The 71,402-nt window shown below is 49.5% G+C and overlaps 1 protein-coding gene across 1 annotated transcript; it reads right to left on the minus strand.

Moving 5' to 3' along the window:
* Nucleotides 1-1,375: 1,375 nt before the first annotated feature.
* On the minus strand, nucleotides 1,376-53,660 carry PDLIM4 (PDZ and LIM domain 4). Its single transcript, XM_054841198.1, has 7 exons — nucleotides 53,465-53,660; nucleotides 38,514-38,665; nucleotides 28,551-28,635; nucleotides 12,036-12,214; nucleotides 9,496-9,653; nucleotides 5,111-5,231; nucleotides 1,376-4,203 (listed from the first exon to the last, which is right to left on the minus strand). The coding sequence occupies exons 1-7, from the start codon at nucleotides 53,555-53,557 to the stop codon at nucleotides 3,999-4,001; spliced, it is 993 nt and encodes a 330-aa protein (XP_054697173.1). The 5' UTR covers nucleotides 53,558-53,660; the 3' UTR covers nucleotides 1,376-3,998.
* Between the last annotated feature and the right edge of the window lie 17,742 nt (nucleotides 53,661-71,402).

The following is a 71,402-nucleotide window of genomic DNA, read 5'->3' on the forward strand; positions in this document are numbered from 1 at the left end:
GGTCTCGGAGGGGCCCCGGGGCTGCTCCAGCACCCTGTGTCCCCCTCTTCGGTCTCACACTGGGGATCGCCGCGCAGAGCTCAGCCCTGGGGCTGAAACCTCACAGCAGCACTGGCCCAGGGCAGAGGGGCTGGGGTCTCACGGGCTACGACGTATAAATACATCCAACATACCCCTGAATGCATACGTGAACAGAAAATCACTAATTGGAGAGTCATAAGCATGTTAATTATTTGAATATGTTCACTAATTAGACATGGAGTTACACGGACCCAAACTATATGAAAATCTTCCGGGCCACATGCGGATCCTCAGAGGCTTTGTCTTTTTAAATATTTTAGGCACATACAAGCAACCATTTCCATATATGAACACTTTCCAAAGAAAACCTTTTAGATTAAATATCTCTTGGAGGCACTTCACTCACATCACTTCTGGCCTTCCCACATGCCAGGGAACTGAATGCCAATCAACGATTAAAACCAGAGCTATCGAGATCGAGCTGCATAACATCCCATAGCTGCTAAACCCCAGGGAACGTGCTCGCCCTCCCAATCACCCCTGCTCCTACCACCCGCGGGTTTCCGTGGTTCGAGGGCTGCAATGATGGGGTGGGACAGGGCTTTTGGCACCGGCTGTGCCCCCGTACGGCAGCTGCGGGCTCCCCGTGCCAGCTTATAGGGAATGATCCGGAGCAGTGCTGCAGCCAGCAAGGGGATTTTCAGGAGCGGTTTGCTCATAGCTGTACCATGGTTTACATCATCCGTGGGGAGAAGGGTGTTTTCCAGCCTGGGTGCTGCTCGGATCCCTCCCGTGGTGACGGGGCAGGTGACATCCCCAGCCCAGCAAGAGGCTGGGCCATCGGGTGGGAGAAGCACCCACCCTTGGAGCAGCACCGTGGCCAGTTAACCGCTGCTAATAAACCTAACTGGCTGCTAATAAATAATAACTAACAAATCCAAACGCTGCTAGCGACTCCATTGCCCGTATGCATGGGCAGATGGGGTGAAGCTCTGGACCATCGCAGGATGAGCTGGGTCACAGTGGTGGAGAGGAGCCAGGCACCTGGGGGCATCCACGTATCGGGCAGAGACACGAGGGTCCTCCCCCCCTCTGCGCCCCACGGGATGTGGGGTCCCAGGCAGGGCTCGCGAGGTAAAAAGAAAAAAAAAAACCAAACCCAACGGCAACCCCCGAAACACAGGCCAAACCTCAAACAGGGGTCTCAACGCACAGTGCCCTCTTCAAAATGCTTTTTAAAGTTTATGCAGCATCCCCCTTACCGGATGCCGAGGGACCCCCGCGCATACGGGTACGGCCACGGGACAGACCCAGCCGGGGGCCAGGCAAAGGCCAAGCTACGCAACACAAGACATAAAACCAACAATACAATTTTATTTTGTATTTCATACAAACGGCTCCCTACCCACGTTTTACAGAGTTAAATAGCATTACCCAGCGACACGGGGAGGCTCGCTCGCGGCCCCCCCAGACCCCACATAATGTGAATGAGGCGGCCCGTAGCCAGGCATCACCGTGCCCTGGGATGGGGTTGTGCGAGGCGGCTCCAGCTCCAAGCTCCGTGGGGGGATCAAATGAGTTGATTGCTCCTAAGAAAGGTTATCACGAGACAACTGCGTGGAAAAATTCATTTGTGGGAACTTGGTTTCAAATTAAAAGAAAAGCCCCGTGGCCCAGTGCTCCCAGTGCTGTACTGGTCCAGCAACCAGGACAGACCACCACGGATGCCCCGCCAGCAGCCCGCTCGGTTTGGTGTTGGAAATTCATTCATTGTTTCGTTGCCCTCATTTTCAAGGTGTTCCCTGTGCCAGGGCTGCAAGATGCCCGGCATCCCCCCAGGACGCAGCGGCCACGCAGCTGGAGTCGAGCAGGGGACAAGAGCTGCAGAGAGCGACACACAGCCCCAGCGGGCAGCCGCGGGGCCATTCGTGTCATGAGTTTTCCATTGCTCAGCCGAGCTGCAATCAGTCCTGGGTTTGGGTGACGCCTGACCTTCAGAGCTACGGGCACCGGAGCTGGGCCCAGGTTACTGGAGGAATTCAGAACAAATGTTTCTGGCAGTGGCAAACCAACGAGCTCCAAGCTGAGGCCTGTAACCAAGGGCAGTAACACTTCCCACCTGATTATTGTTAGTCTCCTCATCATTTACAGTTGTCCAAAGTATTTCCCTTCAGGTGATCCAACCTACCAAGCAAGGCTATGTAAATACAAGAAAAACTAGGCTCAGCACTGTGATAAAAGTTTCCATGTGTTTCTTATACTTTAACAATTAAAAATCCTGATGGCAGAAGGAGGGGGAGGTGGAAGTTCTGGTGCCAGCAGAAGGCGCAGGGCCAGCATCCCTCCGGCTGCGAGGCGGTACCCAGCCGGGATGCGCGCTCGGGCACCCAGCCCTGCCAGGAGGCTGCCGGACACGGGGAAGGAGCTGCTTCAATCCCTACAAGACACCACACGGAAAGGCCTAAATGCAGCCATGTAACACCCTAAAATCCTTATTCCCTCTGGGACGCAGAACCTGGAGGAAGAAATTGCGTGCCCAGCCCCGACTGGGTACTGCTCCCAACCTTCCCCCAGTCCCAGAGTTCTCAGCCCCCGCTATGGGGAGCCAGAAGGGGAAGGAGTGCTTCGGCCATCACCACATCTCTTATTTTCCTTTTCCAGGAAGGGGAAGCGAGCACAGACATTTCTTTTTCTCCCTTACCTCCTCCCTCTCTCAAGTGAGGAGGAGGAAGGAGGCTGTCGCAGAGCGGAACAAAGCTCATGGTACCAAACACACGGCTCCTACCACCACCCACGGTGGCACCCGGCAGCTGGGTGACTAAATTCTCTCTCCTCCAAACACTAACATGAAAAAAACCCAAACAAACCAACCCACATTTCTCCAACAAAGCAACATCCCAGGATCCTCAAAAACTTTTCCCCTGTCAAATAAAATGGACGATGGACCTGGCTAAAAGCACTGCCTGGGGATACAGGGATGAACCTGACCCCGGGGCTCACAGCTGGCCTCACCGCTGCTCCAGTGACTTCCCAAGTGCCTGGGGGGATTTTATCACACACCACCGCCCCCCGGCCCCGCTGCGAGGCAGACCCAGATGGCAGCAGAACGGGGATCTAGAAATAAAGGACTACAAAAATATTGCAAAAGCTGGGGAAGAGTCAGAATGACCAAAGCAAGGACAGCCTTGGGGTGGGAGGTGGGAATAGCTGAGGCGGGCTCCGTGCTGTTTCAGTGTCCTTTAAAAGGTGCTGCTCGGGGGATTAGATGACAGAACAACTGAGTTCGGAGTGAAAGGAGGAAGAAAAAAAGCCTCGTTGCATGCTCAGGGTGGAGATCTCTCGGGGAACATGGATCGGTCCGTGTCAGCCTCAAACTGCAGTGCCCTGATCCAGGGAATTTCACAGCAATTACTGTTTTAAGAGACCACTTTTCTTCGGCACATCTGCTGGGATGGGGCTGAGCCGGGGACCCCAACCCACCAGTACCACGTCCCAGACTCCTCAGGGGGTCGGTTTTTAACCACGGGGGCAGCCGGAGGGCGGGAGATTAAGGTCAGGATATAGGAGTCAGCTTCTTTTGTTAAAGTGCCTTACTTTCTTTGAGCTTTTAAAACATCTTCCTTGCTTTTTCAGAAGAAGAGAGGGGCAAAAAAACCAAAAAAAAGGAATACTGGTTTTATGCGAAACAAAATAGAGAATTAATCAATATTTACACAGATCTTGGGTAAGGTTATGGCACAGACTAATAACCCAACACAGCAACCCAAAAAGCAGAGTGTCAAAAAGAAGGGAAAAACCTGTTGGTATGCTTTCAACACCATCCCCCGGAGATCCCAAGTGTAAACGGTTTTATCTAGGAAAAGGCATTTTAACTTGGGCTTTGGTAATCGGGGTTGATTACAGCCACATTGCGCAGCCGGCGGGGAGGACGTGGGTGGGCGCACGGCCGCCCGACCTCTCCGGAGCACAGCCCGAGTTTAGACGAGTTCAACCTTAGCATTTGGATAAACAGCCACCACGTCATATCCCTCGGGGGGCTTAACCCTCTCCTTCGCGTGCGTCTCGCAGTACAGCTGCTCTTCGATGAAGAAATACCCTCTCTGCTTCAGGTTGAGGCCGCAGTCGTCGCACATGAAGCACTCGGGGTGGTAGAGCTTGTCCCGAGCTTTGACGATCGTGCCCCTGGCGAGAGATGGGGAGAGCTCGGGTGAGATGGGGAAACAGGGAGCAGAAACGGCTTTTCCTGCCGCCTCGAGTGAAACGGCGTAAGTGAAGGAAAGCGGCACGCGGGGGCATGTAAGGGTGTTATCGTGGGTGCCCATCCCGACATCTCAGCCCACCCAAGGTGCAGCTCCGCGGGAAGGGATGCTCCGTTCCCGTTTATCCGCACCCCCCCTGCGGCACCGCTCCACGGCTCGATGCAAAGCTGAGCCTCAAATATCTACGCTCAGCCCGGATCTGAACATCGGGAACCAGCAGCTTCCACATGCCGCTGGCAGGGCCGGGGCTGCGTGTGCGCAGGCACCGCGGCTTTTGGAGCGGAGACCTCAGCTCAGAGCACCAGCAAGAACACGGTTACAGACATTTGCAGAGCAGAGGACTCTAAGCCAGCAAATCTGGCTTGAGCAGAACGTAAATTACAGCAGAACATAATTTACAACACGATGAAGCAGAAAAACGCCCATATTCTCTGAAATCAGACCCAACGTCCATCTGTTGGAGAGTAACTCTGCAACAAACAAAAATAATCTGCAGACCTCTTCTACTTGACCCTCTTCTCCCTCTGTAAGGCAGCGAAAGAGTGCGAGCGCTGCCGGCGCTATTCATAGTCCCTGGGCAGTTACTACGATAAGCAGGGCAGAAACCATCCCATGAATCATCCCCGTTTTGCTGCAAGATTCCCTTAAAAGGGGCAATCCAAACCGTATTCCTCAATTCCAGGTTTATATACCGTTAGCAAAAACCAGAAAGGGATTCGAGGTATTCTGCTATAAATTGTAACCCGCATGCCTGGCAGGACCCGACCCAGCCGCGTCCCTGCGTTACCGTCCCCACCGAACCGGGGGCTCCGGCGAGACGCGACACTCACACGATCCCGTTCCCGCAGCGCGTGCACTCGGGGAGCATCTGCAGCCCGGACATGGCACCGCCGAGCTTTGACACTGGGGACTTGATGTTTCGGGGGTTGCTCAGTTTGTCGAGTTTTTCACCTGCCAAGAATTTTAAACAGACACAGACTGAAAATTTGTCCTCTCAGGGCTTTTATTTTTTCTTTTTTTTTTTTTTTTTCCCCCTCCTTAAAGAGTCAGATGAATCTCTGCCTGTCACAACAGAACCTGCAACTTGCTTGGAAGGAATTAAAAAGCAAATAGTGAGATCAACGACCTCAGGAGTCACACGGCGGGTGGGTTTGCAGATGACCGCAGGACACTGTGCTGACCCTAACGACCCACGGATGGTGGCAGAAGCCCTTGGTTGTGTCAGCAGACGATCTATCCACGTGTTGTGATAGCACCAGCTCAGCATACGTACACCGCGTCAAAAGGCAAAGCAGTCTTGTTCTAGAGATTAGAGGTGAACGTGGCTGCAATGCTATTTAGCGAGTTAAGAAAGATAAATAGCAAACATCTCAAAAAAGCTCCAGAAACAAGAGGTTCTATCACACCAACGTCTCGGGTGCACTTGGTAGATCCACCACCAGTCAAGGAGATAAAGATGAAAGCTTTTTGGGAAATTAGGCAAATTAAAATAAACGATAATAGAATTACACACATTTTTCTTCTTAGAACAATCATTTAATAAAAAATAATCTAATCTAAACCAAAACATTGCGATAGAAGATAAGGTCTTCTGGGGCACCAACTCTCCTTTCGCAAAGGTCCAACTACGGGAAAGGAAGCAATGAAAGATTTGTGCCTACGAACAACATCGTGGCGAAGTTTTCAGTGTTGCAGCCCGCCTCCCTACAGATCATCTATCATCTGCCCTCACACTTCAAACACCACAGACTGCCAACCACTGGGACGCTGAAAAGCCTCCAGCATTCCCCGCATGGTTTTTCACAGCTCACAACCAGCCAGGGCGAGCTTCTCTTTTGGGTACGCATTGATCTGTGGCTCCTCTGCGATGGCCTAAGGTGATAGAAAGGAAAAGCTCATGAAAAAGGACAATATATTTTACTCCATCAGCTGATACAGCTCAGCAAAAAAAGCAGAGGAGCTCTTGGATGAATAAAGCCATTCGTCAGCGTTTGGGCTTCCCATGCTCCCTGAGCTTCCAGGGTGTTTCAGCCCAGGGTCAAGCCTGAACACGTGCTTAAAGCCCACGATGCCCAGGAGGTCTCAGGAGGGGCCCAGGCACTTTCTGCCCCAGGTGTTCGTATGCACTGCGCCGTTTTGGAAACTTCCAGTTGGATTTTGCTCTGAAGTGCCCCCCACGGCTCCAGGAACGTCTCTGCCTTTCCTAAAGGGAATTGTTAGTACCTGGAACTGGTGCATCATTGCTGGTGGTCGCTCACTGGTCCCGTGCAGGTTCACGGTACGTTTTGAGGTGCATTGCTCGGCAGAGCTTCCTTCCACGGAGAGACCCCCGCTCCCCCGACCGGCACGTCTCGGGAGCGCCCGCTGTCCTGGGCTCGGCTGGGGAGGAGGGAGCAGCCCGACGCCGACCCCCTGGGGTGACCCTCGGGACGGGCAGGCACCCTCGCACAGCAGACCCCCGTCTCCAGCCGTGGCCCTGATCCAGACACCAACGCTGCCAACAGTTCCAGCCAAGCGAGTAAATCCAAAAGGACTCATTTCCCACCAAACCCCACTTTCCCAAGGTATAACACAGTGTTTGGAGATGCCGAGAGCCTCAATACGTGCGAGTGCCTGCCCAGGAGTGGACCGGGGCTGCTCCACCCCAGGGGTCCTGCGAGCGCTCGGCCAGCCCCAGCCAAGCTCGCCGGTCGAATCCTTCCGCTGCCTTGCTGGGAACAAACCAAAACAACTGCTCAAGCTGTTGGCTTCCCCCAGCGTGAGGTACGGTGTGCGAGGACCAGACACGCTCATCTGCCAGTATTTAACAGTTAAGCTGTCGCTGTCTCTCAGACAGAGCGCTTGGATAAGCTGCTTAAAAACGGGGGGAAAGCGATTTTACAGCAAAACGAGCCCTGCAGAGAGGGCTGCTTCCCACCTTCCCAAACGATGGATCATTTCCTTCTATTTACCAGCCCACAGTCTCACTGTAATTTATGGTCCTTGGCAAAGCAGCGAGATGCTTCAACTCCACAGTCTTAACCATCGCCATCCGCGGCTGCGGCGCTCATCCTTCCCCTGCCAAGGGCGCCCGCGGAGGCGGCTGCCGTGATTCCTCCCGCCACCACCGGATCCTCAGCACGAAGCTCCTTACAGGCGCGGGACGGGGCTGGCGACGCTGAAGAAAATACGGCTTCCAGTAGAAACACCTTCTGTATAAAACAGGTCGTTGCCTGAGACACCCGGCTCCTCAGGAGAGGAGATCTTGACTTTAAAAGGACAACGCACAGCGGGCTCAGGCACAAACGTGTAATTTTAGGCTTAAGGAAAAAGGCGCAGGGGTGGAAGCTGTAAAACAACCTAGCAGGAACACTCATGGGGATTTCAACTGTGCTGAAACATCGCAGAGCTTTATGCCAGGAGAGATGCTTTGCACTTAATTTCTCATCCCTCATGAAATAAACACTTCCAGCACCGTAACCACCGAGGCATGAGCAAGACCGTGCCTGCAGCCAGCCGCACGTCCCCTCTGCCCACTGCACAGCCCAGCCGAGAGGGAAAGGGTCGGTGGCAGAGCCCCGGGAGGTGACCGACCGCTCCAGCCTGACGCTGGTACCCACCAGCAGCGTCTCAGCCCCAGGCTCCCAACACGTGGTGCTGCATCAGCGACGGGCTGGTGCTGAGACACTGCCGGGGCGAGCAGACACGCAGGACTGGCTGGGACGGTCCCAGGGTCCTGGCACCTCTGTGCTCTCCCCTTCCCCCAGCCCACATCCTTTTCCTTCTCCCTTCCTCCCGAAGGGCAGCGCTGGGTTTCTCCCACCCCAGGGCCGCGGGACGCAAGGAGAGGCAGCAGCAAATCGGAAAAGCTTCAATTTTGTTCCCTTTCCCTGGCACAGAGAAGGGAGGAAGGCAGCAGCGTTATTAATTGGGATTAACACAGTCACTCCCTATTTGCTTCTTCCTAACGAGGAGACCTGGGGGTGCAGCAGGCACCTCACCAGGAAGCTGCTCGTGCTTGCTCTCGGTGAGGGACCTGAAGGTACATCTGGAACTTGTAATTAACATCAGTTTTCCTGCCAGCCTTGAAGGGGCTGTAAATATTTACACCCAGTAGTCCCAATGCTGATCCCATCTCATGCTTTGTGGACATGCCTAAGTACCACTGAGAAAACTACAACTGGTAGAAACTCTCGATGCTCAGAAGTTATCTCGATGCTCAGAAGTTACCTGCGATCGTGCTGCTTCTTGTGAAGCAAGAAGCAATAACCTTCTAGTCAAAGAACATCCTTCTCCATCCTTTTATGTACGCAGAAACTGAAGTGCAACAGCCTGACTCGCTGCCTCTCGCAGCTTCATAATGAGATTTGCAGCAGTTGGTATCTTCCCACAAAAACTAAGTTCCTGGATTCACATGATCGGAATACGAGGCTCTTGGAAGGAAGCGGAATGAAGAGTCTTGCCCTAATGATTGTAAAGTGAAGCCTGAAAGTTTGAACATGAAAGCCCCAACGGACTTAAGGTTGAAAGGCAAATAAAAAGAAGCTGAAATGTATAGTTTGGGGATCTTATTACTTAATGCTCAGAGTTGGCTCCTTCCTGCACTAACGACACGGGCAGGAAGCTGCGACACACCTGAGAAGTGAGCCAAGAGCTCCTGATCTCTGTCTCTGCGTTGCCGAGGACCATCCCACATCCTTATGCGAATGCCAGTTACTTAAACGGGCCCGCAGTTCTCCACCGGTGATCTTACACGACCGCTTTAGGCCATTACACGTCATAAACCACCTCAGGAAAACAGCTGCCACGCAGAGGCTGTTTGTAAACCCAACTTTCACACGATGCTCAAGTCAGCCACAAAATTTGGGAAGCCCCCAGATGCTGACCTGAGCATCGGAAACCCTGATTTGAAACCTGCCGTCGGGTGTTTCCCCTCGCAGGGTTGGACCCTCCCGCATTGTGCTGAGCTGCCTCAGCACCAGGGTGACGTGCGCTAAAAACGACAGAGCAGAAGAGTTTGCAAACCCGCCCCGTCGCAGACGGGTCCGTTAGAGGCTGTTCAAGCTTCTGGACCTCAGCTAGGGAAGGAGAAGGAGGTTAAGCCTGCAACAGCAACCCGGTGGCTGCGTGGCCGTGGAACGGGGTGCAGGGGGACCGAATGACGGTGCGGGCCCCGCAGCGCCGCAGCCCCCGTCGTGGGGAGGCGTAGGGGACTCACGTGCTGGAACCTCCTTACCGTTCTCGCCAGCCTCCAACATGCCCTGCAAGTACCGGAAGGATCCAGACTGCTTAGGCTCTGACACGGGCTTGTCATAATCCTGAAGCATCTTGTAGACATCCGACTCCACATCAATCCCATTTCTGTTCCGGGGGAGAGACTTCAAGGGGTCGAGGCTTTTTTAAAAAAGAAAAGCAAGAAAGGCTCAAGTCAGATATAAAGAGCAATCATCAGCTCATCAGGGAGGTACTGAAACCTCCCGCAGATTCAATTAGCACCTTTGTGTTCCCAGGGGTCCCCCTGTCCCAGGAACAGCCATCGTTAGACTCCTGCCCTGTTCCACTCCCCTTGAGCAGCACAGCTAGGGCTGGCCCAGCTACCAGCCGCCTTCGGGGAAGAGGGCGGCTGCTGACAAGCACCGTAAACTGCTCTGCCACACATGGGATTTATTGAAAAAAAAAAAAAACCTGGGTAAAACAATGCATTTCATTAATTATGTACGGCCAGGGGATCCAGCCACCCCTCGGACCACTGTTAGGGCACCCGGCACGGGGAAAGCGGGTGCTGCGGCCAGGCGTGGGCACGGCAGCAAATCTCCTTCCCATCCCCAAACGCCTCTTGAAGTTAGCGTTTCTGTAGGTGGCTGCATTAAGAGATCCATTTGCCAGACACAGCCCACAGCTTTAATGAGAAAACCACCCCACGGGCTGCTCAGCACCGAGAGCAGCCCCGTGATTTCCCCCCAACCATGCGCTGACCTTCAGCATCCAGACCTGAAGCTGCTCCTTGTCCGTGTGCAGCGTGATTGGGGTACGACAGACCACAAACAGTAATTTAAACCATTATTCCAGTTCATTCAATACATCAAAACATGAAAAGCGTAGTTTGGAATCAAAAATATTTCGGGTACATGTTTAAGCGTCCTGCTGAGCGGAGACAATTCAAGTGCTGTTGTGCTTTGCTGAGGCCCCAGAGCACAGCACAGCTTCGTGGGAAGGGGCTCCTTTCCCTTTTTAAGGAGAAGGTCATCAAGGTCATTAGAAACCCAATAAAACCAGCAAGAGCCCTGAACCCCACCAGACAGCTTAACATATTTTAGCCATCATCTGACTCATTTTCTGCACCAGCATTATATTCATGGCCGCTTTAAAAAAAAAAAAAAAAAAAGGATAAAAAATCACTTTCAAACAAAGGAAAAAAAAAAATGCACTTTCAAAGAAAAGCCAAAGCTCTGTTTTCTGGGAGTGACCCTCCCGGTATTCCCAGTGGCTGGCGGGGCAGAGCAGCGCTGACTTCTCCCGCGGCTGCGACAGAAGGGCAAAAGTGCCGCTGCCGGGGATCAGGGCTGCCCAGGCAGCTCAGGACCCATCCCACAACTCCTGGCCAGCCTGAACCCTCCCCGTGTGCCCCGAGCGCCTGTCCGCCCTGCTACAGCCCTCTCGTACATCAATTCCCACATTTTCAGTGAAAAAGGGCAGGTTTTGACCAGTCCAGCCTGATCAAGCACAAATTCAAAGAGAATGCACTTCTGACCCAGTTCTGCTCAAACACCCAAGCTGATCTCCCTGCTCTTGGCTCACACGCAGACGCCGTCAGACTTTGTTCTTGTATTTTTTTTGTGCGGTTCTCTTCTTTCCAACTTCATTAACTTTCCTGGAGCAGCACAGGGAATAAGCTGGCTCGCAGCGTCACTGAAATATGAATTTGAGCAGGCACAGAGTTCCTGAACTGAAAAGAAACTCTCTTTGCTCTTTGTATTTGATACAGACATTACTTTCTTGCAGAATATTTTGCCAGTCTGGAGGAGCATAAATCAGCAGCGGCGTAAGCCGTGTGAAAGCATCGCTGTCCACAGTCCGCAACCTGGCCTGTCTCAAAGTCCGAGTTATCCACCCAAACCGTTCTTGGCTACACAAAAACTTTTTTCTTTCCTATGAGCATTATTTATTTCCCAGCCTTCCCAGACAGCTGCATGAAGCAGATCTTACATTTATAAACATCCCAGTTTACTGGGGTTAATTTTCTCTGTGGATACCTCCAGCTCCCAAGGCCAAGTGTTTGCTCCTGGGTCCGTGGTGGTGCGATCCCGACTCCGAGGAGGACAAACCCCTCCATCCTGCCTTGAATATACACGTTGAAAACCAAAGATACTAACAACCACCCGTGCCACTCCCGGGTGTTAATCCCGGCCTGGGGACTGGATCTGATGCTGGAAATCTACCCATCCCTGCTGGCAACAGAAGGATCTTGGTGGATCTGGAAAACCAGCACCTTCGCCGAGATAAATGGTTGAGCATCGCTTCAGCATCACAAGCTTCAATTCAGTGTTGCAGTTGCCACATACATACACGTGGCCGTTTTGTTCAGAATTTGAAGTCTCCAGCTTTTTTTTTTTTTTTTTTTCTCCTTTTCTCCCATCTACCCTGGACTCACAGAGCAGGAGCTGACCCCCGCATCCCTGGAGCTCCGGGAGCACCGGAGCCTCAATGTGCACCCCCAAAACCGAGTTTGCATGAACGGCAGCGGGACCCAGAGCGTGAGCCGCGCTCTCGTCCTACCTCTGGGCGGGAGCGATGTGCAGCCCGCTCAGCTGGCCCGGCAGAGCCGACTCGGAGCCGCTGTTGGTGTAGAGCCGGGTCGGGTGGTGGTGCTGCACGTTCAGCATCTGCTGCTTGTCCATGGGGCTGCCGCCGGCCCCGTGAGGCATCGGTCTCCTGCTCTGGGCAGGCCCGTTGTCCTGGAAAAGAAGAAAAAGCAGAAAACCCCCTGAGATTTATAGTTCTTAGTGCGATACACATGGAGAGGCTGCGTTGGGACGTGCGGTTTGCAGTAATAATATTTTATATGTACTATGGAAAACAGAGATATGCAGCAGGAAAAGGAAAACTCTGGCTTGACCTGCAGTTAAATCTTGCTGAATCTCTGCAGCTTTCCTTCGTCTCCAACCAAATGAACGTGCCTGTTTCTCCACGGTGAGCCACTACCAAGCATTCTGCATTTATTCTCCTGTAAAAGCATATTTGTTATTTCCACATAAAAAAAAAAAGCCTGCGAGTCTGCTTCTCATTTTGCGTTACATCACTCCGAGAGCGCTTATCGCTCTCCTGACTTCAGGGCAACCACTGATTTACATTAGGAAATCATGATAAAACTCAAGCTCTGCAGCTACACGTACAGGTTGGGCAAGACCCGAAGAAAATACTGGTATTTTCACTTACTTGTGGCTACCCTCGTCCACAACGACCTGTGTTTGTTTTGGGAGGTTTTCTCCCAAAATCAGATCGGTCATTTACAGTGTGAGAAACGCACTGGTCAAGGGTTTAGCTTGGTGTTCGTGTTTTCATTTGCTTTTAAAATCCCAAAGCAAACTACGGAAATCTTTTTGTCACATGACCTCAAGTCAGGAACTCAGATGCCATTAAAACACAAGTTTTCCATATTATTTTAGCTACAGAAAACATTACCTATGTGTTTTTCCAAAGCCGGCCCCGCGCACACCCATAAATCCAACAGTACCTACCGCTAATCTCGCCACAAGCCGCCTGAGCCAGGCTTTGCCCGCTTCACCCAGCCCGGGGAGCGACCAGCACCCCCTTCCCCAGAGAGGGGCTCGTTCCAGCTCGCGGGAAAAGCGGCAGAAAGCCGGGCACAGCCTAAGGACACGTGCCGGCTGCCGCAGTTTCCAGCCATGCGAGTCAGAAACGTGCCCGTACCGATGGAAGAGATAGATGCTTGGTGTAAGAGGCGGTAATCTGTTTAATCTGGTTTACTCCGTTTCGGGGCAGATCCCCAACGACGCTGCCTTGCACCAGCTTTTCAGTAGACCGAAGCTGATACAAAACCAAGCAGAAAAAGAAAACACCATCCTGTGAACAAATAACAAAATGCATATTGCGGAGCTCTAATACAAAGCTTACTTTTGACTAAAATAATCCAATAAATACTAATTGGAAACAAATGTCTATCACTGGTGCATAGCAGAAAACACTGGTGCTCCCAAGCCTTGTAAAAATGAACAGCTAAGAGAAATAAAAAACAGATCCTGCTAGAAAAAGATCTTGAAAGCCCAATCCTTCAGTTCTTTCCAAGGCAAAACTCCCATTGATAAAAACCAGGCTCAATTAAGAACTACAAGATGGTGCCTTTGAGGGGTTGGGGTTTTTTTTTTTTGGTGCCACCAGCTGAAAAACTGCAGACTCCGGCAAGCTCCTGGCACTTCCACCGCCTCGAAAGCCCCGGCAGCCACCCTGAGCCCCCTCGGCTCTGCTCCTTCCACACCGTGCATGCACACACATGTGGGGAAAGCTGCTTCCAACGTAATAACTTCAAATTATCTGTTAAAAAAGGAATTTCACTGCCAGGGATAATATAATTTTAACTGCTCCCCAATTTCTATTCTTTTAAAAAAAATTATAACCAGGCTACGGGTTTGCAATTCCCAGATTTACATTATTATTTCAAGGGAAATAAAGAAAACACTTTCAACTGTGACACAGAGAGGAAAAGAAGTATCATAAATATTTCAGGGGGGAAAAAAAAAAGCAATGGCCCGTGCTGGCTGGCAGGCCATTGGGAGCTACGGAGTTATGCTTTTAAAAAGCCATTATCGTTAATTACCTGTGCATCGGGGGCCAGATGCACACTTGGTCCGAGGGAAGCGGCAGCTGGAGCCTCTGCCTGCAGGGGACAGGGCAGGGTCCTCTGCTCTTCTGCCCTCTCGCCCCGTGGGCTCCCCCGTTCCCGGGACACCCAGGCTCTTCGCCGGGGAGCACGGGGCTGGCGGCTGTTTCTGCGATGAAAACCTCCTCCATCGCAGGGCCCAGAGACCATCATCTCCACGGACTTGCTTTAACCCGAGGTAGCTTGTAAAGCATTGGCCGCTCGGTCCCGTTAAGCTCGGCAATTTGTACATCAAGAGCGAACGGTGCTGTAAAGCTAAAACTTGCTGCTTGGGCGCTCTCCAAAAGGCATAAAAGCCCGGTGATGGAAACGGGGCATTTCAGAGCCCTCCCTGCACTGCTGAGCTGCCACCGGCTCCCCGTCCCTGGGGGAGGAGGACGCTCGTGGTGGTGGTGGCAGCTCGCCGTGAGTCTGCTCAGCCATGTTTTGAAGCCACAGGTGACCCAGCAGCATCCACAGGGATCAACGGGCTCCTCCCGACGGACACCGGAGCACTCCCGCTCCCCCAACACCTACCAGACCAAGACCATGGAGCTGAAGCAATGGATGTCCCTCAGCCTTTTCCACCAAGTTGTCTGCGGGCTTTGGAGAGCTGTGCTTCGTGTCAAGGGCAGCTAATGGCTTTGTGGGAAAGACACAAAGAATTTACCCCTCCGAGAGCACACCGGTCTTTGCCTTTCTTGTCGCTCTCAGTTTCTCTGCTACACAACTTTGCTGTTCCACAAAAAGCTGTTCTTGGGACTGTGCTCAGTCTCCTTTTTCTCATCTCAAAGGCTGTTTCAGTCTTTTCCCAGGAGACCTCTCTGCAAGGCTTCGCATTGTGCAAAACACTCATGCATTCGTTCTCAGAAACCTAGAACCAGATGGATTTCTTTCCAGTTCTCAAATTCAAGATCAGAAAAAATTTCCCCCCTTCGGGACCTAATTTGCTTTTCTCTGCTGGCTTTTCTTCCTGCTTTTTATGGCCTCTCTTAAATTAAGAGGGTTTGCAAACCCTTCCCTAAGAGCTGGCCTGCAAAGTTTCACCGAGGAGAACTCTTTTAGCCTATGAAACAGAAACTCTCAGTCTGTTTTCTCACGCTTGCCTTCTAGGACCATCAATTCCGAAGCGTAACCAACCTCCTGACATGCAGCGTTTGGAGCTCCTGGAGCCTGGACCTCCCCGCTCCTGGCGGACACGACTCACGCAGCTGTCCCACACCAGATAAACAAGAAGCAGAGCTAGAAAGGAGCTGTTTGAAGTCCCAGCTCCCGGGAGCAGGTGGGGTTTGGGGTGGTTTTGCGTGCGGCTGCAGTACAGGAGGGCAGCGCGATGTGCAGCCAGACCGACCTTCTCTGGTCACCACCTTGCTGGAGACCCCCAGCCTGTCCCTCCCCACGGGGGAAGGGATGAGCAGAGGAAAGGGGATTATTTGGAGGAGAATGAACCACAGCAAACAAACAAAGATGACCTGCAGCAAAGCAAGCTCCTGCCTTGGCCAGCCCTTGCACGGCCTCGTCAAAACACCTCCTCCTCCAGATGCATTTATCAGCACTGCATGAACACAACCCATGCCTTATCACGTACAGGTGCGGGCTGCCCTTACCGATACAGCGTTTATATCCCGAGGAACTACTCCCAGCAGAAGGAAGACGCGACATGGCGTACCGGGAATGTTTCTCCTGGCAGGAGGTGCAGGGAGCCGGGGCAGCCGTACGTCCACGGCTGTGGTAGGAGCAGCGTTGGCAGCGAGCAGCGCCTCGCCCCGAGCTGCCGTAAGGATATAAGCGCCGACGAGGCACGTCGGGTTGGTGGCTGCGCCTCTTTCCACTGACCCTCAGGCACCAACAGCCAGATGCCGCCAACTTTGCTTGCACCGAGCGGCATCGCCCTGCGTGCAGAGTCTCAAGCACATTCCTGGGTGCCACTGCTTATTAAGATAGGAGAAAAGAGAAATTTAACTGCTTTTTGGATGCCTGGCTTTTGTCCCCACCACACAACGCAGCATCGAGAGCACGAAAGGAACGATTTTCCTTTCATATTTAAGGAAAAGATGCTGAATGACAGGTTGCTTGGATTTAATCCTGGGAATTCCTCAAAGAGCCAGAAAGAGGGAGAGCTTTTTTCCTTCCTTCTTCTACAAGCACTTATTCAATTTCTAGCAAGTCCCTCTGTTCCATGTCTGCTTATTCGCAAATGTCTTTTCCCCTATATCAACCAAAGGTATTTCATTTAGCTACAGCATGAAGCCTGGACGCAGCCAGCGGAGCAATGTGCACAATCAGCAAAGTAACGAAGCTCAAATGCTTTTCACAGGACATATCGTTTCCAATTTCAGGAAACATATAGGGGAGCATTAAAAGAAGCAAGTTGAAGATTTCAGCAGAAATACAGAGATACTCTGTGGCTTCACCACGCAGAGCTAACGCATGGTAACGAGTATGAAGATAGGCTTTGCGGGGTCGTTACAGTTGTGCCCTGACTCTGCCGGAGTAGCTGAATTGAGACACTTTTGTCCCTGAGGCTTTTTAGTCCAACCTGTAACAGGACAGAAAACTCAAAAATTAAATATTTCTATCAAGCTAATCACTGCTAAAAGAAGCATTCCCGTAAGTAGGAAAAATGTGGCCAAACGGGAATTTAGAAAGGTTTTGAAAATTAGTCTCAGTCCCTTGCTCTTTAGGAGAGAGTTTATCATATTTTGAAACCACCTTTTGTGGAGTCAACAAAAAGCAAAAATTTCTCCAGATTTTAAAAATACACCAAGGTGAGCACGCCGTTCCAACAGCCTACTTAACAGGAACATCATTGGGCTTCAAAGCTGGGAACAGTTTAACTCACGGATTTAAATCTAACCCATCTCCTGGCAAGCAGGAGTCCCCTGTGCTCGCCGCCTCGGCCGCTCTCGGTACCAGCCGTGCTCTGCAGGGCCGCGCTCTGCGGAGCTGCAGGACTTAACTGCCCTTCGCAGAGAACATGCTACACCAGACGCGATTTCTTAAGAGTTTTGGGAACTCGCATTTGTATTCTGATACGCTTTGGTGAAACACATCCAACCTTACTTTCCTAAGGTTTTGACCATTTTGCTGCCTCAAGTCCTCTTATTCTTGGGGGCGGGGGGGAGATATTTTTTTTTTTTTTTGGCTTTTGGCAAAATGCCCTATTTTTGTCCTTCCAGACTTTTTAAAATACAAGTCTTTAGCTCCAGAGACCACAGGTTTTAGACACAGCTTTAGAGAACATCAGACTTCATGTTCTGATCCAAAGCATTTAAAGTTCATTCACTTCACAGTCTTTTAAATTAGACCCTTAAAAGGCCAGAGAACCAAACAAAATAATTAATCTAATTTTCCGGACTATCAGAGATTAAAACCGAAGATTGCCAATTTGAGAGGCCAACGCTGGCTCCCACGATTTTTGCATCAGCACCTACCCCCGCGGCCCGATTTGGACGAGCTTCGAGCAACGGCAGCTTTGGCATAGCCGAGAAACCTTCCTCGGGAGCAGACCCCCCAGCACAGCGCCCAACGTGCCTCCGAAATTACACCCCCGAGCCCCAAAGCCACCCTGAAGGCCCTTGCCAGCGGTGGGAGAAGATGCACGGGGACGGGACCAGCAGCAGCTCTGGCTCCCAGCTGCACTGGGGATCGCCTGCAGATGTTTGTTTTGCCGAGCGCAGGGGAGCCGGTCCTGCTCTGCCTTATAAACACGCGCTGCATCAGACTTAAACAGAGCTGAAGGTCACTAACAGCTCGGCTCAGCCGAAAGCAGTGTTCCGTTTGATGTACGGATCCACTCTCTTCTTAAAACCAGAACACGGCCAGCGTCAGCTAGACGTTTGCTGCCAAAATGCTGAATTAGGGACTCGAGCACAGTTATTTGTGCACCAGGAGGTCAAAGCATCCCTTAGCCACGGGGTCATCTGGAAGAGGTGCCTCTTGTGAGCACGCTCGCTTGCTTGTGTCCGTCCTCCCGCAGCGGCAGGACGAGCCCGAGAGCTCCAGCTCCTCACCGGCGTTTGACTTTTCTCTCCCTCGCCCTGGTATCGGAGCCCGGCTGCAGAGAGCCGGCCAGCGCTTCTCCAACCCTCTCTGCAACATGTGGCCAAAAGACGCGTCCCTGGCATCGGTCCCTCAGCTTCCACCATGGAAGAGAAGAGGGCAAGAGCGCTGTACCGTTTGTGTGTCACCACTGTCGTTATCAGGAGCCCACCTGCCCCACAGCCACATGCGAGGGAAGGTCGGCTTAGAGCGAACCCATCACGGCTCCTGCAAGGCTGAGCAGCAGTTTGAGACCTGTCCCCGCCGTGCCTGCTGTCCAACGCCCAGACAGCCTGGTGATGGACTCCCTGGCTTCTCCAACGGGTGCTTGGCACCGCTGCCCAGGGAACGGGACTAGCTCAGAGCCGGCAGCAAGAGAAAAGGATAGGATAGGGGCAAGGATTTATTGTTTTAAAGCAAAGGTGTTATTTCTGCCTGTGGTTGCCTTTTCGTCTGACCCAGTCAGACTTTGATGACCTGATTCTGACCTCACCTGGTTTTTTGTGGGTGAAATTTTACTGCTTTCATTGCTGCAAGTCCTCTTTCTTGTGAGCGTGACAAGCAATTAAGTCTGAAAAGCTATCCTAGCATATCCCGACACCAAGACATATCCTGGCATATCCCGACACCCCCGAGACTGAAATTCAACCTCTGCACAGAAGACAACTGCAATAGAGCAATCCCTTCCTCGCCTCCCCCAGCTTTTCAACAGCAAAACAGTGCTTTGTCTCTGATAAACTGGTTCAAAAGTCCCAGAAATGGAAATCATATTATTAACCCGCAGAGAAGCTACGTGGGATGGACGACACTGTTTTCATTTGAATGCAAATAACAGATTTACACTGGCCGGTGTCGGCAGAAGCGGGATTGATTCTCCAGCTCACTGCCTCGAAGGAAGTCCAGTGGTGAACCCTTATGTCAAAGGCTGTCCCCAAAGCTGGGGGAAAAGGATAAATTTTAAAAGCTACACACAGAGCACAGCTCAGATGTCCCACTGAGATGCCGGTTGTACAGACTAAGCAGACTTCAGTCTAACTTTAAAAAGCTCTAGTAAGTACGATCCCACTATTTAGCTCTGCTCAGAAGATTAACAGATAAGAGAAAGAGGTTGGGTGTAGTTTGCTGAAGCTGGATGAACGGCGCGTGTGGGTTATTTTCTGAGATGGATTTCAAATATTCTGCCAAGTTCCTCTTTCAGTGTATACCACGGTCTGAAGAAAAACTTTATCCATCACGTTCTTCTTACTACACCCCTTTCACAGTCATCAGCTAAACACCAAATTCATTTTTCAGATCTAAGTAAGAGGCCAAACCCTTAAAATCAGATGGTCTTTTAGTTAAAAGGCCACAGACGACGTTCACGTGGAACACGACTCAGCCCGCCCACGGCCCCAGGACCCCCTGTACCCCGAGAAGCCAGGGCTGTCAGCGCACAGCGGGCGAGATCTCGGGACAGAGGCTCAAAACGAGCCCCACGGCCTCGTGCCGAGTCTTGGACATGCTGAAAAACACCCATGGGTCACGTCCAGGCGGGCAGAGACACAGCCCCTGCGAGCATTGCTAAGGCGCGCTCAGCTTCGTGGCCTCAGACCCGGCGGTCAGGCTCGTTTTAAAGCGCTTATTTCTGTATCGCGTTCTGCCATTTCTGCCAAAACCCCTGCGAGCAAAAGCGTTACACGAGAGCCTCCACTGCTTTCTATTTAACTGTTGTTATGGCAGGGAGCGGGCTGAGGTCAAGCCCACCATCTCCCACCAGTGCGAATTTCCAACCACAAAACCCCATTTCCACGGGCAAAGCACACGCCCCTTTACACACCGCAGCCTGGCTTTGTTTTTCAGGAGTAATTCCGTAAACACGCGACTCCAGGAGCTGGGGCCTGACCGAAAGCACCCACTGCCCTCGCCCCGGGGGGTGCCAGGCTGCGGCTCACCCCGCCGAGCGCGCCGGATCCGGAGTGATGGCACCAGAGAGGTAAAAGCTGAACATTTCCTACTAACTTGAAATGATTTGTCGCTTTTGACAGGGTTATTGCAACCTTGACAAGAGTTATCCGAAACATATTTGCATGGACAGGGAAGTTTCTAAATAACGTGTAAATGATGGTTGGGAATATCTTAACTTCCAGGAGGAAGACATCCACCCCTTTCTGAAGGAACGCGCTCGTGAGAAGAAGCTCTGTGATGTAAAATGAAGTATTATTTCAAAAAGTGTTTTTAGGGTAAGCTAGGAAAATATTCTAGGTCTATATTTGCACACGCACACATTCTGCACTGCGTAACATATAGCTTGAGCACAGCATACGTCTAACCCAGGGACGATGCCTCACAATTAGAGAGAATTAAGCTACACAGACCCTTCTCAAGCAGCGAACACCTTTCCACCTCGGCGTGGTCACGCTGATGGCCACCGGCGCCCAGCGGCTCGGCGAACAGCTTCACCCCCCGGGAGAAGCCACAGCCCTCGTGCGACTTAAAGGGCTCAAGAGGGACTTGAGCTGCAACGCCACGACCTCATCCCTTAAGCTACCTGGCTCCCCAGCGGTCTCTTAAAAATCCACGGCAATGGAAAAAAGTTACCCGAGACCGGCAAGAATGATTAAAATGTGTTTCCATTTATCTTGCCTGCTCCAGTGCAGAGGGCATGTTTTTAATATCAGGGGGGCAAGGGGGTGTTTAACGAGCAGACAGAGGAGGGCTTTGTACAAATGTATTGTTTTTATTAACACTTTCATAAAAAAGGCAAGACAGCCAGGGATCATATGCTCTGCTGAACTGGAGGGCACAGGATATACCGGCTGCATTTCCAAAACACCTTCGGGCAAAGCTCTGCAGACAAAGCCCTTCTGCACAGGACACGTAAATACATTTAGACGGGAGAGTAACTACTGCGTTGCAGTAACCTAACAAACTCGTATTAAGGCTCAGGCTTGGTGTGAGTGTCTCCAGCTCTCACAGTCCTACGACAACCTCAGCCACAGCTTCGCACGTGAACAGGACTAATATTCATGGTAAGTAATTTTAGAAGAAATTAGATGGGGTGAAGAAGCCTAAGCATAAAAGAATTTCTGTGTATCCTATAAATAGTATTTAACTTTCATCCATACAGGAAAACCTTACGACCATTAACAGAAATTAAACATCCGTGAAACCTCAGGGTACGTTTGCAATACAATAACCCTGGACAACAAAGGCAGAAGAGCCTCGACGTTTCCTCCGCTGTCCGGCAGCGGCGGCGGTGCCCCCCTGCCAGGTGACTCTCTGGCTAAGCTCAACAAGTCTAAACCCTGGGAGGGATTTTCTCTCTGCTTCCTTCCCAATGTCCAGAGACCCCTTTCCAGCCCAGAAAAGCACCGCTCGGTGCAGGCATCAGGGTGATGCGCCTGCCAGTGCTCGGCCTCAAGCTGCCCCGCCGTGCACGGGCTGCTGGGTGTGTTGGATCAGCCGCACCACCCCCCACCCCCCCGATAGAAAAGAACATCCACTACCGAGGGAAAACACCCAAAACCATCACCACAAGTATGCACCCCGGCCTCCCGCCTGCTCCCCCTCCTCTTAGTGCTGATCCCATTTCAGTGCCACCTGACCGAGCCACCGTTTAACGTTAAATCACATTTCTCACCATCTGGTGTTTGGATTAAGGAACAAACCTAGCGAGCTTAGCACTAACAGGCAACGTCCTGATTTCATCCTTTCCAGCTTACTGTCTCTCTCTCCTCCCAGTCGGGGAATTGTTGCATTTTCAGGTGTTACCGCATCACACTTTCTAATTTTCTTTCCATAACCACTACCAGCAGCTAATCGAGAGGGGGAAAAAAAAAAAAAAAAAAAAAAAGCATCGCTGCCACCAAGCTAAGCTTAAGACCTCAGAAATATTACGTGCTCAGCGTGCGTTATCCGAACATCTCTTTCGGCAACCACTCCCTGCCCTCGCCCCATCCCCTTCACCCGCTGTGCTGGCAGCCAGCCTGTCCTGTGCCGCTTGGCTGGCTGCAAGGAGCCTGGGGACCACAGGGAGCATCCCCACCCAGCACCCCCCACCCCGGCACCCAGCATCCAGCCACTCAGGGACGGGTCTCTCTGCACGCTCACACTCCAGCAGGTCACATAAGTGACTGCAAAGAGCAATTATTTCATTTCAAGTGAGCCACAAGGAAAACCAAAACGGGATAAGTTATTTTTCCCCGATGGATAAGAGCAGAAACACGGAACTACACGTCCGCTTCCAAACAAACACTCGCTATTTCTGAGTACACAGGCAGGCAGTTTTCTTACCTGTGTTAACAGAGTCATCACTGAAACTGATGTTATCAAATAAAATAACACGGTATATATTTGTGTTAGCTCTTTATCCTGCAGCATTTTCTGTTGTGTCCCAAATCAACCCACAGTTAGTATTTCAGCACAGCTCCTATTTACCTTTGAGGAGAACAAACTATCCGAGCTACCTGAACAGATGAAAACACCATTTTGAAGTTTCCATTCCCATTTTTTTCCCCTTTATCCTAAGATTGTTTTTTCCTCTTTCATATACCAGGATTATTGAAGCTCACTTACTAAAGATACTGATTTATATAAGAGATATATAAAGGATTTCACGCAAAAGGTTACAACAGTTCGACACCTTACAGCGGTACTGAGAAAAAATCCTTTGCTTTCAAATGATTCAGTATTATATCACAGGAAAAAAAATAAACACAAGCGCACACCAACTTGTGCGTGACCTCTTCACGCAGTAAATTAGATCAGCAGATTTTGGTGGTGTATAAACCCCTGACATTTGAGTGTGAAACGCTGCCCGAGTACCCGCAGTTCGAGGCTTACAGCAGCCGGCAGGATTCAGCATGTTTCTGTTATTAAATCAGTCCTCAAACAACACGCTGGGAGTTCCCATGCGACGGGAACCCGATCTCGTGCCAGGGCATTATCTCACCCTTTGTTTTCCCAAAAGTACGGGGCAGACATTTTCCCCTTCCTTCTGCCACCGGTCGATGCCCGCACGAGGGCTGGCCGGACGGCGGAGCTGAGGGTCCCAGCCAGAGCTTTCCCAGGAGCAGCACGGCCCGTCCCGCCGTGCCGACCCGCGGAGGAAGGAAGGTCGGTCACCTTGGGAAAGGAAATTCCACTTCTCCAGCGAGGAGGCTTTAACCCCCAGCTCACAGAAGTACGTATGGCCCGTGCCATTTGCTTATGCAAATACGTATAGGGAAGTTTCCCGCACAACACCAATCCACTGAGGACTTAAAGCCATACTCGGAGCCAGTTAATCCAATGAGGAGTTGTTCATCCTTAATAAAAAAAGTAATGGTGATCTACTGAGACCTAAAAAAAATAAATATGAGAATATTTAAGACATTTTTAAAGCTGTTAAAATCAGTGCTAAGGGACAAGTGAAGATCAAACCGCCCTCCCTGCTCCACTGCAGGACACCACCGCTGTCCCCAGGTGCCCAGAGCTGGGACACCGGAGGCTCAGACTCTCACCTGAAACCCACATGTGATTTTCTTTTTTTCTTTTTTTTTTTTTTTAATGTTTTTAATTAGGAGCAAGTATGATCAGCAGTATAGCAGACTGACACTATGACGAGGTGGCTATTTCTGAGGTGAAGGCAGGTATGAAAAGCTCACGGGAATGATGCTGCAGAGCCCACGCTGCCTGGAGGACACATGCGAGGAGGCAGCAGGTCGTCAGGAGGCACCCGAACGCGGGGTCATTTCCATTGGCCTGGCTTACACCTCGCGTTGGGCGTCTGGCGCTGCCCGCCTCGTGCTGCTGGAACACCTACGGTAGATGCAAACTGGCCCCAGTTCCTCCTCTTCACCCCATCCTGGTTGGTACTTTCACACGGCAAGCTGCATGCCTCGCACCGGATTTTAGTCAGAGCGAACTAGGAATCTCTCTGGACTGAGAATTTGCTGTCAAGCACAAAATAACACATTGTAGGAAAAAAACCAACTTCAGTGATGAGCAGAAACAGCCTTCTCAGCCTTTCTGTGCAACTGCCCTGCACGATGGACAGACCAGCGCTCCTTCACTGCTCCGAGCTCAGCCCTCAGCCGGACGGTCGGCCTCGGAAAGCCGCCGCTCACGGGGCACAGCGCGAGAGGACCAAGGCAAGGGGACCGGGAGCGCCACCCCACCGCCCCCATCCCTCCCCTGAGGGCCACACAGGTGGGATGCCATTCCCATGGGACGGGGCTGACGACCGCCTGCGGAAGTGCCTCTCCCTCCCCGGGGAAGCCAGGGGAAACCCAGCCTCTCACCCCACGTAGCTTATTTTAGCCAAGGGTCCAGGTTTGGGAGGACTTGCATCCTTTTCCAGCTTCGGCTACGCGCTGCCAGTTTAATTTCTGCTGCAATTATTCTCACACCCAGACGCTTGATCTGCCGTCCGTTAGCGCAGACGGGGCTCTGCCCCACAGCCTGCAGCCCCCCCAGGCCAGAGAGCTGCCAATTCTGGCAGTAGGGGAACTGTCACGAGGGCAAACATCCTCTCCGCTTATTAGCGCCGCGTGGCGGTATTTTGACCAGCGAGCTCACGGTACAAGAAGCCGAAGACAGCGGGACTTCCAGAAATGGACGGACTGGTGCTCCCGCTCTCCCCATCTGCCAGGGAGGGACGGCCGGGGACGGTGCCCGCAGCAACACTGGCACCGGGTGAACAGCGGCGGCAAAGCGAGACCAGAGATCCCAACACGTCAGCAGCGACGTCGTGTCTGTGCGATGGGAGTCCTGACTTCACGTGACGGCGCTGCTGGCTGGAGAGCACCGAGCCGCCCCGCAGCATCCCCCTGGGTCCCGCCATCACCCACGACCGGGTCTGACAAAGACACAGCGCTTCGTTATTTAGGATGCAAATTTGAACGTCACTAAATTTGCGTCCTCCTCTACCGACCTTTGCCGTTAAGGACAGACTGATCTGATAACCAAAGTCTACTTTAAAAAAAAATAAAATATTATTTCACAAGGGTGACTGACTCACATCCTGTTCAGTGTCATTTCTGCTAATTGTGGACCAGCAGCTCTCTCCACTTCCAACTTCTTCAGTTGTGAGGGCAGTTATTCCCTGCAGTCATGGCATTAATCAAAGTTTTAATAAGGAGGATTGATTACATTCTTGGTCTCAGAGTAGGGGTTTTCCACAAAGCTCAACTGACAAACCGCAACAGATTTGGAAAGAGAGGAGAGCTCAGCACTGGTCCATACCTCCCAAGCTCCCTTGCACAAAAGATAACTGCAAGTCTCACTGCCTTCAAGACAAAGATTGTGCCTAAATAAACTAAAATGTAATTGTAGTGTACATGCTTTCCTAAAAATCACACAGATTCAGTCTAGCAAGAATTACTGTAGTCACAAGTCAAAAGACTTTCAAGACATCTTTGTCCAGGCTGATGTAAGAGTTGATAGAGCAAAATCTGAAGGAAGAAAGGACATGTGCTCTGCATTACTGGAAAGGCCACTTGGGGTAAGACACTCAAAACCCTTTTGAGGACAACCCCAAAACTATTTTTGTGATTCGAGGGCAGAATTCCAGCAGATTTTCTCCCCCCCTCCCCGTTTCAAAACAGACTGCTTTTTTCCAGATGCGAGGAAGTGCACCTAAAGGTTGCACACTTTGAGCCAAGCTATTACTTTACAATGAGCCTTTTCTTTCTCACAATCAAACAAGTGCCTTTGCTACAGGGGCTGAATTAATACAGCGTAGGACAGCCCTGGGTCCTACGGCATCACTCCACAGGGGACTCCAGCCATGACCGGGATCTCTGCTCCCAGGGGATGGGATGCTTGCTGCAAGGCTCTGCACTCCTGGGTGCAGATGATCACCCTTAGCATCGTGCAAGTCAGAGGCCATCTGCAATAACGCAGGGGTTCGGACAGCTACTGGCACGCGTCCCGAGCCGTCAGCGTGAACCACGCTTGAGGCACGGTCGGTTTGGGGAGGGAGGGGAGTCAACCAGCACAGCTAGGGTGCAACCACAGCAAGAATAGTCTAATGTGTGTGTGGTACCTCCTTCACCTCCTCCCTGGGAGACCAGAAAAGCCATTAAGCAAGACAATGTGGAGATGCAGCTATCGAAAAGAGAGCAAGAGCACGAATCTGCTGGTTTTACCTCCTTATTCTTGTTCGTATGCCTCTGTGCCTTGCCACAAAACGTCCGTTTTACCCACCAAGTACTCCCCAGATTTAGACATTTTCAGTGTAGGTCAGGATTCAGGAAAATCCATCCCTACCCCCTCGTTATATTCTATGTAACTGTCTAATTTTTAAAAAGATCCATATGTAACATATATTAATAGTCAGATTCAAATCCAATCTGCATTAAACCTCAGAAATGTTGTATCTGGCAGCGGAACTGCTGCACATTTGGTCCTCATTTAATATTATTCATAAGGGTTTGGGCACATCAAAGTCCATATTAAGAAAAAATATCTATCTAAAAAGATTGCCGTAATTGATTAACGAAGCAAACATGGCCAGAACCCAAAGCCCAAGCACACAGATCACCCTGCTCTGTCAGTCAGTGCAGAAAGACGAACAGACCCACGAGCTGCTCGTGTGCAATACCGGGGCAGGTTTGCCAGTGCTGTGCCAGCAGATGCAAACCCCTCTGCCTGCTGTCCTCGGGCAGGAATGCAAAATATTTGCCAATTCCACATGGCTGCAATGCCTGACAGACTGACAGGTCTGCTCTTCGTGGGGTTTGGAGAATCTCACCCCCATCCTTGTTGTTTAGTGGAGTCTCTGCTGCCAGTGCTCTCTCCCCGCTGAAGGGAAACGAGGCCAACACCACTCCTCGTAGCATCATCCTGCCCTCCTCCACCCTTGCGGGTCTTGTATTCCTCTGGACCGAGCCAAGGGAGGGCTGCGGGGGGACCCTGCTCAGGACACTCAGAGAGCCACCTCTAGGAACGAGCGGCAGAACTAAGCCAACAGCACCTGCACGCAGGCACTTGCTGAGCGCTGGAGAAAAAGCTCTCACAAAACAGCCCATAACACAAACCACCTTTGCAGAGAAGGAAACCGTATGAGCAATATTTGAACACTCAGCATCAGCACAAGAGCGTTCCCACGTTGCTATGGCAATAGCAGGATTTTTTTTTGCCAGCCTGAACTGATGTACTTTTGTTTTCTGAAGCTTGCAGGCAGCTCTGGTGCCTCTGCCGCTGCTCTGGGAGGGTTGGCCAACCTGCAGCAGCAAGAAGTCTCAGCAGGCTTCAGTCCTGCCGTCCATCACCTCACGTGCCCTGGGATAACTTGCAGCATGTGCATCAGCTCCGCACCCATCTGAGGGGGAGCAAGACAGCGGGAGCTCCCCCCTGCCCCATCCCCTCCTGCTGATCTCCTCCTCGTTCCCCAGGTACCTCTGCAGCACGCGTCATGGGCCAGCACAACCCAAACCCAACAGTCAGGTAACTCAGAGGCAGAAAGGGAGGAGCGAGACACAGCTCCTCTTCCCTTTGAGGAGCCAAAGGAGAACAAGAGTCATCTTTGACCTCGCTAACGAGCTATTAGTCAAGAGATGGGTACGAAAGATGGAGATCTATTCGGCTCCATCCACCTCCCGGTAGCAGGCTGCTGCTGGAGACAGCGCTGCCCTCGCCTCTGCTCTCGGAGATCGTGGGGTGGGAAGGTGCAGGAAGGCAGGGCAGGATGCAGGCAGCGTGCTGGCAGAAGGGTCTAAGGGAAAGAGCTGAAGACAGAGGGAAGAGACACGCTACAAAACAGAGAGAAGGAAGAGAAAGGAGTGAGACAGAAAAAAAAGAGACTATTACCAAAAAAAAAAATCATCCACCACCACATGAAGTGAATCACCGCCACGGGATTAGGAGGGTGCGGTGGATTTTGGAAGCAGCCGAGACAGAGGCACGTCGGCCAAGGCAGGTGCAAACAGACCCCGGGCGTGCTGTGCTCCAGGAAGGGCAGGCATCGGGCAGCACCCTTCGCATGGCTCCCAATAGCTCCATCAAAAATAACGCTGACCACGAGCTTGGTCGTTGGCCTCAAGGGGGGTCTGGTGCTGGGTGCTGCACCCCCCCCACCCCTGGGCTGCCCAGCCTCCTCGTGCCACTGGCAAGCTGATCCAACAAAGCCTAACTTGGGCAGAGGGCAGCTACAGAGCGGGGTTTAAGCCAGATCAGCTCAGGGATCTGGTTCACCCCAGGAGCCTGGGCTTTACCAGCCCAAGGCAGGCACAGCAAGACCTGCAGGGAAAAGTCTAACAAACATGGTGTTTAAAACCACACACAGAAACTCCTTCACCTCTGGAAGGACTGCAGGCAGAGCAGAGGGCTTTCCAGATTCCAGACATGGATCTCGTCCCCTCAGAAAAGCGAGCTGGAAGACCAGCCTGCGTGCAGGGCTGCTGCTGCCGTACCTGCGGTTCTGGCTCTATGTTGATCCGGTACGCTTGAGCCTTGCCATCTTCCAGAACAGGGGGTGACCAGGTCTTCCCTTCAGCTCTGCAATGGGAAATTAAGTTATCTCAACTTAAATTGCCTTTTTTTTAAAAAAAAAAAACAACAAACCACAAACCAAAACCAAACAACGAACCAAACAAAAAAAACCCTCCAAACAACAAAAAAACAGACTTCTTAAAAACAAAAAACCAAAACCAAACCCCAAACCCAAATATATACACATACAGTATATAGGCCTGCCAGGGAATTAATATATATGTGTTTGTCTAGAAATATCCTCAGAAATAGTACAGTGGTAAGTAGAGAAGATGCCACTTCCACGCTATTAAAACCACGAAGCTCAAAATCTTTCTTGAACTGCAGGCTCCAACTTAGCGTGGAGTTTAAGATACAAACCTATTCCAGTTCAAGAAGTCAGTAGTTAGGCTCGTGGCGGTTCTTCTTTAGCGTACTCCTGGCCTTGCCCCTTCATTCTGGCCCTGAATCCTGAAATGTATTCTGATTATGTGTGTATATATATTTTTTCATTCCCTGGCAGGCCTATATGCTAGGACACAGCAGGAATTATATAAATGCCTTTCAGCTACAAGGCTTATGCAACCCTGTATGAACCATCCTGACCCTTTCAACACAGGTGCTGGATAGAAAAAGTCCTAAAAATACGGTTTCCATTCACAAATGCATCTTCAGCCCCGCCAAGCCAGAGCAGGCAGCAGATCGTCCACGTGCCTGGTCATTTCTTCCCCACAGCAGCACCTGGGGAAACGGTGGGATGCGACCTCCAGCGCAGCTGTCCTCTCCATCGCTCGGGGCAGGAGGGAGCAGCGGGATCCAGCAGGTACATAGACAGGCTCTCCTGGGTGCTAAGAGGTTGAGTTGGGAGATGGGAACTGCCTGAAGTACAAGATAAAGCTTTCAAATGCAAACTCTTCCGTTTATTGTCGCAAGCACCGAATGAAAATAGCTCTTGTTCTGACGGGCACAGATCACTCGCTGCAGCCAAGCGTCCTTCGCCGGACTCTGGCCCCTGCCACACACCACGTTCAGCTTTAGTTTAATTATCAGCAGAGTCCAAGTTTGAAAAAAAAAAAAAAAATAAGGTTTTAACCCAGGAATCCTTGAGGTGATTTTTTTTTCACCTTTGGTATTTTGCGTCTAAAGCAGTCAGCATACAAACCTACTTGTCCAAGTTCAGGGGCTGATCCAAAAACCTTTCACAAGCAAAGACTCCCACTGGCTTTAACACACTTTGGATCCATCCCCTGAGGATTTAAGCTTGTTTGGTTCCAAATCACTACTCACTACTTCCTTCATAGCTCTTTCAACAGGGAAAAACTTGCTCTTTGTCATAGCTAGATGTCTTATACCAATTAATTATTTTTACCATAATAATTGTAGTTTTTAGGCTGGGACCCTTCTTTTTAAGCTGGTCTTCCCAACTGGTTTTGGTGGGACAAAGGAAACCATCCTTCCCAGGAACAGCAGCATTCCTAGCAATCCCAACTCGCTCTTTGCCACAATCCAGCGCTGCATATATTGCTTCCACATTAAGAATTTCATCTGGAGGCCCAGAACAATGAAAACGCCTAATTACACTGGCAGAGACCATAATTACAATTTCCGTGCTTTTTTCCCCTACACCGACTCAGCCTGATGTGTGCTCGCGCTGCCGCCGAGAAGGGGCAGTTCCGACATCCCCCTTCGCTCAGCTCCGGAGCCCGCATGCCAAGCACAGCTTAAAGGATCCCTGGAGACTTCAACGTGCCAGTAAATAAGAACCGAGATTCAGAAAGTGATTCTGATTGCAGAAGATAAGAGCAATAGCAGTAAATTCACTCTGCGTGAAGCTACGGCATTCGGTCCCCAGTACTTTCTACTTGGGGCGTCCCAGTTCCCCATGCCCCTGACAAACAAAGATCATGCTGGCTGTACCAGAAAGCAGCTAAACTTGTGTTTTCCAAAAATCATTATAGGTGTCTTCACACTTAATGAAGGACGTGGCCAGACTTCGGTTTGCACGTAGAAAGCCCCTTCAGAGTCAGTGCTTTTAATGATTAAACTCGAGGCTTCACCATCAGTCCTTCAGAGCGACCAGAAGTTCTTGGTATAAGCAAGACAGCCTTGTACAGCTTCCAGCGATGGCCCGAGCAAAGCCAGGCTCGCCTCGGCCTCCACTTGTATTACTCTGAAATTAAGCTGATATGGCACAACTTAGGTTCTGTTTGGCACTTTAAAAGGCAAAGCAAAGGAGACCGGGAGAAACGCCGGGCTCACCAAAGAGAAATGCAAGTCGCGTGTTTGATGAGCACTTACACAAGGAGACTCCCCCTTTTCCACGGGAGCAGCAGAATAACGAGTAATCCAAAACAACGAAGAGGTGACTGCCCAAGAGCGAGATGCCATGGGCAGCTACTGCAGAACAGCTGATGCTCTGAGCTCACACCCCCGTCCCGGCTGCAGGAACACCCCCGTGCCCACGTCCCCAGCAGGACCAGCAGCAGAGGGGGTCCCCTGCAGCCCCCCCAAGGGCAGGGGAGCCGAGCAAACCCCAGAGCAGTGGGGAACAGAGGGTCAGCACGGCCACCCCAAGCCACCCTGGCAGCAGGTTCACGCTACCGACAGTCGGAGCTTTGTGTTTAGGCAACAGCAAAAACTAATCACAGCTTTCTAATGTAACGGGTGAGAAATCAGACCTCACGCTCAAATGTTCCGAGTCGTTTAATTTACAGCTCAAGGACAGGAAAAGTGTTTTCAGATGTGTTGTAGGGGATTAAAGTCAGCTATGTGGAAATCATTACTCTGCACTAACAACGCTCTACTCTGTTTCAATGGCTGCTAGGACAATCCTAAAAAAACAACTTGACCTAGGTTACTGCTAGGCCTTCAACACGGGGCCTCGCGGGAAACAGACCCATTAACAAGACATAACTAAAAAAATAAAGTTGCAGACACCTTTTATCCCACGATTTGTTTTCTAAAAGACTCAACGTCATTCTCAAAAGATTACTTGCATATGCTCACTTATTTTACCAAAGTGTTTTTTCACCTGGTAATGATCTGCAAGTCTTGCTCTCTACATTTGTAGAGCTGCTTTTAAGTTGCAAGAATTCCTGAGTCTTACTGAATTTCTAATTTCGCCATTCCCTTATAAACTAACATTTAGCACTTGGGAAAGCGCCAGGCTGTGCCTGGGATGCTGCTCCCTGCTATTGTGCAGCCACGCAGGTGTGCGCAGGCAACAGCTACTCAAACCTCCAGAACAACCCTATCGCTGCATTTCATCCCAATCCGTAGAGTCCCTTCTGGGGGGAGGAGTGACTTCCTGCCCATCTCCTGAAGCTCCCATGATGGCACATCACTATGGTCACGACTGGTTTTTGTCACCGATATGGGCATTAGGCATCAAGGAGCTGAACTGAATCTAGAAGCAGCTACAGCGGATGCTTCTGCTTCCCCAGGATTGTGGGTCTCGCTGTGATAACCATAAGGTGATGGATCCATCCCTGCAGCCTCATGTAGGGCTTTCACCTGCTCTGCAAGGTGGGCAAGACTTTGCACTGGCTGGTGAACAGGCACGGGAGCTGAGCTCAGCTGAGCACCCCGATGGACCCGGCTCATCCAGGGTATGTGAAGGAGAAGCTGCAGGATTTCTCCTCCTTCATTCCTCTCGGCTGAAACCATCACTGTGTATCCAGGCTCTGGAAAGCTGCCGGTTTTCCTCTCTATTAGTCCTCGAGGAGCTCCAGAGGGGAAGCTGTGATTCACTTTTTCAGTTGTGCTTTTACTGGAAACTTGAGAACATCATTGTCATCCTTCCCATCTTCCAGCAGCGTGCCTGCGCGGCTCACAGCAAACGGACCCCGAGAAAACCTCCACGAGCCGGGGGGAGGCGGGAGGGGGGACTCAGAAGAACATCAACTACGTGAGGTTCCAGGGACTTTTGGGGCTACATGTCCAGCAGACTCATTACTGGGCTTTCTCCCATAGAAACTTCCAGAGAAACTCCATCTCTGTACGGAGAGCAGGAAAGAACAGGAAATCTTCATACTCAAATTCTCCAAGCAGACTCAGCAGAACTGTGATGGTGCATCGGTCCGTGGTGGTTCTCTGCACGCTATGTGTCCTCGGGGAAGCGGGGTTCAGTTATCCATCCGGTGCAGATCGCGGTTGCAGGCCTGACTGCAGTTCTGCTCTTGGGCTGCTGCTTTCCTTGGTCACTCAGCCGCAAGCGAACGAGAACAAATCTGATCCGCATTGTGAGCGCAATGCTGCACGCCACCGACATCTGTAAAGGAATTTGGGTTTTCCCAGCCCACGCACGCTGGCTTGCTCTCCTTCTCAGCCCCTTGTCCTTGCTTTGCCATGGTTGCATGGAACAAAACAGCCCCCAGGCCCCCCAAGTTGGGCAGAGCTTTCCACAGCTGCTGTTTAAAAAGAAGAGTTACCATCTCTGAAATACCGTCCCTCCACGGGCAAGGGCCCCCCAGTGCCACTCCTGCAGATGGAGGGGGAAGAAACTGCTTCCAGGATTTATTGCAGACAGAAGGAACCAAACCTGAAGCTTTGAGGATTTATGCTTTGACACCACAGTCAGGAAACAAACACAACGCAACAACCCCGGGGTCCCTGGCTGTGCCCAGGGTCAGGCAGAAGCTGCCAGTCCTCCAGCACCCACCTGCCCCACACACAAACAGGCCCAGTGGTATTACCAAGAGGGCTGTAATTGGATTGGACTGGGAAGAACAGCATCAAATTATTATTTAAAAAAAAAAAAAATCTCAAAACACACATGAATTCCTCCCTGCACATCACAGGAACATGAACAGCTTAGTCTCAGGGTGGAGGAGCCAGAAAGCATCTTTCTTGCCTGATAAGGGATTTCTTCATTTGTGTAACTTAGAGACAACTTCACAGTCAGAAGAAAAGGAAAAGAACAAGTTTTACCATGTGATCATCCTTATCCACACATTTACAGTATTTAAAACTCCGAAATTCTTGGCTGCCAGTCAAATGCATACGTTTTGTGGCTAAATACCAAGATCTCCATACCACGTTTCCGTGAGCGATAATTCCTGGGGCTGCTTAACACCCAGGATCTTCTCTCACCAGCTGCCCCACACCTGCTCCTACTCGCAGGTACCAGCAAGGCAGGCGAAGCAGACCCCGTGCTGCCTTGGATTGGGATACAACAGCTGGGAAGACGACGCTGGAGCAGGCTGCCTGATTTATCATCAGGGCATCCTGAACCACCCTGCTAAATCTTCATCGGCTCCATCACAGCCTCCCCCCTGCAGCCCAGGTACCAGGCGCTGCTCCAGCCTTACTAAGCCCACTTGAACTCCTGGCCTTGCATTTCAGAGCCATTAACCACGACCTGAACACCCACCCCTTGTTACAGGGATGCCTAGGTGATTCCTCACACGTTTCATCGGTACCCACGTGAGCATCGGTTACATAAACGGACTCCTTTCGTGAGCTGATAAGGATTTTCCTCCGCTCCATTTCTGAACGGAAAGGTACTGCGCTTTCCTGAATATCTCTGGGCAAAACGTGACCTGATGAAGCTGGGGACAAAATACCCATTAACTTCGGGGGGGGAATGACAGGATCTGGCCAAGAAAGGCATTAGAAAGTGGGGGTGCGAAGAAGGAAGGAGAACCATCCCCTGAGTGCTTAAAGTCCTTGATCAAAGGACATAGTAGAGATTTTAAAAAAATAAGTAGATATTAGTACAGCCTGAGAGCAGGGGCAGCCCCACAGATGCTGACGCTGGGCTGCAGGGGCCACGGGAGAGCCACCGCCCCCAACACACTTGAAAAGCTGCAACATCCCCTTCCCGGCAGTTTTCCCAATGTGGGCTTGGGGCCAGCTCCTCCAGGAAGGATGCAGCACAAGCCTTCATGCTCCCAGCTGGCAGATGACAAAAGCTTCAGAAAAAGCTTTTGGGCTCGCCTTCCCCCTCTGGCACAGACGGGCAGGTCTGGACAATGCTGCCAAGGACTTCCCAGCAGCTTGCGTCACCAGGAACAGCATCCATGATGCCACAAGGTCTCCTGTCCAGCGCCCAAGGTCCTTTGGGCGCTCAACCCTCTGTTCTCAAGTGATGGCTCCAGCAAAGCACAGCTCCAACACAATATTATGGCTGCTTTATTTGAGACATCACTCAATTTGAAGTAACAAGTCTTCCTCTAATAGCCAGGGCTGCAGCATAACCATGAGAGACGTTAACATTCAAAGGAGCTGGGAGGGATTTTTTTTAAAGGAGACAAGAAAATAAGCAAGAACAGGGCAAGCTGCACTGCCGAGCTGGCTACGTCTGGGCCCTAGGCTTGTTGTGTGTGCTTGCCTGGACACTGATTCTCTTCCAAGATAAGAAAGGGTTGATTGCAAGAAATAATATTGCTTTTAATGCACAAGAACTTGTTCACATGAACACACATCACTACAGAGAATCCAGATGCGATTTATCAAGCCTGTGTTGCTGGATCCTTTCTTACTGTTAGGAAAAAAAAATAAAAATATCAGCTTTTCCATCCGAGGTGACAACTGTCTGGAGACAGAAGGCCCAGGCTCTGCCAGCTTCTCACCATGACTGTGGCCAAGGGTTGCATCACAACAGAAATCCCACTGGCTTCAGCTGTTCCCTCCCAAGTACGGGGGAGATACTGCCTGCACCGCATGGGAAAGGTTTACACTCTGATTGTTTATTCTGCCCACAAACGGTCAGTCTTCCTGGCTCTTTACTTGTTTCCCCACCGGTTTATCATTAAGACATTTGGATACACAGGATAATCGGTACCTCCTCCCATCAAATTCAATGGGCTCTCTGCATCCCCAACACCTCCAAAACCTGGACGGGCCACATCGGTCTCAGGACACGCCATCAGACTGCAGAGTAACTCATCCTTCTTGTCTTCCCCCCATTTTGACTTTTCTACTGAGCTTTCTAGTCAAAGGGCATTTACTCACCCCAGCTTGAAAACAAAACCCATCTTGTTCTGTATCTCGTCAGCCCATAATGTCAAGGGGTCCTGGAGAAAGGGCACGGGATGGAAGAAGCCCAGAGGGCACCAGAGGACCGGGAGCCCTTTGGTGCCAGGCTGGCTGCCCAGCGCCCTGCCCTCCCTCAGCACACACGCCTGGCGAGAGGGAACCTCCTTTGGCAACACAGAATTAACATCAAATTTCATACACCTTCAGTAAAGACATACAACAAACAAGCTCGTTATTTCAAATCTATTGCAGACACACTTTTTTTAAAAAAACATTTCCTTGTGTTGATTTGCAAACTATATTCTGTTGAAGGGCACTGCTCAGAGAGCATCCTTCTGCCCAAGGGAGAAGGTACCAACCCACACCGCTGCACGTGAGGCTTTCCTGGAGCTCAGCCTCATGGTGGAGCGCAGGGCAGCGACCCGCAGCCGTTACAAACGGCAGTCGCTGGACACGCACACAAACCAACAAAATCCCCCCCGTCACTGCCCCAGGACGCGCTTCCCTCGCTAGCACCAGGTCGCCCCAATGCTCAGGAGGCAGTGCCGGGGCAGGGACGCGCTCACACCGAGGAGGTAGCGCTGGACGCGCTGCCAGCGATGACTAACGGCTGGGCAGAGTCGTCTGCATCCAACAGGTCACTCAGGAAACAGGAGAGAGATCCAAGAGACATGTCACCAAGCACTCACTTTGGGCCAAACTAAAAATAGACCTAATAAAGCGTCACTGGAGCTGCTTTTCTTACTGTACAAAAAATAAACTCTTCAGTTTTTCCTATCAAGAGGAAGGCCACTGCCGTGGGCTCCTCTGGGCACGGCCGAGGCGTGTTTCCTCTCGGAGGAGCCACCTAACTGACCCAACAGTGCGATCTCCTCCCTGAGGAGCCACTCCACACTGAATAGCTCCTCACCATCACCAGCTCCTGTCTGTTCCTGTCTTGCAGAAGCCTGAGCATTTATTTTTGCCTAAGATATGAGAACCTTGAAAATCTGCATTTATGAAGGCTCTAAGACCTGACAAAACCACTGCAATCCTCTTGCCTACCTTCTTGCCTAGCAAAGCCCAGGCCACCTCACCCACGAGCCCTGCACCACTGCAAGGCTGCTGGCCATCACCAGCAACATCTGCTACAGAGAATCCACCGCCCCTCTGGGCACACCACGAGGTCTCACAGTTAAAACTATCCACCTTGGTAGGTGCAGCTGGGCAAACCCAACCCCCTGCTGCCAGAAGTCTCCTGCACAGCAGCTTCCAGACCACTGTGAGGTTGTTAATGAACATTTCTGTACCTTGGGCAAGCTGAACAGACAGATCATCCTTAACCCCACCAAGGCACATACAAACACTGCTGTGAGACCTCTGTCTGCTCCTCTCACGATGGAGTGGAGCTGTACCAGTGTGACACAACCTGTGTCCCTGCAAGAAGTCACCTCTTAGGAGAAGAGATGCGCTTTGATGGAGATACCGCTAACACCACGTACACCGACACAGCAGCTAGCACCACCAGTGTGGTCATAGCTATGGCCAACAAGACTCAGGCACCACTTCCTGACCACGAGGACACCAGCAGAAAGCTGCGCATATACCGCGTGCCTCCCACGGAATAGGAGGATTTGAGGATCCAATCTCAGCCAACAAACAGACGCCAATCGATACCGGTGGCTAAAATGAGGTGTAAAAGTGGGAGTTCAGCCCATAGATTCACACAATAGAAACCCTCATACACGAGAATAAAATGCTGCCACGCTGCAGGTGAAAGTTGTTTTCAGCAAAACTTTGTTCTAACTCCTGACAAAGTTGTTCTGTTGCCAAACCACCTCAGCAGCTGGTAGCTCACCAAAACCTTGCGTCACTACACAAGGATTTCCACCTCTTCCAAAGAGAGCTCCAGCAGCCTGCGCACAGCCAGGAAGGGAACCCTTGTCCTGCCCTGGGGACAGCCCCCGTTCAGGGCAGAAGACCACCCAGTCTCCCCAAAACTGCTCCGAATGAAAAGCAAAACGACGGTCCTCCTTGGCTATGGGAAATTCTACCTGCGTGAAGGGTTTTCTTGGTTTTCCTTTTTAATTTCTTTCCTAATGCTGAAGCCACACCATCCCTATGGCACGGGCTGAGCTCGGGGACTCTGCTTCGGCCGAGCGGCTCAGACATCACTGTCTGATGAACCACACGGAACCAACGAGGCTTTGCTCCATTTCCGGCAGCGCTCCTTCTCCGTTGCCCACGCGTCCAGTCAGAAACCTCTTGTTTTCCAAGAGCAGTATAAACAGTAAATGATAGCTCTTTATAGCAGGAAATGCCTTTTTAATCTGAAGGGGAAAGTTGTATAAACTTATTTAAATCTATTAGAGATAACATAAGTCATTTGTGAGCCTTATAAGGAGCACTCATTTTGACTGGATAATTTGTGATTTCTATTAGGACCCTTTAGCCACAGAACAAATTCCAATGGAAAGCAAAAAAACCCCAAGCATTCATTTTGCTTTGAAGTATTCTAAAAAAGTGTAGTTAGCAGAATCTTCTAATGTATATTCATTGAACAGATGTTTGGGAAAGCGGCAGGTGGATGTTAATGAAGTGGGAGGCTTTGCCCAAAGGCGATTTCGGTCCCTGTGCTACTCGAGTCAATAAAACCTCCGTTAGTTTGAAGGATCCGACCCAGCTCAGAGTCTGCACGAGCCTTGCAAGGTGCAAGCAAGAGCCCAGGCTTACATAAATGAACTGGACCCACTTACTGTATCAGTGATCTTTTAAAACCAATTTTGTCTCTGTTTTTAAAAATGCAGAACAATTACATGGACCACAGGGACGCACCAAGAACCGAACCTAAGGGCACGTCTGCTCCGGGGCCAGATGTGAGCCTTCTGCAAGAAGGGCCAAGCAAAGCAAAGCTGACACAAGAGCACATCAAACTGAAGAGGACCTACCTGTTCACGGAGAGCAACAGCTGGTCCATGCATGCTTTGATCTTGTTTTGTGCTTCTAGGTGCGTCATGTTCTCCGTGCTCTCTCCGTTAATTGCCAGAATAACATCTCCTGGGCACAGGTTTGCCATGGCTGCTTTACTGCCAGGGTTAATCTAGGAAGGGGGAAATAACAGGGTTACTAAAAAGAATGTTCGGTTTTAAAAAAGTCCAGTTTCTTGGAACGAGCAGCAGATAAAGGGAGTAGTTATTTCCGGAGAAGACACATGTGTTTGCCTACACCAACGGCATCTACCAGAGGCTGGGTGTCAGAGCCAGGGCTCTCGGGTCAGCCCCAGTTCTCCGAGGGCCGTACTCTACAACAATGCTCTCCTAAATAAGTTTTCTGTCAACCCCCGTCAGTGCGTGACCAGGTCCTCTCTTCAGATTTGTCTCTTGCTTAAAATAACACAATACCCTCTTTCAAGAGACATGCTTTACACTCCTTTGGCTTGCAAGCCTTAAATCATGCTGTGAGAGTCAGTCCCCGAGGAGCACATGTCACCCTCCTCTTTGGCTAACTACGTAATTAGAAGATGAGCGCAGTCGCCCTAATTGCTTCCTGCAGAGAGGTTACATTTGACATCAGTTTTTCCTGACCGTCATTCAAATGACTTGTTTCTCTCTAGCCCTGCATGGAATATCACGCAGCTCGTTAAGTCTCCACAACTCTTTCCTTCTGGTTTTGTAGGAATGCCAGAACCTTATAAAGCTCGTAACTTCTTTCCTGAGGAACTAATGACAGGTCCAGGTACTGTTTGTGGTCAGCCATAAGACCAATCCTGCAGCCCATAAAAAGAGTTTGTCGAGAAATTACCATTTCATTTACATCAGCCCAAATGTGGTTTTAATTTTTGCAATAATGTAAAATGATGCAAGGCATAGGCAGGACAGGTAAATGTGCCTGTTTAAACTCTTAATAGCTATGTGCTTGCCCTCCAATTTCCTCTTCAGTCATTCAAAGCATCTGCTAACACTCCGCTAACCAACCACATGGTTTATCAAGTGAGAAAGTACAGCGAGTCTGACTTTTGGCTATTCATATTTCACTGCAGTTAGAGTGCGATGGTGCTTTGATTCTGTTTAGTCTTGATTTGCATGGGTATAATCCCCTGTTTCAGGTGATGGGCCTCTGCTTCATCACACCCTGCTCGAAAGATCCAGGAAACAGGATCACTGCTCTATCCTCCATCTCCCCTCGGACGTAGGTTACGTCGGCGCACGGTGGCAACCAGACACTAGCAGAACAGGCAAGGTTTTTCAGACAGTTTGAGACCAAACGCCCAGCCATCTGCTCCATGGTGCCCTCAAGCCCCCCGAAAACTGCAGGTGCCTCCCCGTTTTCATCTTGATCTGTTTTTTCCGGTTCTATTTGCCTGGGAAGTTTGAAGAGGGTTTGGCCTTAACCCCAGAGCCCTTTGTGGATCGCACTGGGGCTGCTCACAGGACGGAGGGCAGTAGACCAGCTGGCATAGCACGGACCTGCTGCACCGCTCCCTGCGTGACTACAGCCACCAATACCGCTGAAACGTGAACCTGAAGGTGTCTGAGGAGCTCCAAGCCACTTTTTACATTTAAGTAGAACCGGCAGCCTGAATTAAGGCTTTTGTTGTGTTGTCAGAGTAAATCAGCATTTGCCATTTGCTCTTCAATAGTTTCAGCCGGGCTATTTTGCTCTGAAAAACCTGCCCAGCCTCCTTCTCCCCTGTTCCCGGGCTCCCCTGTGACTCAGCTCAGAGCAAACAACAGGAGGTGTTTCTGAACACAGCACACATTAGCTGTAAAGCTCTGACACAGGACACGTTTATTTTTTTTCCCCCGCATGCATTCGTCCTGTTGTTTTTTTGAACCCGTGTCAGAAGACGTGGCACTCGCAGAGCATCAAGCTCCTTCCACAGCCATAGAAGCTGCCAGACCCACCAGAAAGTCAACCAGAAGCTCAACCAGCACCTCCAAGGAAGCATCTCCATGCGCTTGCCTGTTATTTGCTTCCCTTGGTGTCCACCCCGCAGCTTGGGCTGCCAGCAGGCTTTTGGACTAACAGACCTTCAGTTTGACCCAGGACAGCTGTATTTTCTTCTTGTCTGTTCAACACCGTCTAGAGGCACTGATTTTAACCAGATTGTAGCTTCCTTGGAGAATAAGCTGTTCATAAATGGGACTCTTAGCTGTTTCCTATTTTTAGATTCTGGTTTATTTCAAATTATTTTGGCAGTATCTCCATATTAGCATTTTATGCTAGCCGTGGAGATGACTGAGGGTGTGAAATGGAGCTGCACTCCAAGAACTCATTAGTTTGAGATACAGCATCGGTGTCATAGCAGCTTGGGAATCAGTACTGTAATGTCTGTCAGGTCCAAAGTTTGTATTTCAGTGAATAACGTTTAAAATACTTCAAACCAAGTTCTCCTACCTCACAGCTGCGCAAAGCCATTGACACCAGACACGCCACAGAGCGCCCTACGAGCCTGGTTATGGGTCAGGGCTGCGTCTGAGTCCTCGTGCAAGGGTCCTACCTGCTTCGCTCCGTACGGATCCACCCAGACAACCTACTGCAAAACCAGGATCTCCATAAGGACAAGGATGTAATTTTAAACATAATAATTTCTGTAATAGAGTCTACACTTGGAGCGACACGTCCGGGAAAGGTGGCCCTCTCTTGTCACGTGGGAATGAACAAATGCACGAGGAAGGAGCAGGAGGAGCTGGGTGGCTTGTTCAGGCAGCACCCACGCCCAGCAGCAATCGAATCAGCCCCGAATGCTCCTTAACCAGCCGCTTTTCTCTACAAAGGCCAGCTACTGCCCAGGGAGCTGCTGAGCACCTACTGCTATAAACAAGGACAGGGATTTTTGTTCAAGTGATAAACCTTGTTTGGTGTATTAGCCCGTTCTCCAGGGCTACAGCCCTAAGCGATCTAACCACACCTGTGTGTACTGCCCACGGGCGCAAGGTCTCTCCAGGGAGCAACACTAAAGCCCAGCCCAACAGAGAGGTTTTGGGATGGAGCTTTTACCAGAGGCACTCGCTCATGCCTCCTCCAGAACGGCCTCGGGTCTGCCGGGAGCGGTAACCACAGCGTGCGTGATGTGAACCAAGCGTGCATGGATTCGAGAGTAACTGGATATGTTATGAAGTTAAAAACACTGTACAGAAAACCTGCACTGAGTTACTGAAGGTTTCTGTTCTTGAAGGGGTCCTCCAAAGAAACTGAGGTTCGAGAATAGGATAGGCTTAAGAAACACAGTGACAGGATTTCGGGGGTTTTTTAAGTTTTCCATCAGTGCTAAGAACAAACTGTGAGTGAATCCAGACTAAGACAAGATCGATGGATATGTAACTCGGGTGGCATAAGCGGTCTCCCCAGGACAGGCTGTGCCCCCCCACCACACACTGCCTTTCTACGGGCAATGCCGTGTACCCTAAAGTGGAACCCCAACTCGCACGCCGGGGCCGAACACGGGCTCCGTCCCACGGCTCCTGCTGCGTGTGCCATGCCTCGTCTTGCCCACGCTGGGTGCCTGCCAGGATTTGGGCTGTTTGTCTACTTTTCCTCCAGCGAAGAGCTCACAAAGGGCAATTACGCAGTAGCAAGGAGCCAGCGCGGTCCCTCACACCCTGCTAACGCCCGGGGCTGCGGGGCCCCACGCGGGTGCCGGTATTTCAGGGCTGGAGCAAGGTGCTGGTAGAGAATCACACGGGTGGACGGGGTGGTCTGAGCCCTCGGGCTGTTGGCAGCTTTCGGGGTCTCCCTCCCTGCAACACACCCAGCTCCCACAGAGCTCTGTTTGTGCCGCGGGGTGACAGCAGCCTCCACGCACATTCGGAGCAGTCAAGTGTATGGCACTGAGAGCCAAACCCACAGCAAACACCGCAGGCTTAAAGAAACGTAAATATTTTTATTAAAGTTCCCCTAAAGGTTTTTCTTTTTCAGCTAGACAAGAATCCTGCCTCATTTAGAGGCTCTGAGCTCCCAAAGCCACAGCTTTATACACCAACGAAGCAGCACTGACGTGAACTCCCGGCCACCAGTTAACTTACGCTGCTGGGTATTGCTGCCCTGCACTTGAAGATACTTTCCCACCAACGTAAATCAAAGCCAACTGATGGACACTTGGGGTGAAGCCGCGCAAGACAGCCTAGTCACCTCCAACAGCTTGCCCACAAGAGGGGAGAGGACCTTCTCTCTGCACCTTCCCGCTGCCGGGTACCATCCAGCCCCTTCCCTTGTGCCAGCCCTGGTGCTCAGCAGGTTTTTAAGCACAGCCTGGGATGCAATCCAGCAGAGCTGAACGGCTTTCTGAGAGTGAATCAAAGCAACTCAGAGTAACGGGTCCAGCATCATCCAGGACCAAGGGAGGGATGGAGCTGGCTGGTGGTGAGCTCCCCATGAGATGATTAAGCAGATCCCACACAGCGCTATATGTGGAATACCCACTACCCATCACCTAATCACCGCTGCATCTTCAGCAGGAAGAAACTGAGCATGACATCCATGCCGGGCCAGTCAGTGCGCTGGGGGTGTCACTGGCACTTGTGTTTTCACAGCTCCTTTTATACCCATGGAAGCACATTTGTGTGTACCCTGCCCGAGGCGACCGTGCACGCACAGCACAGCATCTGTTCGGGGAATGCAGCGTAAACGCGTGTCATTTTTAGTGCTCTCCCAAAATTAAATAAGGCCAAGAAAGAGCAATGTTCTACATTTAACCCCTCCACAAAAACAAGCAGCTGCTTCTTTGTTTCTCTCCAAAAAATGCAGATGCTTAAGAATATTTATAAACAGAAAATACTAGAAGAAACCAACCCCATGCACAGCGAACCCTATGGTAACAGCAGGGCACACGGAGGTTCGCAGAGCGCGTGCCCCAGTAAGTAGCTCCAGGCTGTCTAGAGCCCAGGGAGCAGCCGCCCTGCACAGCGTGCCTCCCGCAGGAATTCACTCCAGTAGGAAGCCAGAACGTATTTCCCCCCCCCCCGCCTTTTTCTAAAAAGCATATTATTCTCCCTAACCCCCTCAGGACAAGTCTCACTTGCGACGCCTTTATAGGTCCTTCACATGGCACTGCACTTCAAAAAATACGAGAGGTCTCGGTCCTTTTATATGATTCCAGCAGGAAAAGGAGCATTTTAAAGAAAGAGACCCCAGTAAAGAGCCTTTCTCTGACTGTCCTCCGCCGCCTCTGTCACCACGGGAGGTTTGGTCACAGCGCTGCCAGCATCACCCCACGCCGAGGATGACAACGGGAAACGCGACCCACAGGCTGCAGCACTAAACCAACACCCCACAACTTGGCATCTCCTTTTGCTAAGTCATCAACCGGTGAACTGTATCTGCACAATTACGAACCAATATTTTTTTAAATAACTTTTCCAATTATTTTCCCCAGCACCCCTCCCAAGATCACCACCCACCTCTCTCCCCCAAGGAGACCAGGATCAACAGGCAGCCCCCTCCCCAGCCAAGCAGATGCTATGGAACAGACTGGAACCCCCCAAAGCCAGCAGCAGCTATCTTATCTGGCCACTGGAGCCTTGTTAGGATTTATTGAGTGCTAGCATCTGACATCAGGCCAATAAAATAAAGCACATTAAGGCAACTGTCGTCCTAAGCCAGCTGGTGTTGGAAGCTGCGCAATCTAATTTAGTAAGCAAGATTATTTGCACCGAGAGGAGTTTACTCTCGAGACACACATGGTGTTATACTTTCCACCCTGGAGATCAAGCGCAGAAGCGTGCCAGGGCTGCAAGACCAGGCAGCGCAGAGCAACTCTTACAGGGCAAAGTCCCCCGTGCCTCGCTGCGTGCATCCCGCTGCCCACGCAGGGACAGCCCCGCACGCCGCGAGGACGGCTCAGCTCAAAGCATCTTTGCTCGAGCCGTCTCTAGAACTGGGCCAACACCACAAGCTGAAACAAATCAATGCTTTAGTGGAAGGTTAATTTGTTATATTAACTTAACCTTTTATTATTATTATTATTATTATTATTCTTTTTCCCCAGAAACCTGCCTCTGCAACATCACCTGTGTCGGGACCCAAGGATGAGGGATGCAGTTCTTCCTTGCTGCCTGCACAGGTCTCAGCACAGCCATTGGCAAGAACAACTTAGTATTTATTCTTCCAGTATTTTTTACTCAAATTAACAAAAGGTACCTATTCGGGCCAATCACACCCACACGATACAGGCAGCTTTCTCTCTGCCAGGTCCCCTCCACTTTTTAAAAAAAAAAAAAAAAAAAAAGCGCCACTGTAACAGACCACAACGCATCCCATCAATGAACGAAGCCGTCCTCCCAGAATTTAATGGGTTAAAACGTGCAATCCCACACGAGCCTACACAGACCACACCACTTCTCTTACATCAATGGTAGTTTGTTACAGGCAACTCGGGGGAAATTTTCTGTTCTGCAAGTGTGATCAAAAGGGCCTGATTAAAGCCTTCAAGAGGCTTTCAAGATAGTGTGACAAAATTCTCAGCTTTTAAACAAAGCAAGCCTGTTCCATTATCAGGAAGCACGCCACGAGGCAGCAGATGATCTTACGGTAGCAATATCTTTTTAAAACAGGAAAAACCAAGAGTTCAATGACTAACTAAATGAAGATAAATTCCCCAAATCCTTTAAGCATTCTTTCCAGGGATTCTCTTCAGCTTTTCAAAGCATCGTGCCTTGAACTGACATCCATTCCTCGCCAATCCATTTACATTTTTCTAATGGCTTTTATAAAAGTCCAATGTATCAAGACATTATTTAGGCGTGCTGCGCAGCCCAGTAAACTAAGAGCACTGTTTATGCAACATGAATTCTCATTTAACTACTGAAGAAAACAAGATGAAACTTAAGAGCATAAAAAGGGAAAGAACCAGAGCACAAGCATGGCATGGCACTTGAAAATCCTTTTGAATCCACGTAGTGATGGATCCAGACCCAAATTTAGAATCAGATTCTTAGCGCAGATCCTCGTCCAGCTCAAAGGCTGAGATTTCTGTACAAGAAAAGGCCAAGAATCAACGAAATCAGCTACGGATTTTAGAGCGACCAGCCTCACACCCTGCGTGCAAACCTCGAAGAGCTGACCGAGAAAGGCACAGGGCGGTCAGACACTCACATCTGGTTCGTCTGGCCGAAAGCTTGCCGTGCTCAGCCCAAGGGCACCCCAAACTCTGGCAGCGCTCGGACCGGCGCTGCAGCACACCACGCTCACCAGGAGCCCTCTTACCCCGTCCTCCAAGGGCGAGTTGCAGAAACTCCGCTCTGCTACACAGAATGACCCGCTCTTAACCACTACATCTGCTGTTAACTCTGCTTTACGCTCGCTCTGCTCTGTTGGGGAGCAAGGCCAGGGCAGGACAGCCCGTCGGGGGGACACCAGCTAAGCCTTGATGTTAGGCACGCACGCTTGGAGCGTCCCCGCAGTCCCCGAGACACCGCACCACTGCATGCCACTGGGCGAGCTGGATTCAGCAGCAGGGGAATCCCATCGCCGCTCCCAATTTAACGCTCTGCTCTCCTGTGGAGCCTCCCCTTCTCGGCCATCTCACAGCCAGCAGCAGGGCCACCTAGACCTTTGCTTGGGGAAACCCTTGGGTGCTTTGCAGAAGACACGCAGGAGCTGCTCGGAGCTCTCCCTCTCAAATCACCGGCCTTCTCAGCCAGGAAGGTGGGCTGATACTTTCTTTCCTGTCAAACGGAAAGCGGCCACAGAGGTCTCTCCAAACAGAAGAAAATTCTCCAACATCAAAAGTTCGAATTCGGTTGGTGGGTAAACCTGAAGCTTTGCTCTCGTGGAAGAGGTTAACCTCGCCCAGACTGCGTGGATTCGTGCCTTTGCCACGCGACCGCGTTCCCCCAGTTTAATTGCAAACACGAGGTACTCCGCAGGGTTTGGTCTTTTGTACCAGAAGCTTTACGTGTGCTAAAGGCTTCTGGGAAGCGTTTTGTGGCTTACGGCGAATGACAGCGTTCAGACCCAGCGTACTGTGACCCTCCCAGCTGAGCATCTGCTCCTCCATGCCCGTCACTGAATGATCCTGGATTTAACTGTTCGAAACAGTTCCTCTTCTAGCTGTGCTTTACCCGTATCTGATAATTAAGAATAATTACTTTAAATAATCTTCTTTAATCTGGTATATTCTGCTTTCTGAAGCTCGTACTGTACAATGTCATTCGCACGTAATCTGCTATCAGTCCACACAACACGTAAAACTACTTAAGGCTTAATGGGCGTGAATTTGAGTTGCTCTGGTTGACAAGAAAGATTGAGCGTGGTGCGGGCTTTGAGGCATCTTTATGATGGTTGGAAAATTCATTGGCTGAAATACTCTTGCACAGCAATTTTTTTTAAAATTTTTTTTATTTTTAAATACCGCTCTGCTCTCTCTGGCGAGAAAGGGGGGGTTATCTTAGGTCTCTGCAGGCTGTAACAGCTACTTGAATGCCACGCTACGGCCCGACATCTTTGCAATTGCTCCAAGTAACCCAATGAATCCTGGGTTTCCTTGAAGTTTTTGTGCAAGTCCTGAAGTAGAAACCAAACATAACCTTATCTTCCAGGGCTTAGGGCAAGTGGGGCGTTATCGGCTGCGTACAAACCCGCGGCATTAACGAGCTCTGGCCAGGTACGCCGCGGCTTCCTTCGGTACGCGTCTGGCAGCGCTGCACCGATGACAAACCAAGCAAAGTGTTTTCTGTGAACATGTTTGGTTTGGCTTTTTTTATCAACGCTACCAGATCTTGAGAGATCTTCTCTTTTCTTTCACACTCCAGCACCCGTGGTCACAGATGACTTAAAAACCAAAACCATTTTCACTAAGTGTTTGGGTATCCAACAGCCACGAGTCAATGCATTTTAAGAGCTCAGAAATCAACCAACAAATTCAGTTATACAACACATTCAGAAATACTATATTTAAAGGGACTTGTGCCTTCTAGGATTTGCTGTGTGACTCCTGCAAACTTGTGATATGCATTTCCCCCCAAACATTCAAAAAAATTAATAAATAATTGCAATAATCTGCACTAATCCCACATAATCCATAATGGCATACTTGTATTAAAATTAAAGGACTGATCCACCCCCAACAGGACTAGGATTATCACCATCTATTGTGCTATACAGCAACAAAAAGTTTAAGGAAAAAAGAATAATTCCACATATTTCCCCTTGTATGCTTCCTACACAGAGCCGTGTTAGTAAATCTGCTCTCTAACTTTATTCTCTTTTATCCCTGTATCAAGTGGGATACAACCCTGCACTTTTCCAAAGGCACTCTGAATACCTGTCCCAACAGGCAATCTTTCAGTCCTCAGGAAGTTAGAAAATTGACATCACCATCATTTAAAAGAAAAAAAAGAAAAAACCAAGAAAGGACCCCAGCCCCACAAAACCCCAGCCCCAACTCCCTCTAAATCCCCCCCCGTGACGCGGAGCCCATTCTGCTTTGTTCACTCTGGCAGAGGCCAGCAGTGTTTTCAAGGGTGTGCTGGGTTTGTTTTGCTAAACTCACCCCAAGGTCAGACCTTGCATGAATGGATCTACATGAATCATTCTTTCCGCCTGCTTTCCCACTCTGGATTATCAGCGTGCTTGATTACAGTAATTAGCATTAGGCTTTCATTCCAGCATATTCTACCATTACTGTCTCCTGAACCAGCACAAGCATTTGTTCTTCTCGTTCAGTTATTAAATAAAGCCCCAGTGACAGAACAACTTCAGCAGCAAATATATTTGTTACATACTTTTGTTAGTTCTTATCTGTAGCTCAGATTAACTGTTAAGTACCACTACAGCTTCAAGTGCAGCCACCCAGATCTCACTCCAGACCTTACAAGCAGCAAGCACTGGAAGAATGACAAGAACAAAAAAGAACGACAGGCAAAACTATTTCCTTCCACTTAAAAAAATCATCCCACTTGAACTATTATGGTATAACAAAGATTAATAGCTAGCATCTCTTTGTTCTTCTATACAGGCAATAAAACCACTAAAGGTCAGCTGGGGTCCTAGTTTTAGGATTCATCAACACAGAGCAACTGCTTCAGTCCATTTGGGAGCTCTGAACAGAAAGCGTGTCATTTCCATTTAACCAACAATCAAATACATACAAAATACACATAAAACCAGGGAAAAACCCTTAAGGAAAGCAAAGCAAAAAGCCCCATTCCCTTTGCTGGCATCTCTGGTTCCTGCCTTCCCTGCCAACACACAGTTCCGGGTCAGGGAGGCAGAGCACGAAGGGCTTTAGTCCAGGTTTAATTACCCCAGGAGCACACAACAAGCCTCACAGACCACCCCAGAAATGATCACCCCGAGCGGGTACTCTCGGTATTCTAAGGGGATCACGGCAACGCGTGCGGGCATTTGCTGGCTGCCCCGACCACGTCAACAAGACCACTTTACCAGAATTCCTCCCCCAGCAGAATTCCTCCTCCAGTATCCTAACCTTTAACAGGACACGTATGTGCTCAAATACAAAAGCTACTTAAGTTTAAAAGTCAACCTTAACTCAAACAATACCTGGATAATGGATTGCAGACCAATTATTTCTCACCCTTCTTGTGTTACAGTTCCACACCAACACTGAAAAATGCATTTTCGCTGCTCTGCTACAGACTAGTGGGTAAACTGATGTTGAAGCCAGCAGATAAAGGAAAAACTGCATTAAAAACTTGGACAAGTGGACAGATTCCAGTATTTTTAAAAAAATATCTGTTTAGCCAAGTAATTTGTCTATGACTGTAAATGCAGCAAGTGCTTGGATTAACACTGGCAGAGTTGGGTAAACGCCGACATCGGCCGCTCTAGGAGCTGGACAAGCGAGTTCAAGTGATTAAATGCATTCTGCTCCTCTAGTTACGCTAATGACTGATTATCTTTTAATCCCAGGCAAGGGGTAGATCAACTGTCATCCCACACAGAACCGCAGCACTCACTGATGTGGTTGCAAGCACAACACCGAGAGCAGCTGAGTAAGTTATTCCATTTCTGTTCCTGAACCATGGCTGCTGGTCAGAAGCAACGTTGTCCCTGCAGCAAGGGACACCGAGGGCAAACGGTGTCCAGTTCTTGGCCTGCTCAAGGAAAAGCAGCTGGCAGCTACCAGGAACTTAATTAAGTCTTAAAAGCACTTCTATCAAGTCATTAAGGCCAACTCTAAGCAGATGTTTTGGGTCATTCCCCTACCCCTATAAATATCGTGAGGAGGAGGAACCATCAGTTACATGATGTATGACACCCGGCGTTAACTCGCTGTAACTGTGGGTATAAAACAAGCCGGGTTTCTTCCCCAGAGCACAGCCCTGGGCTACAATTCCCTTCCCAGCACTGTGCTGACAACACAGCGGCATCACGACCCCCGCGTGTAGCTGCTGCGGCACCCTTTGGGGCTGCAACGTCTGCAAACCAGCCCAGCAAACTCCAGCCCTGCTCATCTTGGTCCCCCAGAAAACACAAGAAGAAACAAGGGGAAAAAAGGGGTGGCTAACACGCCTGGCTTTTGACATGACCACATGAGAAAGATGCCCTAAGCACACCCTTCTGGATTTCCATTTCTCTTTCCTTATCTTTAATACTGAAGAACTGAATACTCAGCATCAGCTGGTCCCAGCCACTCGGGCAATCAGATCTTCACCACTTGTCATTTAAGATTGATCAAACCACAGAGGGAAGCAACCTGCTTTCAAGGACAATAGATCATTCCTTGATTTCATGAGCATATTTGAAACAGCTGCAAGGGATGGGCTCCACACCACCAGCTGCACCTGCACAAACGCAGCGACCTCGCAGGGGGCTGAAGGCAAAAGAGAGTCCTGGTGAGCAAGTCGAGCCCCATTCCAAAGCAGGACTGCGTGATCGCTATTTTCCTTGCTGCCAAATCCATATATTTTCAAGTTTATCCCTCGGCAACGGCGTCACAAGCCACATTTGGGAACTACCTTCAGCTTTCCTTCCTGCCCCACGCCAGCCGCCTCCCCCTGCCTGATGTTCTCCCTCCCGCTCAGCTCAGCCTGGTCAGGCAGCTCCGATCACGCCCGCTGCTTCGTTTTTACACCTCTAGCAGCGACACTTCAGCTTCAGGTCCCACAAATGCAACATTAAGGAACTCTGCCTTCACTTAACCCAGAGCAACACCACTCAGACAGGCTTTGGAGAGGAGCTGCACCCTTCTAAGGTCCCCCCCAGACAACAGCAAAGCATCGCTCGCTGTGGCTCAACAACACATCTCTGCCCTGTTACAGCTAGTCAGAGGTCTGGGGAGAAACTGTTTCCTGTAGTAACTTAGCAAAGAGTAGAGAAAACCAACCTATTAATGACAGAATAATTTTTTTTTCAACCCCCACACAGATGAATTTGTGGTTTATAAGTAGACAGCCAGCCTCTGGCACCCAGAACTGAATGCAGGTGGCTTTCGGATGCTGTGAAACCCAAACAGCAACCTAGAAATTCCCAACATAACCAGTCCAGGTAGAATGCTTGCAGAGCTCTACAACCCAAACGCTTTGTGGCACAACAGCGGGGTGCAGCAAACCCTCATCCCTTGGGCAGCCCAACACAGCCAGAACACGTCAGCATCTTGGGCTCACAGCTGGACGTGGGAGTCCCTGTGTCTGGTCCTGCCTCCCGGCAGAATTTCTGCTTTTCAAAATATGTTTGTAATTTAATGGCATGTTAATATAAAACAATATTTTTTTTTTGTTTAAAACAAAGCACTTTGGAGGAAGCAGAAGTCAGCCAAAAGCTTCAACAATTAGGCTACAGCAAGAGGCTCCCTGCCTCCTGCAGCAACCCAACTGGGGCGAGGAGGCTGGGGGGGACGGGGAGCCCAGCCTCCTCGCCCCCCCCAGCCTCCTCGCCCCAGTTTCAATCTGGAAAGAACAGATTTACTGGTTAGACAATTAAAATAATTAGACAATTACAGAATAAAAGTGAATACGGCACCACACCAGCCGCACACAGCTCTCTGCAAAGAGGCAGGGTTGCACGGACGCACCAAGCAAAGCCCTGGATCCCCCTTCCTGCACCCCCACAGCCAGGAGCTGCAACAGAAGCCAACTCTTCCCCAATTTTAACATTTTCAGGTATTATTTGCAAAGCCAGTGAGGTCTCTTCTCATGTTAAGAGACTAGAGCCCAAGCAGAGCAACCTATACCCACATGTATGTTCCCAGCGAGTTATCACCCGTTAGCGTACCGCACATCGGAGCATCACTCCTCTCTTGGGAGCAGGAGCAGAATTAAGAAAGGATCCAATTTAAAAGGCTGCCACACTCAGTAACATGAAATAACACCCTACGACTGCTACTTGTGTTATGGCTTCTTGCGATCCAAAGCAAGGCTGGCCTGATGAGAAATTATCCTGACATCTCCCGGGTTTGCTGATTCAAACAAGGAATTTGGCAAGCCACCTGTCTAGGCAGAAGCAGACTTTGTTTTTTCTTGTTTAATGTTAAACCAAACTTTTCTCTAAGTAACAGGAAAACAGGCTCCCTCCACTAAATCAAGATGTTCATCTTCACAACAGAAACATTTTTACAGTCACCGAGAAGCGATTTTGTGTTTTGTCATGATACATCCCACCTTACTGGGGGAGAAAGAGGACTTCCCTGTGCCGAGGAGGTGGAAGCTGAGCCCCGAAAGCCGAGCGCCTCCTCGGCAGCGCAGACACCCCAGCAGTGTGCGGATGCCTGCCCGAGCCCGGCCAGCCCCACCGGCTGCTGCTCCCCGCACCTCCCCGGCCTTTCCCAGTCTGGGGCTTCCCTCCTCTCCATCCGTCTCTGCCCACTACTCCTCCAGAAAATCCCTGGCTGGAACACTTGATAAGGGACAGCCCAAAGTAAAATCAGACACAAAGCTGTGCAATAGGCATGTTTGAACTCAAGTACAAAGCAAGGCTCTTTAAAACACGCTCTCTTCCATAATTATTTCTTTAAAACTCAGGGAACATGTTTTTCCCTTTTCTGTCACAGCTTTGGCAGCTGAATGAAAAGACGGCAAACAGCTTGCATGCGTTAGGACAATATTTTTAAGTTATAGCTCCTTTCAAAGCCTTTCAATACTCTCAGTGTTTGTTGAAGCGCTCCAGCAGCGGCTGCCCAGGAACGCTCGGCAATACTACCCAGCCTCCGCGCGCCGTAGGACGGCGGGGCAGCTTCGGGTGGCCAGCCCTTTCCCAGGGCAGCCCGACGGCGATGGAAACACCGATGCCCACGGGAATGTGCCCAGCTCAGGTGCAGCACCTCATCCACCACACAGCCCACCGCTTCACCTCGCTGCACTCCTTCCTGCACGGGGAACGGTTTGTTTTCCCATATATCTACGCACAAAGCCTATTTCAAGCTAGCCGCGGCGTCTTTAGCAAAGAAGTTTCCAGAATACATCTTTGTGAGGTTAAATACAAGTGTGAGTGCACTTACACAGTAATTACTACCAGCCCACAGGGACCCCATAACACAGCAGCCTGTGCAGAGAAACTTCTTGCTGACTTTACTCATGCCTTCCTAAAAAACCCCAACAGCCTGTGAACTCAGTCCAGGGCATGAGTCCAAGCCCTCTGTAGTGCTGAGCACTAAAAAAAAAAAAAAAAAAAACCAAAACCCAAAAAACCCTCTGAAAGCAAACCTTTATGAATTAACATCCAAAAAACCCAAAGCATGAAAAATGCTATCTGCTCCGCATTAACACAGGGAAGAGCAGCTGAAACAGCACTGCGTTCAGAGGGGAACACTTACTTGCCCGTACTTGGGTGCATATATAATAACATATACTTTAAAAGACCCCAAACGCAGCTGCCCGTCGGTCCCGGGTACCACCGACCCGACCCCGACCCCATCCCCGCCGGAGCTGCCCCGTTCCCCGCCGCCACCCATCACCTGCGGCCGGTCCCCGCTCCGCTCCCCCCCTCCCTTCCTCCGGCTCACCCTGGAGATGGTCAACGGGGCGCTGAAATCTTTACCGCCCACCAAACGAAAACCCCACGGAGAAGGACCACGCAGGACCACCGAGTGGGACATAGCGGCGGTGAAGCGCTCCCTTGCCCGCGGGCGGCTCCGGCTCCCACTCGCGATTACCAACCGATCCACTTCGCGCGTCTCCTAAGCGCCGGGACGGGTCGATCCCGCCTCCCCGACACGCCCCGCATGGCGGGGCGTGTCGGGGAGGCGGGATCGACCCGTCCCGGTCATCGTGGAGGGGGGGAGCTTTAGCACGGATTTGCCCCTGAACATTTTTACCAGTGGGTTTCGGAGCGTCTGCTCGCAGTAGTAAAGTTGAGCATCTGTGTTTGGCGCGGTCAAAAAGCTCCATTTACTGCGCCTTCATCCTCTGGAGTGGAAGGAAAATGATGTAATAGGTCGGTAAATGCGTAGTCAGGACTTTCTTATTCATCACAAGCAGGAAAAAAAGAAAAAAAAAAGGGGGGGAATGTCAAGAAAATAATCAGGTTGGGTTTAAAGCAGTTTGGGAATCACACGGCTAATGCGCCCCAGCATCACTGTGGCTTTGCAGGGGTGTCTGGGGCAGCATTAGGCCCCGCAGAGCATCCCTGCTTCCCGGCGGTACAGCCGAATCGGTGACGGTCGGAGCACCCAGAAGATGTCCATGCTGCAGAGGGTGTTTAATGTGATGGCTTGTAGGTGTGCCGGCGGTAGCTTTGAGGTGGGATGGGTGGGAAGCACAGCTCCCTGGCGTCTCCCCCAAAAGCTGAGAGTAAATCTCAAAGTGCCTGCAAACCTCCCTCTCTTCCTGGAGAGGGCTGGGCTGGAATATCCCACTTCAAAAAAGGACCTAACAAAGGAGTCATTGTTTGAAAAGTCCAGTTTCATCAAGTACCTTCTTGTGGCCCTGTTTCTGTGAGTTTGATTTATGTGCTATTTACTGTGAAGTCCTTTCGCGTGCGCTTGTGACACGGGACGGTTTGTGTGACCGTCACTGCCGTGCCCGTGTTACCCAGGAGGTTTTGGTTGGGGACGGGGGTGGGAGCTGAGACTTTTAAACACGCTCCTGAGCTGCGCTGCAGCCTTGTGATTTAGCAACGTGAATACAGTGAGCGTACTGTGCTACGAACCCGAAACACAATAAACGTTGTTTGCTTTGCTGGAAAGGTGCGTACAGAGGAGCCGCTCAGCTGCAGCTGGTACCCACAGAGCTTTCACCCATAGTCTTTGTTCCTCGCCAGCGCCTGCCTCTACCGAGAGCGGCTATAAAAGCTGACTTTTGTCTGTGCAACTGGTGATGAATCATTCCTCTTCATTCCTGTATGATATCACCGAGCTTGCAGAAGTCTGGGAGTAGGCTGGCCTGAGGTTCCCTTGCTTGCGTTAGAAAATCCACCCAGCCAAACACCGAAATTTGTCTTGCGGAGAGCTGGAGGACGAGGAGCACTTCCCCGAAGGACTGAGTTAAAGATGTGCATAAACGCGGTGTGTTGGCACTGGCATCTCCTTCCTCTTAGGAGGGAAAAGAAAAAAATCTTTTCTGTAAAAGAAACTAAGTTTGCTGGGAAATAGCAACAATAAAAACAGAGAAAAGGAAAAGAGCGGAGGAAAAAAAAAAAACCTGGAGGGTGCAGTTCTGTGGAGTCAAACATTTTCCACTGGCATTCGTCAGGGCTTCATTACCCGGTGGTTTCTAAATTGCACTCAGGCTGTGAATGGCAGGCTCTGCCGCGCAGCAAACCGTCAGGGTTTTCAAAGTAATTTGCTGGCATAGGAAATAGATGATCAAAACACAGAAATCCCCGCTATTAAAGTATTCATTTCAAAAGCTGTGAGGAAAGCTGCTGGCTCCGAGGCACTTTCTCTTCGAGGTCCTTTGAATACTCAGCCTAGGTTACCCCTCACGTAACATAAGGCTTGTCAAAAACTTAACCCAAGTAAAATACAATTAGAATTAGCCAAATTGGTATAACCTTGTGGGTGTGCTTATTCCAAATGAGACTATATTCCAAAATAGATTAAACTGAGCTGAAGTAGAGGCAGTTTTACTCTGAATAAAACTATCTGCAGTTGAATTGCTCCTGATGGAAAGTGTCCACGTGTAGCGCAGCCCTGCATTTCAGAACTGCATCAGGAATTAATTTGGCACCCCTTTATCAGCGATAGGGGTTTTTTTCCCAGGATTTGGGGAATGAGAACTTTAGCTGAAGAGCTCCACATTTCACAGGTGCCTCATTTCCCTTCAGGTGCTCACACCTTTCCACACGGGCTTTCTTTGAGCGCAGCCAATGCAATTCTGCAGCCTGCAAAGGACCCACTCGTACTCTCACTTCAATCAACCAAAGTGGGCTCATAAATTTCTTTTTTTTTTTTCTTTGATAACTTGAGAATTTTTAAATTATATTTTAAGTCATTTCCAAAAACTAATTGGAGTTCTGCTTCCGGAGCAGGAACCAGCAGAACCAACAGAAGATGCGATGAACCTTGCTGTGGGAGCCAGCCTTAACACCCAGCTAAAATACACTATCTCCAGCATGTCCACCCTCTGCCGAGTGCTGAAACCCTACAGCGAGCTCTAACAAAGACCACACATTATTCAAAAGAGAGGTCAAATGTGTTCATGGATTCAATCTCATCACTCCATTCGCTTTATCTTTTTTTCCCCCCAATATTTTCCTCAGTGTTTGTTTCCAGTATTTTTCCACCCCGAAGTCTTATCACCTCTTTGTTTCTTTTTTGAATATTCCATTCTGGCTCTCCTTTGCCACTGGTGACACTCTCGGTTTCCTTTCTTTGTTATCGCAGACCGACTGGGTAAACTACGGATATCCAGCTTTGTGTCCCATTTTGAATGAGCATTCAGGTTTTCCATTTGCCATCCTCCCAGTGTCTAGCAGAGGTCCCCTGCTTATCTGGGACGCCCGATAATGACTTCCCAACGCTGTTTTTGAACATCTGCCCACATGAGAGCGATTTCGAGCATCATAATGGTTTGATAATTCTTCTCCAGGTCAGGAGATATTCTTGCTCTAAAAATTGCCTTCTTCTGGACTATGGCTGTTTGTCCTTAGAGTGATCTCAGGACGCTGAAGTTAGTCCGAGTACTCCATAGCAGCAGGCTGGGTCTAGTGGAAATTGGAATAAGATCCTCTGGTATTTTCACATCAGTTTAAGGGTGATAAGTTGATATATGGGTTGTTATGAACACTTTATTCAGTGTTTTCCTTCTTATTTGAAGTTAGTCATTCATAAATTGCTTGATAGGCACAATTTGATTACCAGTCAGTGAAAAATTGCAATTGCTGTCCTTTTCGCACTGCCCCCAGGCCCTTCATGAAAGATTTTATTTTTAGACTGTGAAAAAAATACCTGATAGACCTTGTAAGTTCAATAAATGACTACATTTGTCAGAGAGATCTGCAAACGATGAGGCTTCTTTGTCTTTCAGAGTTTAAAGTAGAGTTCAGCCGCTCTATAGATGGATGGTTTGATGTGGAAGCCTAAAAATCTTTACCCGTACAACAGCGATTGCTGGAGCAGGGGCATCTCTCCTGGTTGCGTACACCTCAACTTGACAAGTTGCTCAGCATATCGTCACACCCTTTCTGCTTTATTCCTGGCAGGCGCAGCTCGGGTTTTGAAGTGGCTTCATGCCATCCGTGTGGCACTTCTGACTCCCCTAAAGCTGCAACCACCTGAATGTTTGCAGAGTCCCCAGCATGACTGCTGGCATCTCTATTGTCTGGTAGGTACATCAGCTACCTCTCCATTTCTAGCCGGAATGTGTCTCACCACACAATTAAGTATTCAAGAAGAATATGTGACCTGTAACTGGCAACGTGCTGGGAATTACAGTTTTCACTCATCCGTCAGTCATGCCTAATTTAGATTAAATTCAAATTAATTTCAAACCTTCTAGAAAGGGCACATTTGGAAATGCTGATGCAGTACATTGATGGAATGACATCTGAAGATGATGAAAATAAGTCAGACGTTTTTTGCCCCAAGACAGAGATTAAAAGGCCATCTGAAGTGTGGGAAGGTAGATTATTTGGTACTAGTACAAATGATTAAACTGCGAGAAGTTTTAATAAGAGCTCATTTGGCAGGTCCCTACTTCATAGAGAAAGCTAGTGAGAAAAGTATTGACTGAACTTCTGTTGCATTCACCTGCCTTTGGATGAAGAGAGGAATGTAATACGTTTATATCGCAAAGATGCCTCTCCTCATGTTCCTGCATAACGCAGAGATGACCTTTATCAACAGACGGTTCTCAGTAGAGTCCACGCAATGCCCGTTCCCCTCCCCTGGTCCTTCTCCTGGACATTCCCCTGAGCCAGACCATGAGCCGGAGCTGGACACGGCGCAGCTACAAGCAAGAGCGGACCTGGAGCAAGGCAGCCAAGGGGCAAAGGGGACTGTGACTAACCAGCCCAAAGGCATCCTTCCTTTATTCGCTAGAAAGTGCAACTCCCCATATTGCTCACTGAAGAAGCAAACTCCCATATGATGAAAAGTTAATTTTGAAGCACCATTCACCAGGTTCAGAAATACTTCTTGCAGCTTATTTACCCAGAGGTTGCAGATGGTTGACCTCTCAGAAAGGGCTTTTATTGCACTGACATCTAATGCAGCAAATGTAAAATTCTAAACTCTGGTTAATTTTATCAACCGAGAATTTAAATACTTCTATCATCAGGGTAAGGAAGATATTTTTATAGCGCCTCTGTTTCAACTCACGGTGGTTACCCAAGGCACAGGATCTTTCTCTTTCAGTATAGCTGCTGTTGGAAATATTTTAAACTAATGTCTATATATGTTTCATAGGATGCACTTCTTAACCTATGAAAGTATCCACATTTCTTTTTTAAATGAAGGTGGGAATCTAAGGTAGTTCCTTAGCTGCAGAGTGGAACAATCAATATCATCCCTTTAGACCATTTGTGAACAGTTTAATACAGATATTTGAGATTTAAAAGTAGCTTTAAGCACCAAACTAGATGTTAGCTTGTGGGTTGGGTTTCAGATTCGGTGGCTCACAGTTTGCATTTGAAACTCATTTGTTGTGAATGTTCAGTTGTAGGTTCTAAGGCTGGTTGTTCCACTTGGTATTTGTGATTGGAAACGGTCCCTGAAAGTGATGCTGATCACATGAATTCAAAATTCTTGTGGGAGTAAAGACTCCAAGCAATGTTTCATGGCATTTGTGCAATTTGCCCTCCCAGTAGTCAGGGTTTCTCAGACTATAACCTCTTTTCCGTTCTTACATTAATCAGTAGTCCTTGACAGTTTCATCTTCATTTCCATTTCCGTTGCCTAAATAAGTCCTTTCTGGTGCCTTCCTAACCCGATGGGTTTCATGTACAGCAGATTCTTAACAGTTTCAGTTTATTTCTTTACTTAATAGTTTAAAAAAAATCCAAAATATCCAAAAAAAGCAACATCCTGTGAAAACAGTTAATTTGGAAACTCATTATTTGGATTAAATCCAGGCAAACCTCAACCCTATGGCAGATTTAACTGCGGGTTTCCAAAGGATTACTTAATTTATAGGCTTTGCAGGATCTCTCAGATCTGAGTTATTATTTTGGCTTTTGAAAGTTCCTTGGCAGATGCCCAAGTGTTGGGAGCTGTCATTCTGAATTCTATTGAATTCATTTGTTTGTCTAAATCATTTCTAACAAGTTTCTCTCATGGATCTAAGCGTCCCACAGAGAAAAATCCAGCTGCGACAGAAATGACTAGGATAGTGAAAGAAATCTCGTCGGTCCAGTAGAATTTCTTCTTCTGTAATCTCCATCAGGAGGAGCAGACTGCTGCCTCCCAAGGCTTTCTAGGATTTTCTAGGATTTGTAGGATTGCTACAGAGAAAACTCTACGCAAGAAGCTGTACTGTGCGCGGTCAGTTCTGTCTTTGGTTCTCCTAAACACTGTGCAGCAAATGCAGATTCTCGGTAAGGACCAAGGTAAAAAGATTGTCTTTGTAAAATATATTCAGAGGGTAAAAAGCAGCATGGCCTGACCCAAAATGCAGCTTATTTCTATGTTCTGGCAAATATTAATGAGACGATTTTTACGTGTTACTCTAATCCTTGCTCATCAGGCTACCAGCCATCTACCAGAACTTCATACAGCTGGGGTTTTGCAACCTTCTGGACAGCAAGGATAAATCCCTGCCTCACAAACACTGCAGACTAAACACAAGATAAGAGCCGGTGGATGGATTTCCCACGGGGAACACAAAGCAATGACACAGCGCGGTCGGCCCGTGTCGGAGCGCGGCAGCAGCCTCCTCGTGATAATGGGCAGCTTCAAGGAAGGCTGTGGAGAAGGACAAGGCAGCTCGTCGGGGCTCACGGAAAGCTCACGAAAAGTTCCATCGTACTGTTTGCAGACAAAACACGGTCTTCTTTCATATTCCCTGCCTCCTATCAATCCCGCTGAAAAATGAGTTGGCTCCGTGCTCACCCCATTCTCAGTCCCACTTCCCATCTCAAGCGGCAGAACAAACAGATGAGCGAGCGCCTGTTAGCTCAGGTCTAACCTCACTCCTGGCCTCTAATCCCCAGACTTAGACTAACCCGCTGATAAGCCCGGACGGCGTGAAGCGGGCAGGCGGGGACCCTGCCGACGCCGGGGCCGTCCCGCTGCCACCGCCAGCTGCCGCACCGGAGGGGATGCTCCGTTCCTTTTCATCTCGCCCGTGAGGTTGCGAGCCCGGAATACATTGCCCAGATGCGAAGAGCTGGTCTGTTTGCTTTGGGGGTGCGTGACGGCTTCAGCTGCTGCCCTGGCACTGACAGCGAGGGCAGGATTAACCCCGGCTCTTCCTCCACATGAGCTCTAACCTCTTCGCAGGCACGGCAATGTGACCGATGAGCAGCAGCTGAGAAAATAAGAAGAAATATTGGCATAATGTTGTAAGCAGAAGATATTACGAGTGATCTGCTTTTTCAGTAAGGCTAATTGTTCCCATTATGGGATTAAACTGATTGATTTCCCGTCAGAAACGGTGCCTGGAAGAACAAAGTCAAAACCTCTGGTATAATGTGAGTCACTTCACCGAGCAGCTAAACACTGAGCTTTTGTATTTTTTTCTTGTGAAATCATGACAGATGTCAGCTGTTGGTATATTCTGCAAACAAATTTGGTGCATTTTTCTTACCACTATTTCATACGGTAGAAACCAAGCAATTGTACCTATTCAGCAGAGGAGGTCCCCAGCCTTTTTTTGGGATTTCAGCATTTATCACCCTAACTCTTGACTCTGTTGATAGCGATGCTTCCTTTTTTGGGTGCTGTACAGCTCCAGAATGTGGACAACTGGAGAAAATTAATCTGAATGTTCCCAATTTATGCAGGTCAAGGAAAGTTTGCCTTTTATCATTCAGAGATAAGTACAGCAAACTAACTGTTTTTGAAAAGCTGAGTTCCACAGATGCCGGTATTAAGCCTCAGTAATCACAAAGGTTTCTGTAGGTGGGTTTCACCGAAGCTTCCCCATTCATTTCAGAACGTCCCACAGCCTTACACCGATAGGGACAGAGGGATAAACACTACGCTAAAAAATGCGGGGGGGACAAGCCTTGTGCTATCTTATCCCTGTGCGTTCTGCCAGGATTCATTTAGCCCAATTCAGCAGCTGCTGTCTCGCCCCGTGCTAAGCGTTCACGCTGCGCCGAGGGTATCCGATGCCCCGGGGAGAATCTGGAGTGAGCAGCCCTCATCCAGTGTAAAACGCTGCACTCTGCCACGTGTAAACTGCAGGGCAAGGGCAAAGCAACGCCGATAAAATTGCTTAGGGCGTGAGAACAGGGCGTAAGGCACACGGTTCAGTTCTTAGTGTAGGTGCTTTGTCCCTCCACTCAGGCTGATCTTCATCGTTTACTGGACTTTTGCAGAAGTTATCTAGAGAGGCACAAGCATCTTCACCCCACAGGTGAAAAAAAATGGCTAATGCGCAGTGAATCCCAACATCACTTCTTATTGCCTTGGGGGAACTGAAGGAAACATCTCCTAGAATTAAATGGAAAACGCAGAGCATATTCTTTACGTGTTGATCCTGGATGGTGTTTATCCTGGATGTGAGAGGCGTGTTTAACAATTCGAACTCTCCCAATTTCCTGAGTTCATCAGATTGCTGGAGGAGGATTTCCAAAAATCTTTTGAAAAATATTTTGCTTGAGCTTTGAGGTGAAACACTATGAGGTGCTCAAGCTAGATAGAAGAATAAGCATTCATCATCCATGAGCATTAAATGAAGAAACTCAGTAACACCAAATGATGAAACTGCCTGCTGATGTCAAGGGCTTTAGCTCAGCCCTGATTTTTTTGGTTACTGTAAAGAGACAAATGGACTAAGCCTTCCTCTCACTACCAGGGCCTGCAGGCCAGAATTAAGATGCTTTGGTGTCCAAATCCTGCCATTTCTGGGAGTGAATCTCCTGGGCACCAAGTGAGACCAAAAGCAGTCAAGTAACACACAAATATGATTTTCAAGATTGCCATAACAATTCAAGATTGGCATTTTGATTTACTGCATCTCTTGTTTTATTTCTCTCTTAATCTTCCCTAAATTCACGTTACCCAGATTACACAAATGTAATAGCACAAACTCAGAAATCCTGAATACAGGCAGTAACTTTACCAAGTGGGCAAAAAATAGAAGTAATTGCCAATATTTGTATTCTAGCACATAAGCGGGATTTCATAAATGCCTGCAGGAATGTAACGTATCAACCTCTTTAAACTGCCGTATCCTGTTTCTTTTGTTTCCTATTCTGCTTTTGCAGTGACTGTTGCTACAACACCATCCATCACTGCTCCTTTCATCTGCCAGGCCCTCCAGCCACCCGCCCACAGCTCCGTACCTGCCCCCTCAGGTCTGAGCTGTCTGGATTTCCCCCGCGTTTGTCGTTTTGGGGTGTAGATGCCCATCCTTTTCAGCCGGAGCTGTGTGGGCGATGAAGTTATCCCCTCCGGTTCCTCAGCACCCTTCCCGTACCTGCTTGGCTGGTTGCATGAATAGGTTTCAGTCAAACAAGATTAGTTTTAACAGGTTTCGTCACAGGGCGTTCTTACTGGGGTCTGAAATGATGGTTAAGATAGGCATGGTCTAGGCTGAGACTGAGAACGTGATGGTTGCAGTCAGAGGAAAACACCCATCGACACCCCTCTCCAGAGGAGGTCAAGCACATCTTTGGCCATCCCTTTCCTCTGGTAGCATTAGGTTCTTGACACAGAATTATGTGGCTAATAAGCTGCAGGCTCCTACCACTGAAGATGCTCCTATGATCTCTTCAGAGCATCGGGCGAGGTTACCTTCACGTTCCTTGAAGAAACTCATTCTGCACAAACGGTAATTTAATTTTCTTTTTCCCCTCATTCCAAGCATGCAGTTACTAGGACGTGGAAAAGCTGAGCCTGAAACAAACGTTTAAAGTATTTTGAAGGATTTGTCATTACTCAGAGAAATAGGTCTGACATTTACTGGAGTGCAAGGAAATGGAGAGAAAGAAATGTGTTACTCAGAAACTGCATCGGCTGGGCCAAAGTTCTGCCTTCGGCTGCATCTGGGCAACTCATTTAGGTTAAGAGAACTACCTAGCATGATTTGGAGTAGAATTTGCCCTCAGAGTTTAAATAAAATAAACTTTATTTAAGAATCTGCGAGGCTGTTAGGTGATATTGTACAAAAAGGTCTCTAAAAGCATTGAAACCCTTGATCCAATATTCAATGACGTCAGTAGAAAAGCTCCCACCAGTGATGGTGGGAATGTCGTTCAGTGAGCAGCTTGGCTGTTATCCCGAGCGTTTAGTGGGCATTAGGATAATCTGTGATTCCACCTAATAAAGAGTCAGATCGTGCTATTTCTTTTTTAACACGTGCAGCTCCTTATGTTCCTCAGCCTTTCTCTGGCTTTCTTAGGAGAGGGTATGACCTGGCCACGGAGTAAAGATGCCTGTCGTGGCTTAGTCCCAGCCAGCGGCTGAGCACCACGGGGCCGCTCGCTCACTCCTCCCTGCCATGGGGTGGGGAGGAGAATCGGAAGGAAACGGTAAAACTCATGGGTTGGGATAAGGACAGTTTACTGGGGCAGCAAAGGAAGAGGAAAATAACAACCACAGTACTAATAAAAGAATATAGAAAGCAGGTGACACACAATGCAATGTGCTCACCACCCAGAACCCGATGCCCAGCTCATCCCTGAGCAGCGATCCCTCGTCCCCAGCCAGCCTGCCGCTTCTGTGCTGAGCATGACGCCAGCTGGTATGGAATATCCCTTTGGGTCAGCTGTCCTGGCTGTGTCCCCTCCCGACTTCTTGTGAATATTAACTCTATCCCAGCCAAAAACCAGGACAATGCCTTATGTTCTGAAAAAAATAACAAAAACCACTTAAAATTCAAGGGTCGTGGAAAGCAAGTGTTACAAACTTTTGAAGTATTTGTGTGCTTCAAGCACAGTATTACATTACAGTAATGAATCTATATCTGAACTTCAGTTTATTATTAAGAAAATAACTCCCCTCTCCTTCTCTAACCAAGGTGTTTAATGGCCTTTTGCAAATGTTATCTCCAAATTTGTCCTTGTAGACAGGATAAATAATGTTCCTAACAAATGAGTGAGGCTCTGGCACCAAATGGTTAAATAACCAGTCCCAAGACAAACAGGCAGCCTGTGCTGGAAGAGACTGTACCCCACCTTCTAATTCACCCTCCTGTGGTTTAAGCAAAAGATGGATGTGTCCGAAAAACCCATGCAGGACCGAGGGTCGTCTTCTGTCCCATCCTTTGCCCCGAGGTCCATCTGGATAAACCAACAGTTAGCAGGAGAAGCTAATGGTGTTCCACCAAAATGAAACGATTGCATCTTTTAAAGATATCGTACAAAATACCACTTGGTTGCCAAAGAATATGGTATTTTTATGGATGTTTAGGAATGTAAGGTGAGGTGTCACAAGATCAAACAAATCCTAGCAATTCTGGGGGCTCGTAAAATGTGCAGGAAGGATGAACTGTTTAGCGTTTTTAATTCCTCTGTGCCTCTTTTAAGATTTAATATGGGTTTTTTGGTTGGTTTTAAACCTTAATGGTGCTCTAAAGCTCGTTATTTTTTCCCAGCAGCAGCAGCAACGTTGATCTATTGCTGGTTCTGCTGAGTGTGGCCAGCGGCTGCTCTCGGACCGGCTGCCCCTGCACCGCACCGTGGCATTGCCTCTGCTTGCCTGTTTGCAGGAAAAACTCGTCAGGCCCCAGTCGCATCGTTTTTCTTTAGTTCACCCCAAGAACCGTTCACCATTTCTTTCAGTATCCCCACTTCAGCACTACTCTTACAGCAATCAGTGTCACTGCCGGGGAAGAGAGAATACAAATACTTGGCACAGGTCGATATTTACTTTTCTGTTTTCATGGACGCGGAGTAGATTGTGCCTGTTCAGAATGTCTCGGGAGAAGCATAAATAGTTTAAACATGTGTTCAATGAAGCTTTTCAGTTTATGGATCCCCAGGTATTTTTCCAAGTTGTGCTTTTGTAGAATTTCTTAAATAGGTGTACTATTGTTCTTCTAAAAGAGACTGAAAAAAATAATTCTGGACTGAAGAAGTTTTATTTAGACCATATTTTGCAAAGGAAGTGAAATTGCTGAGTTAGCCCAGCACGGCTCCAGCCCCTCGCCCGCCTTCCCGGGGGTCCCACGCATGGCCCCTCTGCCCGGCGCCCACGGGAGGCACAGCCCAGCCATGCCACGGCCACAGAGAGCATCGCTCCAGGACAGCACGGTCAACTGCTTCATGCCTTTCAGGTATCTGTCAGGGGAGTACTTCTCAAATCCTCTTCAGCAGAGGTCGATGTAACCTTCTGGGGGAAATAAAAATTCACAGGAGTTCGTGTGTAGCGTTGGCGCAATGGTTTTAATTTACAGCCACAGAAAGAGGTTACTTTGGGGGTTGTGTTTTTCCACTGTTTAACTTGTACGCAGAAATGTGTGTATGAGTCGAGTGGGTTCCGGCAGCAGTTTTGCCAATTGCTTTGGGATGGCTCCAGTGGCTGGTGGTCCAAAGGTGGCGAAGCAGTGGAGTGAGGAACGGGGAGCGCTGCGGGACGGGCGCTGGGCGATGCACCCTGCCCCGGAACGGCTGATCCCGGCCCTGCTCCGCTCGTCCCCGACGGACACTCATGGGAGAGGCTTGATTAGCGAAAGATTTTACAGTTACACAGTTATTTAGTGTTGGCTAACTCAGTCCAGGAGCGTAGTGCAGATGTAGCTGTGGGGGCCCAGGCCGTGGCTTTTGTACGTGCTACAAGCTTTACCCACACTCACCTTTCAGAAACGCCCTCGTTAGCATACGCTGGCCAACACACACTAACGAAACACCTCGAAGAATCCCAGGGCACGTGAGGCTGGACTGGACCTCTGGAGGTCCTCAGACCCAAGCTCAGACCCAAGCTCTGTAGTTAGATCCCCTTTCTGAGTCAGACGGGCCCTGACGAGCTGAAGAAGGAGAGGTGGCTCTTGAAATGCCACAGAAACCTCGAGCGTCTCGATGGTTCCTAAATTAAAGCTGGGATGGAGCAGGCACGTAGCTGAGTTTGACAGCACAGAGGTTTCTCTGCATCTCGCAGTCACTGAGCATCGACTGCTGATGACTCATTTGGAAATGATTCGTTGGCAGCACGTCCCCATCCAGCACGCAGCCTCCATCCGACTGTTCCTGCAGACCCCCACGCTGCACACGCCGTTTCCGTGCTGTTGGGCAGGGATGAAATCCAGCTGATGACAATAGATACCAGGGGAAAAAATTCCCTAAGAGTTTCTGATCCTGTAAGGGATTTCACAAAGGAAATAGTGGAAGCCCCTTTGCTGAACTTGGCAGAAGAAATCTGGACAGTGCTGTCAGGAAAATATTCTTCACTGAACGAGTGAGGCAACTTATTAGGTCTCTTCTCTATTTCTGTGACTATGAAGACAGAAATAATGAGTAAGAGGCTGTTAGGGCTGATGTCCAGCTGAATAGTTACAAGATGCTTAGGGAAGCACACTTTTTCTTTCCTTTTGGACAACCAAACGTGGTATTTTTAGTCCTGGACAGAGCTTTCTTCTCTGTAATGATGTAAGGTTCCTGTGAGCTCATCAGATTGGGTTGCCCACTGTAGAAAGCTAAAAAGAGACAAAATTGCACACCCCATTAGGCCTGAGCATCAGCTCGAGATGGGACGGCGGGGAGAGACTTTCCACTGCTGAATCGCACCCAAGTGGTGGAGCAGGCAGGATGCAGAAGCCCAAACAAACCGCAAAGCCTGATTCTGGTTTGAACTGAACTCTTGTTAATTTATCTCCATTTATGGAGTTATTTTATGTCAGACAATATTATGCTACTTTACGGCTGCTTCATTTGAGACAAAATATGTGATGACCTAAACAAATATCAAAATCCACAAATTATACCCAGGTGGCACATATATTGTTCGTGTTTTTAAAAGCCTTTTTTATATAATCCTCCTCGTGGGCGGCTAATCAGCAAGGCTGGATCTCTGGCTGGTGTCAGTCTGCGTAGCTGCGTCCAAGTGCATTCACCTCTGCTGCTTCATGCCAGCTAACAGTTTGCCTCATATATTTGCAGGTTCTTACACCCCGAGAAAACTCTTAACTTCTGCTGCAGAGCTGATATTTTCAGAAATAGAGGGCTTGAAGCCGGAGCGGTTGTTGTAAGTGATAGATACCTTAGTTTTGTAGGGGTGTTGGTTTGCGAGGGGGGCAAGGAGGCTGTCCCGGCGGGAGCTGGCGGGGGGCACAGCAGTGGCTTTGGGTGGCTGAGACCTTTCAGGCTGCAGCCCTTCACATCTCCCCTTCCCGCATCCCAGCATCTTGCTGTTTCTCCGCAGCTGGAGGTCTCTGCTTCTCCCAGCTCGCACCCCCGGGGTTGTGTAACTCCGCTATAAAGTATTCTCAGGAGGGTTTTTTCCTGTCTCCTGTTTTTTCCTCTCATAGGCAGTCAAATCACATCCACTTAGAGCTTTCTATGCAAGAAACTAAAGTAATTTCCTTTGAACATTCATTTGAGGCTTGTTAGTTTATGGAGAAATCTGGTTCTCTTCCATCGCCCTTCCCAGGCACTTCCTCCGCATTCCTGGCCTGTGTGTCCGTAGGAAATGCAGGTGCCTTAACCTTCGGCTGCTGGCACCCATCGCGGTGGGAGAACAACAGCGCGAAGCTGTGTGCCTTGAATACTCAGCCCAATGATTTCCTAAATCCTCCCAGCATGGAAAGTTTGCAGCTCCTAGTTATAGATGCTAAACACTCTTAAAAAAGCCCCAAACATTTCCCTGTAGATCTATAAAATGTATAGGGTCAATTCCTCACAGGCTGCGAGTCGGCGTAGCCTTGGGGATTTAACAAATGGCTGCTGTGTCGTCGTGCACGGGGACACTTCCATGGTGCTTTGTGTAAAACTCGGGTTTTCCTTGTCGGAAGCGTGGTGCCTCCTCGGCTGACCCACTCGCCGGAAGCGGCAGGACATTTCAGGTGGTTGGACGCAGACAGACACGAGTTCCAGGTGATACGTCATGCGCAGATGCCCCCAAAATAATTCTGAGCTGTAGAAAAGGCCTTCCTGGCCCATCGGAGGTGCCTGGAGAGGGAAGTTTCTGAGCGAGGCTGGAGCCTAAATGGGATTTACTTTTGCTGAATGCACTAAGGGGCCCCCAAACATTTTGTGTATTGGCTCCGATCCAACGCACATGAGCCTCCCCGTCAATGTGGCTTTTCGGAGCAGGCCAGAAGAAGGAATGGATTGCTTGTGATATTTCCCAGGCATTTGCTTTATAGTCACTGAAGACAAAATGTATTTGGTTTCTAATGAAAGAGGGATGTTTCTGAGCATAATGAAGTTCTTGCCTTTGTTTAGCTTTTCATAGCCCCGTGTTATGTGACATATAAAACCACCCCATTTGTTTCCCATTGCCTGTAAGTGAATTCCCCCATAAGACCACCACGGAGCAGATACTATCGAGGAGGCCAGCCCTGCTCCCACAGTCCCATCTCCCGGGCTCAGCCGGCCCCCGTCTCACCTTGCCGCAGAGCGTTAACCGCTGGGCGATGCTGGGTGCGTTCATGCAGCATCTGCCCTGTGCAAATGTAACGTGCGCTTCTTGGCGTGGTGTATCCCGTACAGGCACCGAGACACACCTCTGTCGCGAGCGTGTCACTGTTACGCCACAGCACATGCTTAGTCCTGATTTCCATGGGCCTTTTTCAGCCGGGTACGCCCCATGCTCCATCCTGCAGTACGGCTGGACGTGTAAATGCACGCAACGTTTTCGAGTCAGTGCAAATGCATTTGCTTTGTTGAGAACAGTGCTTCGTCTCCTCCAGAAACAAAACACACCTATGTCATAAAACATGATCACGGTGCATAAAGTCGTACGGTGGATGTGAGTAGGATGCTGGGGGTTTGGGCTTTTAGTGCAAGGAGAAGGTTTTGTGGCAGCAGCTCCTGTCTCTATAGCATCGTCCGTCTGTGGGTCCGATGGCGGAGCTGTCGGGAGTGTTTCGGGCCCAGGGCAGTTCTGTGGCTCCCGGCTGGCGGCTCCCTGAACCCTGTGTGTCCCTTTGAGCCGGCCCCGCTCTGACCCCCTGCAGCTGCAGGTGGGGGTGAAACCAGCCAGCGTGACCTGGCACCAGGCAGGAGCTGATGTGGCCCCTTCCTCGTATCACCAGGGCTAACGGATGGAGACTGGAAGTCTTGCTGTGAGATGGAGAGAAGGAAGAGCTTTTTTTCAGGTTGCAAAGCTGAGACGTGCAGAAATGAAGTGTCCTTACCAACCTCCCTTCAGACTTCCCCATTTCAGAACAACAAAAGTAATCCATGCTCCTTGAATTATTAAAGGGACAGAGCGGGGACAGCCTTTGGGAACAAAAGCACAATATTTCAAATTGCAGTCCCACAGATTCATACCAACCCATCCTTCCTGCTCCCCTCTGGCTGGCTGTGGGTGCACCTTGGTCGCTCAGGGAGCCAGCACCGCTCCTGCAGGAGCAGGGGCATGGGAACGGCTGGCAGCAGAAGCCAGCCCAGGGGTGTCACACCTGGAGGGGCCCCCAGCTCCTCTCCCCTGGCTCTCGCTGCTCTCCCAGTCGGGTAATTCGAAAGCACGTGGAGAATCAAGCACGCTGCGGTGGAGGTTTTGCACACGAAGTCTGTTTGCCAGAACTACGGGCTGCGTTGGGTCTTCCTTTCCTTCGGTGTCTGGAAGTCACGTTAGGAGCACCTGCTTCTCTTCATGGGCGATAACTAACACGCAGTCCTATATTTCTTCTGCATTTAATGAAGGAATTACTCCCTAAAGGCCTCAGTACAAAATTCCTGTGTTGTTAAAGATGTGCCAACGTTTTCTTCACAAATATTTGGTTCCCACCAAAGTTAGTGGAAAGACGTCTTTTAACCTGCTGTGGCTGGGTTGGGGCCCTACACTGAGTTCACTTCAGGATAACCCCAAGGAAACTTGTTGTTTTCTAAATGTGGAAGAAATCATATATTCCACTTGCTGTGATTGCCAAGGAAAAAAAGTAAGGATTTTTTTTTTTTTTTTTTTTTTTTTAGCTTTAGACTTTTTGCTTTTATGCTCTAGGACCAGGTGCTCATGAGTGCACATACGCTGATCTACACCGTTGGTGTAATGCTAGTATTAATAATAACGTGAACAGAAAAATAATTTGATACTGTTAAGAAAATATGTTCCCACAAGTCAGTGTATCTTGCATATCTTGAGTTGAACTTGATTAATTTGAGTTTGACTACTGAATGTACTATTGTAATTGAATTAGAATGCTCTACAAAATCTGGGTTTCTAATTAATTCAAATAAATGTTCCATTAAAGCGAAGGATCTTCTGCTTGGATGTATCAGCTTGTCCTTATCACAGTGCTTAGTGAAGGAGAATATACAGCTGCTGAAATCCAGCACACACTTGCAATTAGTGCCACAGTTACTCTCTCACGAATGTGAGATTTTTAAGGATACTCTCCATGCAATCAGTTTATAAACCAGCTAATTTATAAATCAGCTTATTAGTAATCACAGGTCAAATCTTTGGATGAGGGACACCTGAGGAACGTCAGCTTCTCCTGTGCTGAGCATCAGCCAGGTCCACACGTAAAGAAACCCAACCTCCCTTCAGACTTCCCCATTTCAGAACAACAAAAGTAATCCACGCTCCTTGAATTATTAAAGGGACAGAGCGGGGACAGCCCTGAGCTGAGTGTTAAGCATCTGCGTGGCCTGGGTTTGCAATCGGAGCAGTCCTGGGTATCGCAGGCTGGGACCGAGAGCATCTCTGGCTTCTGCTGGAAAATACCTGGAGATCCACAGAGAGGGAGCAGCATCTTAGACTGTTGCTATTGCAATAGTTGCTATTGCTCCGGGCATAAAAACCCTCTGAAACAGCCTCTTTGTTTTGGAGTTGGGCCCCCAGAATAAACCACGGTATTCTCTATTATTGGCTCATTTAGAGGCTCCACAAAGACATTGTGTCTAAGAGAAGTTTTAAAATTAATTGTATTGTATTGTATTTTATTTTTAAAATAGGCTCTGAGGTTCATAAGGATTTGCTTTTTATTTATTCCCCGAGCGCAACCTACAATTTTTTGCCCTTTTTCTATGTGACGGTAGCCAAAAGGGCCATTGCAAATCTTGGGCTGCAGCACTTTGTGAGCCAGTGTCTGCTTTTACAGCAGAAGGCAAGCGAGGGTTACCATTGGGGTTGTTTACAGGGAATCACGTTAATTAATTGCTGAAGATAAGCCTTGGGTTTACATCACTTCATTTTTATCGGGCTGTGCTCATCCTGGCTAAACACGGTTTATTTTCAGCTGCTCCCCTCTCCCCCCCTTCCAGCTGTTTGCGTCGCCGTGCCCCGGCGTGAA

The sequence above is a fragment of the Grus americana genome, chromosome 14 (assembly GCF_028858705.1).
Source record: "Grus americana isolate bGruAme1 chromosome 14, bGruAme1.mat, whole genome shotgun sequence".
Lineage (NCBI taxonomy): Eukaryota > Metazoa > Chordata > Aves > Gruiformes > Gruidae > Grus > Grus americana.

Excerpts from the sequence above, each read along its gene's own strand:
- PDLIM4 (XM_054841198.1), bottom strand. The coding sequence starts at position 53,557 with ATGTCCCACTCGGTGGTCCTGCGTGGTCCTTCTCCGTGGGGTTTTCGT. Across the intron at positions 38,666-53,464 it reads CCCCGTTGACCATCTCCAGG|ATTAACCCTGGCAGTAAAGC; the intron begins GTGAGCCGGAGG and ends CCCCCTTCCTAG. Across the intron at positions 4,204-5,110 it reads CGCTGCGGGAACGGGATCGT|GGGCACGATCGTCAAAGCTC; the intron begins GTGAGTGTCGCG and ends ATCTCTCGCCAG.